The sequence below is a fragment of the Carcharodon carcharias genome, chromosome 39, assembly GCF_017639515.1.
Source record: "Carcharodon carcharias isolate sCarCar2 chromosome 39, sCarCar2.pri, whole genome shotgun sequence".
Taxonomy (NCBI): Eukaryota; Metazoa; Chordata; class Chondrichthyes; order Lamniformes; family Lamnidae; genus Carcharodon; species Carcharodon carcharias.
In genome coordinates, this window is record NC_054505.1 from 1,320,486 (window position 1) to 1,381,433 (window position 60,948).

At 51.1% G+C, this 60,948-nt stretch overlaps 1 protein-coding gene across 1 annotated transcript; it reads left to right on the forward strand.

The window, feature by feature from the left end:
• The first annotated feature begins 31,919 nt into the window (after positions 1 to 31,919).
• LOC121273096 (osteoclast-associated immunoglobulin-like receptor) lies at positions 31,920 to 60,628 on the forward strand. Its single transcript, XM_041180061.1, has 8 exons — positions 31,920 to 31,988; positions 34,727 to 34,919; positions 40,918 to 40,941; positions 44,602 to 44,901; positions 45,708 to 46,007; positions 53,766 to 54,065; positions 56,222 to 56,344; positions 59,080 to 60,628. Exons 1-8 carry the CDS (start codon positions 31,920 to 31,922, stop codon positions 59,136 to 59,138), a joined length of 1,368 nt encoding a protein of 455 aa, XP_041035995.1. The 3' UTR covers positions 59,139 to 60,628.
• The last annotated feature ends 320 nt before the right edge of the window (positions 60,629 to 60,948 follow it).

The following is a 60,948-nucleotide window of genomic DNA, read 5'->3' on the forward strand; positions in this document are numbered from 1 at the left end:
AGTGTCGGCCTGGAGCTCAGATTCTTGAGTATATACATCTCCCCATGACCGTGCAGCACTCCCTCAGTACTGGCAGCGGAGGGAGAGTCGGTCTGGATTATTGAGATCAAATCCTAGGTTATATACATCTTGCTCCGACAGTGCAGCACTCCCTCAGTACTGGCACCGGGGGGCGTGTCAGCCTGGAGCTCAGATCCTAGAGTATATACATCTCCCTCCGACAGTGCAGCACTCCCTCAGCACTGGCACTGGGGGGAGTGTCGGCCTGGAGCTCAGATCCTAGAGTATATACCCCTTGCTCCGACAGTGCAACACTCCCTCAGAACTGGCTCTGGGGGGAGTGTTGGCCTGGATTATGGATCTCAAATCCGAGAGTATATACATCTCATTCCGACAGTGCGGCACTCCCTCAGTACTGGCAGCGGAGGGAGTGTCGGCCTGGATTATTGAGATCAAATCCTAGGTTATATACATCTTGCTCCGACAGTGCAGCACTCCCTCAGTACTGGCAGCGGAGGGACAGTCGGTCTGGATTATTGAGATCAAACCCTAGGTTATATACATCTTGCTCCGACAGTGCAGCACTCCCTCAGTACTGGCACTGGGGGGAGTTCGGCCTGGATTATGGCGCTCAAATCATAGACCATATACATCTAAATCCAACAGTGCGGCACTCACTCAGTACTAGCACTGGGGGGACTGTCGGCCTGGAGCTCAGATCCTAGAGTATATACATCTCTCTACGACAGTGCAGCACTCCCTCAGTACTGGCAGCGGAGGGAGTGTCGGTCTGGATAATTGAGCTCAAATCCTGGAGTATATACATCTCCCTCCGACAGTGCAGCACTCCCTCAGTACTGGCACCGGGGGTAGTGTCGGCCTGGAGCTCGGATCCTAAATCCTAGAGTATATACATCTAACTCCAACAGTACGGCACATATTCAGTACTGGGACTTTGGGGATTGTCCGCCTGGATCATGGAGCTCAAATCCTAGAGTATATACATCTCCCTCCGACAGTGCAGCACTCCCTCAGTACTGGCACCGGGGGGAGTGTCGGCCTGGATTAAGGAGATCAAATACTAGAGTATATACATCTCACTACGACAGTGCAGCACTCCCTCAGTACTGGCAGCGGGGGGAGTGTCGGTCTGGATAATTGAGCTCAAATCCTGGAGTATATACATCTCCCTCCGACAGTGCAGCACTCCCTCAGTACTGGCACTAGGTGGGGGGGTGGGGGGGGGGTGTGGCGGTGAGGGTCGGCCTGGATTATGGAGCTCAATTCATAGAATATATACATCTCCCTCCGACAGTGCAGCACTCCCTCAGTACTGGCACCGAGGAGAGTCTCGACCTGGATTATGGAACTCAAATCCTAGAATATTTGCATCTCCCTCCGACAGTGCAGCACTCCCTCAGTACTGGCACCGGGGGGGGGAGTGTCAGCCTGGATTATCGATCTCAAATCCTAGAGTATATGCCTCTCCCTCCAACGGTGCAGCACTCCGTCAGTACTGGCACTGGGGGCAGTGTCAGCCTGGATTATGGTGCGCAAATCCTAGAGTTTATAAATCTCCCTCCGACAGTGCAGCACTCCCTCAGTACTGGCACCGGAGGGAGTGTCGGCCTGGATTGTGGGCCACAAATCCTAAAGTATATAGATCTACCTCCGACAGTGCAGCACTCCCTCAGTACTGGCACTGGCGGGAGTGTCAGCCTGGATTAAGGAGCTCAAGTCCTTGAGTATGTACATCTCCCTCTGACAGTGCAGCTCTCCCTCAGTACTGACACTGGGGGGAGTGTCGGCCTGTATTATGGAGATCAAATACTAGAGTATATACATCTCCCTCCGACAGTGCAGCACTCCCTCAGTACTGGCACCGGGGTTAGTGTTGGCCTGGATTATGGAGATCAAATAGTAGAGTATGTACATCTCCCTCCGACAGTGCAGCACTCCGTCAGTACTGACACTGGGGTTAGTGTTGGCCTGGATTATGGGGATCCAGTGCTTGAGTATATAAATCTACCTCCGACAGTGCAGCACTCCCTCAGTACTGACACTGGGGGGAGTGTCGGCCTGGATTATGGAGATCAAATACTAGATTATATTCATCTCCCTCCGACGGTGCAGCACTCTGTCAGTACTTGCACTGGGTGGTGTGTCGGACTGGATTATGGCGATAAAATCCTAGAGTATATACATCTCCCTCCGACAGTGCAGCACTCCCTCAGTACTGGCACCGTGTGGGGTGGAGTGTCGGGATGGATTATGGAGCCCAAGTCCTAGAGTATATACATATTCATCCGACAGTGCAGCACTCCCTCACTACTGATAACGGCCGGGGGGGTAGTCTCAGCCTGGAATATGGACCTCAAATCCTACTGTATATATGTCTCCCTCCAACAGTGCAGCATTCCCTCAGTTCTGGCACCGGGGGGAGTGTCGGTCTGGATTATGGAGATCAAATCCCAGCGTATTTACATCTACCTCTGACAGTGCAGCACTCCCTCAGTTCTGGCAGTGGAGGGAGTGTCGGCCTGGATAATGGAGCTGAAATCCTAGAGTATATTCATCTCCCTCCGACAGTGCAGCACTCCCTCAGTACTGGCACCGGGGGGACTGTCGGCCTGGATTATGGAGATTAAACCCAGAGTATATACATATCCTTCCGACAGTGCAGCACTCCCTCAGTACCGGCACCGGGGGGAGTGTCGGCCTGGATTATGTAGATTAAACCCAGAGTATATACATCTCCCTCCGACAGTGCAGCACTCCCTCAGTACTGGCACCGGGGGGCGTGTCGGCCTGGAGCTCAGATCCTAGAGTATATACATCATCCTACGACAGTGCAGCACTCCCTCAGTACTGGCACCGGGGGGAGTGTTGGCCTGGATTATGGTGCTCAAATCCGAGAGTATATACATCTCACTCCGACAGTGCGGCACTCCCTCAGTACTGGCACCGGGGGGGAGGGTCAGCCTGGATTCTGGATCTCAAATGCTAGAGTATATACATCTCCCTGCGACAGTGCAGCACTCCCTCAGTACTGGCACCGGGGGGAGCGCTGGCCTGGATTATGGGGCTCAAATCCTAGAGTATATACATCTACCTCCGACAGTGCAGCACTCCCTCAGTACTGGCACCGGGGGTAGTGTCGGCCTGGAATATGGAGCTTAAATCCTAGAGTATATACATCTCCCTCCGACAGTGCAGCACTCCCTCAGTACTGGCACCGGGGGGAGTGTCGGCCTGGATTATGGAGATTAAACCCAGAGTATATACATATCCTTCCGACAGTGCAGCACTCCCTCAGTACCGGCACCGGGGGGAGTGTCGGCCTGGATTATGGAGATTAAACCCAGAGTATATACATCTCCCTCCGACAGTGCAGCACTCCCTCAGTACTGGCACCGGGGGGCGTGTCGGCCTGGAGCTCAGATTCTAGAGTATATACATCATCCTACGACAGTGCAGCACTCCCTCAGTACTGGCACTGGGGGGAGTGTTGGCCTGGATTATGGTGCTCAAATCCGAGAGTATATACATCTCACTCCGACAGTGCGGCACTCCCTCAGTACTGGCACCGGGGGGGAGGGTCAGCCTGGATTCTGGATCTCAAATGCTAGAGTATATACATCTCCCTGCGACAGTGCAGCACTCCCTCAGTACTGGCACCGGGGGGAGCGCTGGCCTGGATTATGGGGCTCAAATCCTAGAGTATATACATCTACCTCCGACAGTGCAGCACTCCCTCAGTACTGGCACCGGGGGGAGCGCTGGCCTGGATTATGGGGCTCAAATCCTAGAGTATATACATCTCTCTCCGACAGTGCAGCACTCCCTCAGTACTGGCACCGGGGGGAGTGTCAGCCTGGATTATGGAGCTCAAATCCTAGAGTATATACATCTCCCTCCGACAGTGCAGCACTCTCTCAGTACTGGCACTGGGGGGGAGTGTCGGCCTGGTATATGGAGCTCAAATCCTAGAGTATATACATCTCCCTCCGAAAGTGCAGCTCTCCCTCAGTACTGGCGCTCGGGGGAGTGTCGGCCTGGATTACAGAGCTCAAATCCAAGATTATATACATCTCCCTTCAACGGTGCAGCACTCCCTCAGTACTGGCTCCGCGGGGAGTGTCGACCTGGAGCTCAGATCCTAGATTATATACATCTCCCTCCGACAGTGCAGCACTCCCTCAGTTCTGGCACCGGAGGGAGTGTCGGCCTGGATTATGGAGATTAAACCCAGAGTATATACATCTCCCTCCGACAGTGCAGCACTCCCTCAGTACTGGCACCGGAGGGAGTGTCGGCCTGGATTATGGAGATTAAACATAGAGTTTATACATCTCCCTCCGACAGTGCAGCACTCCCTCAGCACTGGCACCGGTGTGGAGTGTTGGCCTGGAATATGCTGATTAAATCCTAGTGTATATACATCTCCCTCCGACAGTGCAGCACTCCATCGGTACTGGCACTGGGAGGACTGTCGGCCTGGATTATGGAGCTGAAATCCTAGAGTATATTCATTTCCCTCTGACAGTGCAGCACTCCCTCAGTATTGGCACCGGGGGAAGTGCTGGCCTGGATTATGGGGCTCAAATCCTACAGTATATACATCTACCTCCGACAGTGCAGCTCTCCCTCAGTACTGGCACCGGGGGGACTCTCGGCCTGGATTATGGAAATCAAATCCTAGAGTATATACATCTCCCTCCGACAGTGCAGCTCTCCCTCAGTACTGGCACCGGGGGGACTCTCGGCCTGGATTATGGAAATCAAATCCTAGAGTATATACATCTCCCTCCGACAGTGCAGCACTCCCTCAGTACTGGCACCGGGGTGGGTGTAGGCCTGGAGCTCAGATCCTAGAGTATATACATCTTCCTCCGACAGTGCAGCACTCCCTCAGTACTGGCAGCGGGGGGATTGTCGGCCTGGATTATGGACCTCAAATCCTACAATATATACATCAACCTCCGACAGTACATCACTCACTCAGTACTGGCACCGGGGGGAGTGTCGCCCTGGATTATGGAGATTAAACCCAGAGTATATACATATCCTTCCGACAGTGCAGCACTCCCTCAGTACTGGCACCGGGGGGAGTGTCGGCCTGGATTATGGAGATTAAACCCAGAGTATATACATATCCTTCTGACAGTGCAGCACTCCCTCAGTACTGGCACTGGCTGGAGTGTCGGCCTGGATTATGGAGCTCAAATCCTTGTGTATATACATCTCCCTCTGACAGTGCAGCACTCCCTCAGTACTGGCACTAGGTTGGAGGGGGGGGGGGGGTCGGCCTGGATTATGGAGCACAATTCCTAGAGTATATACATCTCCCTCCGACAGTGCAGCACTCCCTCAGTACTGGCACCGGAGGGAGTGTCGGCCTGGATTATGGAGATTAAACATAGAGTTTATACATCTCCCTCCGACAGTGCAGCACTCCCTCAGCACTGGCACCGGTGTGGAGTGTTGGCCTGGAATATGCTGATTAATTCCTAGTGTATATACATCTCCGTCCGACAGTGCAGCACTCCATCGGTACTGGCACTGGGAGGACTGTCGGCCTGGATTATGGAGCTGAAATCCTAGAGTATATTCATCTCCCTCGGACAGTGCAGCACTCCCTCAGTATTGGCACCGGGGGGAGTGCTGGCCTGGATTATGGGGCTCAAATCCTACAGTATATACATCTCCCTCCGACAGTGCAGCTCTCCCTCCGTACTGGCACCGGGGGGACTCTCGGCCTGGATTGTGGGCCACAAATCCTAAAGTATATAGATCTACCTCCGACAGTGCAGCACTCCCTCAGTACTGGCACTGGCGGGAGTGTCAGCCTGGATTATGGAGCTCAAGTCCTTGAGTATTTACATCTCCCTCCGACAGTGCAGCACTCCCTCAGTACTGGCACCGGGGGGGAGTGTCGGCCTGGATTATGGTGCTCAAATCCTAGAGTATATACATCTCCCTCCGACAGTGCAGCACTCCCTCAGTACTGGCACCGGGGGGAGTGTCAGCCTGGATTATGGATCTCAAATCCTAGTGTATATACATCTCCCTGCAACAGTGCAGCACTCCCTCAGTACTGGCACCGGGGGGAGTGTCAGCCTGGATTATGGAGATTAAACCCAGAGTATCTACATCTCCCTCCGACAGTGCAGCACTCCCTCAGTACTGGCACCGGGGGGAGTGTCGGCCTGGATTATGGTGCTCAGATCCCAGAGTGTATACATCTACCTCTGACAGTGCAGCACTCCCTCAGTACTGGCACCGGTGGTGAGTGTTGGCCTGGAATATGCAGATCAAATCCTAGTGTAAATACATCTCCCTCCGACAGTGCAGCACTCCATCGGTACTGGCACTGGGAGGATTGTCGGCCTGGATAATGGAGCTCAAATCCCAGAGTGTATACATTTCCCTCTGATAGTTCATCATTCCCTCAGTACTGGCACCGGGGATAGTGTCGGCCTGGATTATGGAGCTCAAATCCTAGAGTATATACATCTCCCTCCGACAGTGCAGCACTCCCTCAGTACTGGCACCGGGGGGAGTGTCGGCCTGGATTATGGAGCTCAAATCCTAGAGTATATACATCTCCCTCCGACAGTGCAGCACTCCCTCAGTACTGGCACCGGGGGGAGTGTCGGCCTGGATTATGGAGCTCAAATCCTAGAGTATATACATCTCCCTCCGACAGTGCAGCACTCCCTCAGTACTGGCACCGGAGGGAGTGTCGGCCTGGATTATGGAGATTAAACCCAGAGTATATACATCTCCCTCCGACAGTGCAGCACTCCCTCAGTACTGGCACCGGAGGGAGTGTCGGCCTGGATTATGGAGATTAAACATAGAGTTTATACATCTCCTTCCGACAGTGCAGCACTCCCTCAGTACTGGCACCGGTGTGGAGTGTTGGCCTGGAATATGCTGATTAATTCCTAGTGTATATACATCTCCCTCCGACAGTGCAGCACTCCATCGGTACTGGCACTGGGAGGACTGTCGGCCTGGATTATGGAGCTGAAATCCTAGAGTATATTCATTTCCCTCTGACAGTGCAGCACTCCCTCAGTATTGGCACCGGGGGGAGTGCTGGCCTGGATTATGGGGCTCAAATCCTACAGTATATACATCTACCTCCGACAGTGCAGCTCTCCCTCCGTACTGGCACCGGGGGGACTCTCGGCCTGGATTGTGGGCCACAAATCCTAAAGTATATAGATCTACCTCCGACAGTGCAGCACTCCCTCAGTACTGGCACCGGAGGGAGTGTCGGCCTGGATTATGGAGATTAAACATAGAGTTTATACATCTCCCTCCGACAGTGCAGCACTCCCTCAGCACTGGCACCGGTGTGGAGTGTTGGCCTGGAATATGCTGATTAAATCCTAGTGTATATACATCTCCCTCCGACAGTGCAGCACTCCATCGGTACTGGCACTGGGAGGACTGTCGGCCTGGATTATGGAGCTGAAATCCTAGAGTATATTCATTTCCCTCTGACAGTGCAGCACTCCCTCAGTATTGGCACCGGGGGAAGTGCTGGCCTGGATTATGGGGCTCAAATCCTACAGTATATACATCTACCTCCGACAGTGCAGCTCTCCCTCAGTACTGGCACCGGGGGGACTCTCGGCCTGGATTATGGAAATCAAATCCTAGAGTATATACATCTCCCTCCGACAGTGCAGCACTCCCTCAGTACTGGCACCGGGGTGGGTGTAGGCCTGGAGCTCAGATCCTAGAGTATATACATCTTCCTCCGACAGTGCAGCACTCCCTCAGTACTGGCACCGGGGTGGGTGTAGGCCTGGAGCTCAGATCCTAGAGTATATACATCTTCCTCCGACAGTGCAGCACTCCCTCAGTACTGGCACCGGGGGGATTGTCGGCCTGGATTATGGACCTCAAATCCTACAATATATACATCAACCTCCGACAGTGCATCACTCACTCAGTACTGGCACCGGGGGGAGTGTCGCCCTGGATTATGGAGATTAAACCCAGAGTATATACATATCCTTCCGACAGTGCAGCACTCCCTCAGTACTGGCACCGGGGGGAGTGTCGCCCTGGATTATGGAGATTAAACCCAGAGTATATACATCTTCCTCCGACAGTGCAGCACTCCCTCAGTACTGGCACCGGGGGGATTGTCGGCCTGGATTATGGACCTCAAATCCTACAATATATACATCAACCTCCGACAGTGCATCACTCACTCAGTACTGGCACCGGGGGGAGTGTCGCCCTGGATTATGGAGATTAAACCCAGAGTATATACATATCCTTCCGACAGTGCAGCACACCCTCAGTACTGGCACTGGCTGGAGTGTCGGCCTGGTTTATGGAGCTCAAATCCTTGTGTATATACATCTCCCTCTGACAGTGCAGCACTCCCTCAGTACTGGCACTAGGTTGGGGGGGGGGGGGGTCGGCCTGGATTATGGAGCTCAATTCCTAGAGTATGTACATCTACCTCCGACAGTGCAGCACTCCCTCAGTACTGGCACCGGAGGGAGTGTCGGCCTGGATTATGGAGATTAAACATAGAGTTTATACATCTCCCTCCGACAGTGCAGCACTCCCTCAGCACTGGCACCGGTGTGGAGTGTTGGCCTGGAATATGCTGATTAATTCCTAGTGTATATACATCTCCCTCCGACAGTGCAGCACTCCATCGGTACTGGCACTGGGAGGACTGTCGGCCTGGATTATGGAGCTGAAATCCTAGAGTATATTCATTTCCCTCTGACAGTGCAGCACTCCCTCAGTATTGGCACCGGGGGGAGTGCTGGCCTGGATTATGGGGCTCAAATCCTACAGTATATACATCTACCTCCGACAGTGCAGCACTCCCTCCGTACTGGCACCGGGGGGACTCTCGGCCTGGATTGTGGGCCACAAATCCTAAAGTATATAGATCTACCTCCGACAGTGCAGCACTCCCTCAGTACTGGCACTGGCGGGAGTGTCAGCCTGGATTATGGAGCTCAAGTCCTTGAGTATTTACATCTCCCTCCGACAGTGCAGCACTCCCTCAGTACTGGCACCGGGGGGAGTGTCGGCCTGGATTATGGTGCTCAAATCCTAGAGTATATACATCTCCCTCCGACAGTGCAGCACTCCCTCAGTACTGGCACCGGGGGGGGTGTAGGCCTGGATTATGGAGATCAAACCTAGAGTATATACATCTCCCTCCGACAGTGCCGCACTCCCTCAGTACCGGCACCGCGGGGATTGTCGGCCTGGATTATGGAGCTGAAATCCTTGTTTAAATACATCTCCCTCCGACAGTGCAGCACTCCCTCAGTACTGGCACCGGGGGGGGTGTCGGCCTGGAGCTCAGATTCTAGAGTATATACATCTCCCTATGACCGTGCAGCACTCCCTCAGTACTAGCAGCGGAGGGTGTGTTGGTCTGGATTATTGAGAACAAATCCTAGAGTATATACATCTTGCTCCGACAGTGCGGCACTCCATTAGTACTGGCACCGGGGGGGAGAGTCGGCCTGGAGCTCAGATCCTAGAGTATATACATCTCCCTCTGACAGTGCAGCACTCCCTCAGTACTGGCACCGGGGGGAGAGTCGGCCTGGAGCTCAGATCCTAGAGTATATACATCTCCCTCCGACAGTGCAGCACTCCCTCAGTACTGGCACCGGGGGGAGTGTCGGCCTGGATTATGGAGCTCAATTCATAGACTATATACATCTAAATCCAACAGTGCAGCACTCACTCAGTACTGGCACTGGGGGGAGTGTCGGCCTGGATTACAGAGCTCAAATCCAAGATTATATACATCTCCCTCAACAGGTGCAGCACTCACTCAGTACTGGCACTGGGGGGAGTGTCGGCCTGGATTACAGAGCTCAAATCCAAGATTATATACATCTCCCTTCAACGGTGCAGCACTCCCTCAGTACTGGCACTGGGGGGAGTGTCGGCCTGGATTACAGAGCTCAAATCCAAGATTATATACATCTCCCTTCAACGGTGCAGCACTCCCTCAGTACTGGCACTGGGGGGAGTGTCGGCCTGGATTACAGAGCTCAAATCCAAGATTATATACATCTCCCTTCAACGGTGCAGCACTCCCTCAGTACTGGCACCAGAGGGGAGTGACAGCCTGGAACGTGGAGCTCAAATCCTAGAGTATATACATCTCCCTCCGACTGTGCAGCACTCCCTCAGTACTGTCACCGGGGGGAGTGTCGGCCTGGATTATGGAACTCAAATCCTAGAATATTTGCATCTCCCTCCATCAGTGCAGCACTCCCTCAGTACTGGCACCGGGGGAGAGTCTCGGCCTGGATTATGGAACTCAAATCCTAGAGTATATACATCTACCTCCGACAGTGCAGCACTCCCTCAGTACTGTCACCGGGGAGAGTCTCGGCCTGGATTATGGAACTCAAATCCTAGAATATTTGCATCTCCCTCCGACAGTGCAGCACTCCCTCAGTACTGGCACCGGGGGGGGGAGTGTCAGCCTGGATTATGGAGATCAAATACTAGAGTATATACATCTCCCTCTGACAGTGCAGCACTCCCTCAGTACTGGCTCCGGAGCGTGTGTCGGCCTGGATTATGGAGATTAAACCTCGAGTATATACATCTCCCTCCGACAGTGCAGCACTCCCTCAGTACTGACACCGGTGGTGAGTGTTGGCCTGGAATATGCAGATCAAATCCTAGTGTAAATACATCTCCCTCCGACAGTGCAGCACTCCATCGGTACTGGCACTGGGAGGATTGTCGGCCTTGATTATGTAGCTGAAATCCTAGAGTATATTCATTTCCCTCCGACAGTGCAGCACTCCCTCAGTATTGGCACCGGGGGGAGTGCTGGCCTGGATTATGGGGCTCAAATCCTAGAGTATATACATCTACCTCCGACAGTGCAGCACTCCCTCAGTACTGGCACCGGGGGGAGTCTCGGCCTGGATTGTGGGCCACAAATCCTAAAGTATATAGATCTACCTCCGACAGTGCAGCACTCCCTCAGTACTGGCACCGGGGGGAGTGTTGGCCTGGATTATGGAGATCAAATCTAGAGTACATATATCTCCCAACGACAGTGCAGCACTCCCTCAGTACTGGCAGTGGAGGGAGTGTCGGCCTGGATAATGGAGCTGAAATCCTAGAGTATATTCATTTCCCTCTGACAGTGCAGCACTCCCTCTGTACTGGCACCGGGGGTAGTGTCGGCCTGGATTATGGGGCTCAAATCCTACAGTATATACATCTCCCTCCGACAGTGCAGCTCTCCCTCAGTACTGGCTCCGGGGTGGGTGTAGGCCTGGAGCTCAGATCCTAGAGTATATACATCTCCCTCCGATAGTGCAGCACTCCCTCAGTACTGACACCGGGTGGGTGGGTGTGTCGGCCTGGATTATGGGGCTCAAATCCTAGAGTATATACATCTACCTCCGACAGTGCAGCACTCCCTCAGTACTGGCACCGGGGGGAGCGCTGGCCTGGATTATGGGGCTCAAATCCTAGAGTATATACATCTCTCTCCGACAGTGCAGCACTCCCTCAGTACTGGCACCGGGGGGAGTGTCAGCCTGGATTATGGAGCTCAAATCCTAGAGTATATACATCTCCCTCCGACAGTGCAGCACTCTCTCAGTACTGGCACTGGGGGGGAGTGTCGGCCTGGTATATGGAGCTCAAATCCTAGAGTATATACATCTCCCTCCGAAAGTGCAGCTCTCCCTCAGTACTGGCGCTCGGGGGAGTGTCGGCCTGGATTACAGAGCTCAAATCCAAGATTATATACATCTCCCTTCAACGGTGCAGCACTCCCTCAGTACTGGCTCCGCGGGGAGTGTCGACCTGGAGCTCAGATCCTAGATTATATACATCTCCCTCCGACAGTGCAGCACTCCCTCAGTTCTGGCACCGGAGGGAGTGTCGGCCTGGATTATGGAGATTAAACCCAGAGTATATACATCTCCCTCCGACAGTGCAGCACTCCCTCAGTACTGGCACCGGAGGGAGTGTCGGCCTGGATTATGGAGATTAAACATAGAGTTTATACATCTCCCTCCGACAGTGCAGCACTCCCTCAGCACTGGCACCGGTGTGGAGTGTTGGCCTGGAATATGCTGATTAAATCCTAGTGTATATACATCTCCCTCCGACAGTGCAGCACTCCATCGGTACTGGCACTGGGAGGACTGTCGGCCTGGATTATGGAGCTGAAATCCTAGAGTATATTCATTTCCCTCTGACAGTGCAGCACTCCCTCAGTATTGGCACCGGGGGAAGTGCTGGCCTGGATTATGGGGCTCAAATCCTACAGTATATACATCTACCTCCGACAGTGCAGCTCTCCCTCAGTACTGGCACCGGGGGGACTCTCGGCCTGGATTATGGAAATCAAATCCTAGAGTATATACATCTCCCTCCGACAGTGCAGCTCTCCCTCAGTACTGGCACCGGGGGGACTCTCGGCCTGGATTATGGAAATCAAATCCTAGAGTATATACATCTCCCTCCGACAGTGCAGCACTCCCTCAGTACTGGCACCGGGGTGGGTGTAGGCCTGGAGCTCAGATCCTAGAGTATATACATCTTCCTCCGACAGTGCAGCACTCCCTCAGTACTGGCAGCGGGGGGATTGTCGGCCTGGATTATGGACCTCAAATCCTACAATATATACATCAACCTCCGACAGTACATCACTCACTCAGTACTGGCACCGGGGGGAGTGTCGCCCTGGATTATGGAGATTAAACCCAGAGTATATACATATCCTTCCGACAGTGCAGCACTCCCTCAGTACTGGCACCGGGGGGAGTGTCGGCCTGGATTATGGAGATTAAACCCAGAGTATATACATATCCTTCTGACAGTGCAGCACTCCCTCAGTACTGGCACTGGCTGGAGTGTCGGCCTGGATTATGGAGCTCAAATCCTTGTGTATATACATCTCCCTCTGACAGTGCAGCACTCCCTCAGTACTGGCACTAGGTTGGAGGGGGGGGGGGGGTCGGCCTGGATTATGGAGCTCAATTCCTAGAGTATATACATCTCCCTCCGACAGTGCAGCACTCCCTCAGTACTGGCACCGGAGGGAGTGTCGGCCTGGATTATGGAGATTAAACATAGAGTTTATACATCTCCCTCCGACAGTGCAGCACTCCCTCAGCACTGGCACCGGTGTGGAGTGTTGGCCTGGAATATGCTGATTAATTCCTAGTGTATATACATCTCCGTCCGACAGTGCAGCACTCCATCGGTACTGGCACTGGGAGGACTGTCGGCCTGGATTATGGAGCTGAAATCCTAGAGTATATTCATCTCCCTCGGACAGTGCAGCACTCCCTCAGTATTGGCACCGGGGGGAGTGCTGGCCTGGATTATGGGGCTCAAATCCTACAGTAAATACATCTCCCTCCGACAGTGCAGCTCTCCCTCCGTACTGGCACCGGGGGGACTCTCGGCCTGGATTGTGGGCCACAAATCCTAAAGTATATAGATCTACCTCCGACAGTGCAGCACTCCCTCAGTACTGGCACTGGCGGGAGTGTCAGCCTGGATTATGGAGCTCAAGTCCTTGAGTATTTACATCTCCCTCCGACAGTGCAGCACTCCCTCAGTACTGGCACCGGGGGGGAGTGTCGGCCTGGATTATGGTGCTCAAATCCTAGAGTATATACATCTCCCTCCGACAGTGCAGCACTCCCTCAGTACTGGCACCGGGGGGAGTGTCAGCCTGGATTATGGATCTCAAATCCTAGTGTATATACATCTCCCTGCAACAGTGCAGCACTCCCTCAGTACTGGCACCGGGGGGAGTGTCAGCCTGGATTATGGAGATTAAACCCAGAGTATCTACATCTCCCTCCGACAGTGCAGCACTCCCTCAGTACTGGCACCGACGTGGTGGAGTGTCGGTCTGGATTATGGTGCTCAGATCCCAGAGTGTATACATCTACCTCTGACAGTGCAGCACTCCCTCAGTACTGGCACCGGGGGGAGTGTTGGCCTGGAATATGCAGATCAAATCCTAGTGTAAATACATCTCCCTCCGACAGTGCAGCACTCCATCGGTACTGGCACTGGGAGGATTGTCGGCCTGGATAATGGAGCTCAAATCCCAGAGTGTATACATTTCCCTCTGATAGTTCATCATTCCCTCAGTACTGGCACCGGGGATAGTGTCGGCCTGGATTATGGAGCTCAAATCCTAGAGTATATACATCTCCCTCCGACAGTGCAGCACTCCCTCAGTACTGGCACCGGGGGGAGTGTCGGCCTGGATTATGGAGCTCAAATCCTAGAGTATATACATCTCCCTCCGACAGTGCAGCACTCCCTCAGTACTGGCACCGGGGGGAGTGTCGGCCTGGATTATGGAGCTCAAATCCTAGAGTATATACATCTCCCTCCGACAGTGCAGCACTCCCTCAGTACTGGCACCGGAGGGAGTGTCGGCCTGGATTATGGAGATTAAACCCAGAGTATATACATCTCCCTCCGACAGTGCAGCACTCCCTCAGTACTGGCACCGGAGGGAGTGTCGGCCTGGATTATGGAGATTAAACATAGAGTTTATACATCTCCTTCCGACAGTGCAGCACTCCCTCAGTACTGGCACCGGTGTGGAGTGTTGGCCTGGAATATGCTGATTAATTCCTAGTGTATATACATCTCCCTCCGACAGTGCAGCACTCCATCGGTACTGGCACTGGGAGGACTGTCGGCCTGGATTATGGAGCTGAAATCCTAGAGTATATTCATTTCCCTCTGACAGTGCAGCACTCCCTCAGTATTGGCACCGGGGGGAGTGCTGGCCTGGATTATGGGGCTCAAATCCTACAGTATATACATCTACCTCCGACAGTGCAGCTCTCCCTCCGTACTGGCACCGGGGGGACTCTCGGCCTGGATTGTGGGCCACAAATCCTAAAGTATATAGATCTACCTCCGACAGTGCAGCACTCCCTCAGTACTGGCACCGGAGGGAGTGTCGGCCTGGATTATGGAGATTAAACATAGAGTTTATACATCTCCCTCCGACAGTGCAGCACTCCCTCAGCACTGGCACCGGTGTGGAGTGTTGGCCTGGAATATGCTGATTAAATCCTAGTGTATATACATCTCCCTCCGACAGTGCAGCACTCCATCGGTACTGGCACTGGGAGGACTGTCGGCCTGGATTATGGAGCTGAAATCCTAGAGTATATTCATTTCCCTCTGACAGTGCAGCACTCCCTCAGTATTGGCACCGGGGGAAGTGCTGGCCTGGATTATGGGGCTCAAATCCTACAGTATATACATCTACCTCCGACAGTGCAGCTCTCCCTCAGTACTGGCACCGGGGGGACTCTCGGCCTGGATTATGGAAATCAAATCCTAGAGTATATACATCTCCCTCCGACAGTGCAGCACTCCCTCAGTACTGGCACCGGGGTGGGTGTAGGCCTGGAGCTCAGATCCTAGAGTATATACATCTTCCTCCGACAGTGCAGCACTCCCTCAGTACTGGCACCGGGGTGGGTGTAGGCCTGGAGCTCAGATCCTAGAGTATATACATCTTCCTCCGACAGTGCAGCACTCCCTCAGTACTGGCACCGGGGGGATTGTCGGCCTGGATTATGGACCTCAAATCCTACAATATATACATCAACCTCCGACAGTGCATCACTCACTCAGTACTGGCACCGGGGGGAGTGTCGCCCTGGATTATGGAGATTAAACCCAGAGTATATACATATCCTTCCGACAGTGCAGCACTCCCTCAGTACTGGCACCGGGGGGAGTGTCGCCCTGGATTATGGAGATTAAACCCAGAGTATATACATCTTCCTCCGACAGTGCAGCACTCCCTCAGTACTGGCACCGGGGGGATTGTCGGCCTGGATTATGGACCTCAAATCCTACAATATATACATCAACCTCCGACAGTGCATCACTCACTCAGTACTGGCACCGGGGGGAGTGTCGCCCTGGATTATGGAGATTAAACCCAGAGTATATACATATCCTTCCGACAGTGCAGCACACCCTCAGTACTGGCACTGGCTGGAGTGTCGGCCTGGTTTATGGAGCTCAAATCCTTGTGTATATACATCTCCCTCTGACAGTGCAGCACTCCCTCAGTACTGGCACTAGGTTGGGGGGGGGGGGGGTCGGCCTGGATTATGGAGCTCAATTCCTAGAGTATGTACATCTACCTCCGACAGTGCAGCACTCCCTCAGTACTGGCACCGGAGGGAGTGTCGGCCTGGATTATGGAGATTAAACATAGAGTTTATACATCTCCCTCCGACAGTGCAGCACTCCCTCAGCACTGGCACCGGTGTGGAGTGTTGGCCTGGAATATGCTGATTAATTCCTAGTGTATATACATCTCCCTCCGACAGTGCAGCACTCCATCGGTACTGGCACTGGGAGGACTGTCGGCCTGGATTATGGAGCTGAAATCCTAGAGTATATTCATTTCCCTCTGACAGTGCAGCACTCCCTCAGTATTGGCACCGGGGGGAGTGCTGGCCTGGATTATGGGGCTCAAATCCTACAGTATATACATCTACCTCCGACAGTGCAGCACTCCCTCCGTACTGGCACCGGGGGGACTCTCGGCCTGGATTGTGGGCCACAAATCCTAAAGTATATAGATCTACCTCCGACAGTGCAGCACTCCCTCAGTACTGGCACTGGCGGGAGTGTCAGCCTGGATTATGGAGCTCAAGTCCTTGAGTATTTACATCTCCCTCCGACAGTGCAGCACTCCCTCAGTACTGGCACCGGGGGGGAGTGTCGGCCTGGATTATGGAGATCAAATCCTAGAGTATATCCATCTCCCTCCGACAGTGCAGCACTCCCTCAGTACTGGCACCGGGGGGAGTGTCGGCCTGGATTATGGTGCTCAAATCCTAGAGTATATACATCTCCCTCCGACAGTGCAGCACTCCCTCAGTACTGGCACCGGGGGGGGTGTAGGCCTGGATTATGGAGATCAAACCTAGAGTATATACATCTCCCTCCGACAGTGCCGCACTCCCTCAGTACCGGCACCGCGGGGATTGTCGGCCTGGATTATGGAGCTGAAATCCTTGTTTAAATACATCTCCCTCCGACAGTGCAGCACTCCCTCAGTACTGGCACCGGGGGGGGTGTCGGCCTGGAGCTCAGATTCTAGAGTATATACATCTCCCTATGACCGTGCAGCACTCCCTCAGTACTAGCAGCGGAGGGTGTGTTGGTCTGGATTATTGAGAACAAATCCTAGAGTATATACATCTTGCTCCGACAGTGCGGCACTCCATTAGTACTGGCACCGGGGGGGAGAGTCGGCCTGGAGCTCAGATCCTAGAGTATATACATCTCCCTCTGACAGTGCAGCACTCCCTCAGTACTGGCACCGGGGGGAGAGTCGGCCTGGAGCTCAGATCCTAGAGTATATACATCTCCCTCCGACAGTGCAGCACTCCCTCAGTACTGGCACCGGGGGGAGTGTCGGCCTGGATTATGGAGCTCAATTCATAGACTATATACATCTAAATCCAACAGTGCAGCACTCACTCAGTACTGGCACTGGGGGGAGTGTCGGCCTGGATTACAGAGCTCAAATCCAAGATTATATACATCTCCCTCCGACAGTGCAGCACTCACTCAGTACTGGCACTGGGGGGAGTGTCGGCCTGGATTACAGAGCTCAAATCCAAGATTATATACATCTCCCTTCAACGGTGCAGCACTCCCTCAGTACTGGCACTGGGGGGAGTGTCGGCCTGGATTACAGAGCTCAAATCCAAGATTATATACATCTCCCTTCAACGGTGCAGCACTCCCTCAGTACTGGCACTGGGGGGAGTGTCGGCCTGGATTACAGAGCTCAAATCCAAGATTATATACATCTCCCTTCAACGGTGCAGCACTCCCTCAGTACTGGCACTGGCTGGAGTGTCGGCCTGGATTATGGAGCTCAAATCCTTGTGTATATACATCTCCCTCTGACAGTGCAGCACTCCCTCAGTACTGGCACTAGGTTGGAGGGGGGGGGGGGGTCGGCCTGGATTATGGAGCTCAATTCCTAGAGTATATACATCTCCCTCCGACAGTGCAGCACTCCCTCAGCACTGGCACCGGTGTGGAGTGTTGGCCTGGAATATGCTGATTAATTCCTAGTGTATATACATCTCCGTCCGACAGTGCAGCACTCCATCGGTACTGGCACTGGGAGGACTGTCGGCCTGGATTATGGAGCTGAAATCCTAGAGTATATTCATCTCCCTCGGACAGTGCAGCACTCCCTCAGTATTGGCACCGGGGGGAGTGCTGGCCTGGATTATGGGGCTCAAATCCTACAGTATATACATCTCCCTCCGACAGTGCAGCTCTCCCTCCGTACTGGCACCGGGGGGACTCTCGGCCTGGATTGTGGGCCACAAATCCTAAAGTATATAGATCTACCTCCGACAGTGCAGCACTCCCTCAGTACTGGCACTGGCGGGAGTGTCAGCCTGGATTATGGAGCTCAAGTCCTTGAGTATTTACATCTCCCTCCGACAGTGCAGCACTCCCTCAGTACTGGCACTGGGGGGGGAGTGTCGGCCTGGATTATGGTGCTCAAATCCTAGAGTATATACATCTCCCTCCGACAGTGCAGCACTCCCTCAGTACTGGCACCGGGGGGAGTGTCAGCCTGGATTATGGATCTCAAATCCTAGTGTATATACATCTCCCTGCAACAGTGCAGCACTCCCTCAGTACTGGCACCGGGGGGAGTGTCAGCCTGGATTATGGAGATTAAACCCAGAGTATCTACATCTCCCTCCGACAGTGCAGCACTCCCTCAGTACTGGCACCGACGTGGTGGAGTGTCGGTCTGGATTATGGTGCTCAGATCCCAGAGTGTATACATCTACCTCTGACAGTGCAGCACTCCCTCAGTACTGGCACCGGTGGTGAGTGTTGGCCTGGAATATGCAGATCAAATCCTAGTGTAAATACATCTCCCTCCGACAGTGCAGCACTCCATCGGTACTGGCACTGGGAGGATTGTCGGCCTGGATAATGGAGCTCAAATCCCAGAGTGTATACATTTCCCTCTGATAGTTCATCATTCCCTCAGTACTGGCACCGGGGATAGTGTCGGCCTGGATTATGGAGCTCAAATCCTAGAGTATATACATCTCCCTCCGACAGTGCAGCACTCCCTCAGTACTGGCACCGGAGGGAGTGTCGGCCTGGATTATGGAGATTAAACCCAGAGTATATACATCTCCCTCCGACAGTGCAGCACTCCCTCAGTACTGGCACCGGAGGGAGTGTCGGCCTGGATTATGGAGATTAAACATAGAGTTTATACATCTCCTTCCGACAGTGCAGCACTCCCTCAGTACTGGCACCGGTGTGGAGTGTTGGCCTGGAATATGCTGATTAATTCCTAGTGTATATACATCTCCCTCCGACAGTGCAGCACTCCATCGGTACTGGCACTGGGAGGACTGTCGGCCTGGATTATGGAGCTGAAATCCTAGAGTATATTCATTTCCCTCTGACAGTGCAGCACTCCCTCAGTATTGGCACCGGGGGGAGTGCTGGCCTGGATTATGGGGCTCAAATCCTACAGTATATACATCTACCTCCGACAGTGCAGCTCTCCCTCCGTACTGGCACCGGGGGGACTCTCGGCCTGGATTGTGGGCCACAAATCCTAAAGTATATAGATCTACCTCCGACAGTGCAGCACTCCCTCAGTACTGGCACCGGAGGGAGTGTCGGCCTGGATTATGGAGATTAAACATAGAGTTTATACATCTCCCTCCGACAGTGCAGCACTCCCTCAGCACTGGCACCGGTGTGGAGTGTTGGCCTGGAATATGCTGATTAAATCCTAGTGTATATACATCTCCCTCCGACAGTGCAGCACTCCATCGGTACTGGCACTGGGAGGACTGTCGGCCTGGATTATGGAGCTGAAATCCTAGAGTATATTCATTTCCCTCTGACAGTGCAGCACTCCCTCAGTATTGGCACCGGGGGAAGTGCTGGCCTGGATTATGGGGCTCAAATCCTACAGTATATACATCTACCTCCGACAGTGCAGCTCTCCCTCAGTACTGGCACCGGGGGGACTCTCGGCCTGGATTATGGAAATCAAATCCTAGAGTATATACATCTCCCTCCGACAGTGCAGCACTCCCTCAGTACTGGCACCGGGGTGGGTGTAGGCCTGGAGCTCAGATCCAAGAGTATATACATCTTCCTCCGACAGTGCAGCACTCCCTCAGTACTGGCACCGGGGGGATTGTCGGCCTGGATTATGGACCTCAAATCCTACAATATATACATCAACCTCCGACAGTGCATCACTCACTCAGTACTGGCACCGGGGGGAGTGTCGCCTGGATTATGGAGATTAAACCCAGAGTATATACATATCCTTCCGACAGTGCAGCACTCCCTCAGTACTGGCACCGGGGGGAGTGTCGCCCTGGATTATGGAGATTAAACCCAGAGTATATACATCTTCCTCCGACAGTGCAGCACTCCCTCAGTACTGGCACCGGGGGGATTGTCGGCCTGGATTATGGACCTCAAATCCTACAATATATACATCAACCTCCGACAGTGCATCACTCACTCAGTACTGGCACCGGGGGGAGTGTCGCCCTGGATTATGGAGATTAAACCCAGAGTATATACATATCCTTCCGACAGTGCAGCACTCCCTCAGTACTGGCACCGGGGGGAGTGTCGCCCTGGATTATGGAGATTAAACCCAGAGTATATACATATCCTTCCGACAGTGCAGCACTCCCTCAGTACTGGCACTGGCTGGAATGTCGGCCTGGTTTATGGAGCTCAAATCCTTGTGTATATACATCTCCCTCTGACAGTGCAGCACTCCCTCAGTACTGGCACTAGGTTGGGGGGGGGGGGGGGTCGGCCTGGATTATGGAGCTCAATTCCTAGAGTATGTACATCTACCTCCGACAGTGCAGCACTCCCTCAGTACTGGCACCGGAGGGAGTGTCGGCCTGGATTATGGAGATTAAACATAGAGTTTATACATCTCCCTCCGACAGTGCAGCACTCCCTCAGCACTGGCACCGGTGTGGAGTGTTGGCCTGGAATATGCTGATTAATTCCTAGTGTATATACATCTCCCTCCGACAGTGCAGCACTCCATCGGTACTGGCACTGGGAGGACTGTCGGCCTGGATTATGGAGCTGAAATCCTAGAGTATATTCATTTCCCTCTGACAGTGCAGCACTCCCTCAGTATTGGCACCGGGGGGAGTGCTGGCCTGGATTATGGGGCTCAAATCCTACAGTATATACATCTACCTCCGACAGTGCAGCACTCCCTCCGTACTGGCACCGGGGGGACTCTCGGCCTGGATTGTGGGCCACAAATCCTAAAGTATATAGATCTACCTCCGACAGTGCAGCACTCCCTCAGTACTGGCACTGGCGGGAGTGTCAGCCTGGATTATGGAGCTCAAGTCCTTGAGTATTTACATCTCCCTCCGACAGTGCAGCACTCCCTCAGTACTGGCACCGGGGGGAGTGTCGGCCTGGATTATGGTGCTCAAATCCTAGAGTATATACATCTCCCTCCGACAGTGCAGCACTCCCTCAGTACTGGCACCGGGGGGGGTGTAGGCCTGGATTATGGAGATCAAACCTAGAGTATATACATCTCCCTCCGACAGTGCCGCACTCCCTCAGTACCGGCACCGCGGGGATTGTCGGCCTGGATTATGGAGCTGAAATCCTTGTTTAAATACATCTCCCTCCGACAGTGCAGCACTCCCTCAGTACTGGCACCGGGGGGGGTGTCGGCCTGGAGCTCAGATTCTAGAGTATATACATCTCCCTATGACCGTGCAGCACTCCCTCAGTACTAGCAGCGGAGGGTGTGTTGGTCTGGATTATTGAGAACAAATCCTAGAGTATATACATCTTGCTCCGACAGTGCGGCACTCCATTAGTACTGGCACCGGGGGGGAGAGTCGGCCTGGAGCTCAGATCCTAGAGTATATACATCTCCCTCTGACAGTGCAGCACTCCCTCAGTACTGGCACCGGGGGGAGAGTCGGCCTGGAGCTCAGATCCTAGAGTATATACATCTCCCTCCGACAGTGCAGCACTCCCTCAGTACTGGCACCGGGGGGAGTGTCGGCCTGGATTATGGAGCTCAATTCATAGACTATATACATCTAAATCCAACAGTGCAGCACTCACTCAGTACTGGCACTGGGGGGAGTGTCGGCCTGGATTACAGAGCTCAAATCCAAGATTATATACATCTCCCTTCAACGGTGCAGCACTCCCTCAGTACTGGCACTGGGGGGAGTGTCGGCCTGGATTACAGAGCTCAAATCCAAGATTATATACATCTCCCTTCAACGGTGCAGCACTCCCTCAGTACTGGCACTGGGGGGAGTGTCGGCCTGGATTACAGAGCTCAAATCCAAGATTATATACATCTCCCTTCAACGGTGCAGCACTCCCTCAGTACTGGCACTGGGGGGAGTGTCGGCCTGGATTACAGAGCTCAAATCCAAGATTATATACATCTCCCTTCAACGGTGCAGCACTCCCTCAGTACTGGCACCAGAGGGGAGTGACAGCCTGGAACGTGGAGCTCAAATCCTAGAGTATATACATCTCCCTCCGACTGTGCAGCACTCCCTCAGTACTGTCACCGGGGGGAGTGTCGGCCTGGATTATGGAACTCAAATCCTAGAATATTTGCATCTCCCTCCATCAGTGCAGCACTCCCTCAGTACTGGCACCGGGGGAGAGTCTCGGCCTGGATTATGGAACTCAAATCCTAGAGTATATACATCTACCTCCGACAGTGCAGCACTCCCTCAGTACTGTCACCGGGGAGAGTCTCGGCCTGGATTATGGAACTCAAATCCTAGAATATTTGCATCTCCCTCCGACAGTGCAGCACTCCCTCAGTACTGGCACCGGGGGGGGGAGTGTCAGCCTGGATTATGGAGATCAAATACTAGAGTATATACATCTCCCTCTGACAGTGCAGCACTCCCTCAGTACTGGCTCCGGAGCGTGTGTCGGCCTGGATTATGGAGATTAAACCTCGAGTATATACATCTCCCTCCGACAGTGCAGCACTCCCTCAGTACTGGCACCGGTGGTGAGTGTTGGCCTGGAATATGCAGATCAAATCCTAGTGTAAATACATCTCCCTCCGACAGTGCAGCACTCCATCGGTACTGGCACTGGGAGGATTGTCGGCCTTGATTATGTAGCTGAAATCCTAGAGTATATTCATTTCCCTCCGACAGTGCAGCACTCCCTCAGTATTGGCACCGGGGGGAGTGCTGGCCTGGATTATGGGGCTCAAATCCTAGAGTATATACATCTACCTCCGACAGTGCAGCACTCCCTCAGTACTGGCACCGGGGGGAGTCTCGGCCTGGATTGTGGGCCACAAATCCTAAAGTATATAGATCTACCTCCGACAGTGCAGCACTCCCTCAGTACTGGCACCGGGGGGAGTGTTGGCCTGGATTATGGAGATCAAATCTAGAGTACATATATCTCCCAACGACAGTGCAGCACTCCCTCAGTACTGGCAGTGGAGGGAGTGTCGGCCTGGATAATGGAGCTGAAATCCTAGAGTATATTCATTTCCCTCTGACAGTGCAGCACTCCCTCTGTACTGGCACCGGGGGGTAGTGTCGGCCTGGATTATGGGGCTCAAATCCTACAGTATATACATCTCCCTCCGACAGTGCAGCTCTCCCTCAGTACTGGCTCCGGGGTGGGTGTAGGCCTGGAGCTCAGATCCTAGAGTATATACATCTCCCTCCGACTGTGCAGCACTCCCTCAGTACTGGCACTGGGGGGAGTGTCGGCCTGGATAATGGAGCTGAAATCCTAGAGTATATTCATTTCCCTCCGACAGTGCAGCACTCCCTCAGTACTGACACTGGGGGGAGTGTTGGCCTGGATTATGGAGCTCAAATCCTAGAGTATATACATCTCCCTCTGACAGTGCAGCACTCCCTCAGTACTGGCTCCGGGGGGCGTGTCAGCCTGGAGCTCAGATCCTAGATTATATACATCACCCTCCGACAGTGCAGCACTCCCTCAGTACTGGCTCCGGGGTGGGTGTAGGCCTGGAGCTCAGATCCTAGAGTATATACATCTACCTCTGACAGTGCAGCACTCCCTCAGTACTGGCACCGGGGGGAGTGTTGGCCTGGAATATGCAGATCAAATCCTAGTGTAAATACATCTCCCTCCGACAGTGCAGCACTCCATCGGTACTGGCACTGGGAGGATTGTCGGCCTGGATTATGTAGCTGAAATCCTAGAGTATATTCATTTCCCTCTGACAGTGCAGCACTCCCTCAGTATTGGCACCGGGGTGAGTGCTGGCCTGGATTATGGGGCTCAAATCCTACAGTATATACATCTCCCTCCCACAGTGCAGCACTCCCTCAGTACTGGCTCCGGGGTGGGTGTAGGCCTGGAGCTCAGATCCTAGAGTATATACATCTTCCTCCGACAGTGCAGCGCTCCCTCAGTACTGACACCGGGTGGGTGGGTGTGTCGGCCTGGAATATGGAGCTCAAATCCTAGAGTATATAAATCTCCCTCCGACAGTGCAGCACTCCCTCAGTACTGACACTGGCTGGAGTGTCAGCCTGGATTATAGAGCTCAAATCCTAGAGTATATACATCTCCCTACGACAGTGCAGCACTCCCTCAGTACTGGCACCGGGGGGAGTGTCGGCCTGGCTTATGGAGATTAAACCCAGAGTATATATATCTCCTTCCGACAGTGCAGCACTCCCTCAGTACTGGCACCGGAGGGAGTGTCGGCCTGGATTATGGAGATTAAACCCAGTCTATATATATCTCCCTCCGACAGTGCAGCACTCCCTCAGTACTGGCACCGGTGGGGAGTGTTGGCCTGGAATATGCAGATCAAATCCTAGTGTATATACATCTCCCTCCGACAGTGCAGCACTCCATCGGTACTGGCACTGGGAGGAATGTCGGCCTGGATTATGGAGATCAGACCTAGAGTATATACATCTCCATCCAACATTCCAGCACTCCCTCAGTACTGGCACTGGAGGGAGTGGCAGCCTGGATTATGGAGCTGAAATCCTAGAGTATATTCATTTCCCTCGGACAGTGCAGCACTCCCTCAGTATTGGCACCGGGGGGAGCGCTGGCCTGGATTATGGGGCTCAAATCCTAGAGTATATACATCTCCCTCCGACAGTGCAGCACTCCCTCAGTACTGGCACCGGGGGGAGTGTCGGCCTGGATTATGCAGCTCAAATCCTAGAGTATATACATCTACCAGCGACAGTGCAGCACTCCCTCAGTACTGGCTCCGGGCGAGTGTCGGCCTGGAGCTCAGATTGTAGAGTATATACGTCTCCCTCCGACAGTGCAGCACTCCCTCAGTATTGGCACCGGAGGGAGTGTCGGCCTGGATTATGGAGATTAAACCCAGAGTATAGACATCTTCCTCCGACAGTGCAGCACTCCCTCAGTACTGGCTCCGGGGGTAGTGTCGGCCTGGATTATGGAGATAATATCCTGGAGTATATATATCTAAATCCAACAGTGCAGCACTCCCTCAGTACTGGCACCGGGGGGGACTCTCGGCCTGGATTATGGAGCTGAAATGCTAGAGTATATACATCTACCTCCGACAGTGCAGCACTCCCTCAGTACTGGCACCGGGGGGAGTGTCGGCTTGGATTATTGAGCTCAAATCCTCGAGTATGTACATCTCCCTCCGACAGTGCAGCACTCCCTCAGTACTGGCACCGGGAGGAGTGTCGGACTGGATTATGGAAATTGAACCCAGAGTATATACATCTCCCTCCGACAGTGCAGCACTCCCTCCTTACTGGCACCGGGGGGAGTGTCGGCCTTGATTATGGAGCTGAAATCCTAGAGTATATACATCTCCCTGCGACAGTGCAGCACTCCCTCAGTACTGGCAACGGGTGGAGCTTCGGCCTGGATTATCGAGCTCAAATCCTAGAGAATATACATCTCCCTCCAGCAGTGCAGCACTCCCTCAGTACTGGCACCGGAGGTGTGTTGTCCTGGATTATCGACCTCAAATCCTAGAGTATGTACATCTACCGCCGACAGTGCAGCACTCCCTCAGTACAGGCATCGCGGGGAGTGTCGGCCTGGATTATGGAGCTCAAATCCTAGTGTATATATATTTACCTCTGACAGTAGGGAGGAGGCTCAAATGTGGCCTGTGAATGGATCTCATCAATGTCAATGTGTCTGGCATGGAATGATAGATGCTGAGAGATCATTTGGCCCTGTGAACACGCTCTCAGGATATTGGATCCTGACTCGATTTCCCGCACCCTTTCTGCAGTCAGATCCTCGCCACTCTATCCTCTTAATGAACCAGGATTTACCTTAGCCCCATGTCCCTTCAATTCCTCATCCAACTGTTTTAAGGTGTTCTGTGAAACATCTCTCTCTCTCTGACCCAATTTCTGTTTCTCTTTCTTTGTATGGTGTGTGTGTGTGTTTCTGTGTTTTTCTATTACTCTGTGTCTTTCACTCTGTCTCTCTACATCTGCCTCTGTCTCTTTCTCTCTCTCCCCCTCTCGCTTTCTTTCTGTCTAAATATTTCACTCTCTTTCTCCTTTTTCCTCTCTGTCAGTTTCTCTATCGATGTGTGTGTGTGTGTTTATGTTTGTGCTTTTGTCTGTCTTTCTGCCTCTGCCTCTCTCTCTCTCTGTCTGCCTGTCTCACCCCATATTGCTCTATCCCTCTTTCTTAACACTCTCTTTCTTTCTCTGTCTCATCTCTCTCTCTTTACCCCCCTCTCTCTTTCTCATCTCTCTCTCTATCTCACCTTTCTCTCTCTTTCTCCTCTCTCTCTTCTCTCTCTCGCCCCCAGTCTGTCTGTCTTGCTCTCTCTCTCTGTCTCTCTCTGCCTCCCTCACTTTCTCTCTCTTTCTCATTGTGCTCTGTCTTGCTCGCTCTCTTTCTGTCTCACTCCCTCTCTCCCTCTGTTGTGTCAGGAATATTTCAACAGTGTGTTGGCTAAAAGTGTTCAAAGGTCCTCACCCATGCCATTGTTAAGGTTGGTTTCATCTGTTCCATTATATATCAACATTTCTACTCTGTACATCCCACCCTATAAGTCAACTGTTACTTTTTGTTTGGACTGATCCATTTTGAGGTGTTAACATTAAATTGCTGTCATCCTGAAGCCCCAGATTCTCCTGTTCTCCAACATCAGTCAGATTTCACTCCATCCCAGCCACTGAGGGGCATTCCAATGTGGAACTATCAGGAGAGATTTAACAGATTGGTGCTCTTTTCTCGAGAAGGGGAAGGCCAGGGACTCACCTGATATAGGCCTTAGATTAATAAAGCATTTGATAAGGCCTTAGGGAAGAAAGTGTTTCCACTTGTAGGTAAAAACTGGGTCACGATTATGTGTCAGTCACTAAAAATCCAGCTGGCAAATTCATGAGGAACCAGACAGTGTTGAGAATATGGAACTCACTGCCACAGGTAGTGATTGAGTTAACTGGATTCAATGTATTGAAAGGGAAGCCAGATAAAGACATTTTCATTTGATGTGGGCATCGCTGGCTAGGCCAGTGTTCATTGCCCATCCCTAATTGCTCCCTGAGAAGGTGAGTGTGAGCTTCCTTCTTGAGCTGCTGCAGTCCATTTGGTGTATGTACACCCACCGCGCTGTTAGGGAGGGAGTTCCAGGATTTTGTCCGTGTGGTGCGAGTACACCCACAATGCTGTTAGGGAGGGAGTTCCAGGATTTTGTCCCTGTGGTGTAGGTACACCCATGGCGCTGTTAGGGAGGGCGTTCCAGGATTTTGTCCGTGTGGTGTTGGTACACCCATGGCGCTGTTAGGGAGGGAGTTCCAGGATTTTGTCTGTGTGATGTAGGTACACCCATTGTGCTGTTAGGGAGGGATTTCCAGGATTTTGACCCAGCGACAGTGAAGGAACGGCCGATGCTTTTCTAAGTTAGGATGGTGTGTGGCTTGGAGGGAAATGTCCAGGTGGTGGTTTTGCCATGTGTCTGCTGCCCTTGTCCTTCTAGATGGTAGCAGTCGTGGGTTTGGAAGGTGCTGTCGAAGGAGCCTTGGTGAATTCCTGCAGTGCATCTTGTAGATGGTACACACACTGCTGCTACTGTGCATTGGTGGTGGAGGGAGTGAATGTTTGTGGATGGGGTGCCGATCAAGCGGGGCTACTTTGTCCTGGATGGTGTCGAGCTTCTTGTGTTTTGTGGGAGCTGCACTCATCCAGGCAAGTGGAGAGTATTCCATCACACTCCTGACTTGTGCCTTGTAGATGGTGGACAGGCTTTGGGGAGTCAGATGGTGAGTTACTCTCTACAGGATTCCCAGCCTCTGACCTGCTCTTGTAGCTACAGTTTTTATATGGTGGTCCAGTTCAGTTTCTGGTCAATGTTAACCCCCAGGATGTTGACACTGGGGGATTCAGCGATGGTGATGCCTTTGAATGACAAGGGAGGAATGAATAGCGTGATATGCCGATGGAGCTAGATGAAGGAGATAGGGAGGAGGCTCAGTTGTGGCCTGTGAATGAAACTCATCACTGTTGATGTGTCTGGAGTGGAACGATAGATGCTGAGAGCTCATTTGGCCCTGTGAACACACTCTCAGGATATTGGATAAAAGCAAAAAACTGCGGATGCTGGAAATCCAAAACAAAAACAAAAATATCTGGAAAAACTCAGCTGGTCTGGCATCATCTGTGGAGAGGAACACAGTTAACATTTCGAGTCTGAATGACCCTTCAAAAGAACTAAGTAAAAATAGAAGAGAGGTGAAATATAAGCTGGTTTAGTGGGGAGGGCGGGGTGGGGGGGGTACAAGAAGAGCTGGATAGAGGGCCAGTGATAGGTGGAGATAACCAAAAGATGTTATAGACAAAAGGACAAAGAGATGTTGAAGGTGTTGATTTTATCTAATTAAGGGTAGAAAGCAGGATGAGCAAGGTACAGATAGCCCTGGTGGGGGTGGGGTGGGGGGAAGGGATTGAAATAGGCTAAAAGGTAGAGATGTGGATGGAATACACTTAAAAATAATGGAAGTAGGTGGGAAAAGAAAAATCTATATAAATTATCAGAAAAAAAAAGGAGGGGGAAAATCAGAAAGGGGTGGGGATGGATGAGTGAGTTCATGATTCAAAGTTGTTGGACTCAATATTTAGTCCGGAAGGCTGTAAAGTGCCTAGTCGGAAGATGAGGTGCTGTTCCTCCAGTTTGTGTTGAGCTTCACTGGAACAATGCAGCAATCCAAGGACGGACATGTGGGCATGAGAGCAGGGTGGAATGTTGAAATGGCAAGCGACAGGGAGGTCTGGGTAATGCTTGTGGACAGACCGAAGGTGTTCTGCAAAGCAGTCACCCAGTCTGCGTTTGGTCTCTCCAATGTAGAGGAAACCGCATTGGGAGCAGTGAATGCAGTAGACTAAGTTGAGGGAAGTGCAAGTGAAATGTTGCTTCACTTGAAAGGAATGTTTGGGCCCTTGGACGGTGAGAAGAGGGGAAGTAAAGGGGCAGGTGTTGCACCTTCTGCGGTTGCATGGGAAGGTGACGTGGGAGGGCGTTGAGGTGTAGGGGGTGATGGAGGAATGGACCAGGGTGTCCGTTAGGGAACGATCCCTGTGGAATGCCGCCGGAGGGTGAAGGGAAGATGTGTTTGGTGGTGGCATCATGCTGGAGTTGGCGGAAATGGTGGAGGATGATCCTTTGAATGCGGAGGCTGGTGGGGTAATAAGTGAGGACAAGGGAGGATATTGGAGCCTGAGTCGATTTCCTGCACCCTTCCTGCAGTCAGATCCTCGCTTAAGTGTCCTCTTGATGAACGAGATCTTACCTTAGCCCCATGAACTTTGATTCCTCATCCAACTAGTCAATTGTGTTCTTTGAAACATCTCTCTCTCTCTCCCTCACTCTTTGTCCTATTTCCTCTTTCTTCTCCTTTCCTCTCATCTGTGTGTGTGTGTGTATGTTTCTGTGTTCATCTATTACTCTATGTCTGTCACTCGTCTCTGCTTCTGTCTCTGTCTCTGCCTGTCTCCCCCTCTCTCTTTCTCTCTGTCTCAATATTTCACCCTCTTTCTCCTTTTTACTCTCTGTCAGTTTGTGTGTGTGTGTTTGTGTGTGTGTGTGTTCATTTGAGTGTGTGTGCATGTGTGAATGTGTGTTTGTGAGTGTGTTTGTGTTAGTGTGCATGTATTCATGTGAGAGTGTATGCGTGTGAGTGCTTTTGCCTATTGTTCTGTTTCTGTCTTTCTCTCCCTCTCTGTTTGCCTCTCTCTCTCCCCTCTTTCACAACCCCTCTCCATCTCTTTCTCTCTCTTTGTTTGTCTCTCTATCTGTCTCTCTACCCCTCTCTGACAACCCCTCCCCACCTCTCTCTCTCTCTGCCTATCTCTCTCTGTCTCTCTCCCTCTGTCTCACAACCCCCTTTCTCTCTCCCTCTCTCTGTCTGTCTCCTACTTCCTCATTTCTAAATGACCTGTTGCATTTTCCCCTTTCAGACGTTCATGCCACTTTCTGTTTATTTAAAACAAAATCTCACATTTTCTCCCTCTGCCATTATGTCTGGCTTCACATCCCATACCCAAACAACTAGTTGACATTCTGAAGCCTACTGTTCTGTTTTTTCATTGCCTCTTGACAGACAGGCCACCCAGTGATTTGGAAATACCAGCAGCTTGCTAGGCTTTTGGATCTGACTTGTCCTGGTTAGTCTTTATCTTCCACACTGGCAGGGACACATGCTGATCCCATGATTTTGCTGTGTTCCACATCACCTCATCCCCTCTTCCACCGAGAACTCCCCCCCTGAATTCTCATGAAGTAGTTCCTAACCCAGGCTGTCACATCTCAGTGTGAAATAACCTTTCAAGTAGATGGATTCCTTTTGAATATGAACCGGGGAATGCCAGCAGTCACTGAAACAGTCTACTCGGTGACACAAGCAAATTACTGTGGACGTTCGGAAACTGAAACAAAAAAAAACAGAAAATGCTGGAAAAAGAACCTCAGCAGGTCTAGCAGCCTCCACGGAAAGAGAAACAGAGTTAACGGTTCGAGTCTGTACAGATCTTCTTCAGGGCTGTAGAGAAGTGATGAATTTATACTGTTATAGGGGGAGGTGTAGCATGTGAAACTGGATGGAAGGTTAGCGATAGGTACGGACATAGAAGAACATAAGAAATACAATCAGGAGTAGGCCATTCAGCCCCTCAGACCTGCCTCGCCATTTACTGAGTTCACGGCTGATCTGTGCCAAACTCCCCTTCCATACCAGCTCCTCATAGCCCTCAACTCCTCAATATTTCAAAACCCTATCTAGCCCCTCTTTAAATATTTTCAGTAATCTAGCCTCCACTACTCTCTGTGGTAGGGAATTCCAGACATTCACTACCTCCTGAGAGAAGAAATTCCTTTGCACCTCAATTTTAAATGATTGTTCCCTTGTTGTGTAAATATGTCCCCTAGTTCGAGATTGCCCCCCACTAGTGAAAACTCTTCTCACCATCTGCCCCATGAATCTTGGACGTTTCAGTAAGACCACCCCTCATTCTTCGAAACTCTAATGAATAAAGGCCTAACCTGTGGAGACGTTCTTGATAAGTCAATCCCTTCATCCCAGGAATCAGCCTAGGGAATCTCCTTTGAACTGCCTCCAATGCCAGTTTACCCTTTATTAAATACTGGGAGAGAAACTGGACACAGTATTCCAGATGTGGCCTCACAAACACACCTGTCCTGTTGTAACAAGACTTCTCTATTTTTAAACTTCAACTCCCTAGCAATACAGGCCAAAATTCCATTTGCCTTCTTAGTTACTTGCTTGACAAAGGAGATTGACAAAGGGGTCATGAACAACAGGGCAAAGGGACCGTTAATGGTCATGATAAGGGCTAAAATAAAAGGTGTTCGTAGTGACGTAAAGGATAAGAAACAGAATGTGAAGAAAGCAGAACAAGGGTAGCAGTGTGTAAACAAACAACATGGAGCAACATGGTAATGATGTGACCTGCTGTTTTGGGAGGGGTTTCGGGGCCCATGTGTGGACTCGAACAGGAGGGTGAGAATTGTTGGAACTGGTCAGGGGGAGATGTATTTGAGGTCAAACTGCCCACTGAGTAGATCATTGATTGCATCTCGTTTCTGATAATGTTGCGAATTAATTGAAGTCACTCTTTCCCCTCACTGGTGGCACAGCCTCGAGAAGCAACTTTATATGTACTCTTTACCGTATCAATCACATCATAATCCCCAAAACCTCAAATACATCTCCCCTTAGCTAGTTCCAGTGATTCTCAACCTGCTGTTCGATTCCAGGCCTGGCCCCAAACTCCCTCCTCCACCTCGTACAAATCCCATCCTCCTCTTCATATCCCTTCGTGGCCCCTACAATTCTCATCCTGCTCTTCAAATCCCTCCCTCACATCCTCCCTCCCTCTCTCAACTCCTCCAATACCTACGATTCTCTTCCTCCTGTGCAAATCCCTACATGGCCCCTCGACCTCCCTCCCTCTCTCTGTAACCTCCTCCAGCCTCTACAATCCTCATTCTCCTGTTCAAATACCTCAATGCCCCTCACCCCCTCCCTCCCTCTCTCTGTAACCTCCTCCAGCCCCTACAATTCCCATCCTCCTGTTCAAATCCCTCCCTCACCCTCTCCCTCCCTATCTCTGTAACCTCCTCCAGCCTCTACAATTCCCATCTTCCTGTTCAAATCCCTCCCTCACCCCCTCCCTCCCTATCTCTGTAACCTCCTCCAGCCCCTACAATTCCCATCCTCCTGTTCAAATCCCTCCCTCCCTATCTCTGTAACCTCCTCCAGTCCCTAAATTCTCATCCTCCTGTTCAAATCCCTCCCTCACCCCCTCCCTCCTTCTCTCTGTAACCTCCTCCAGTCCCTACAATTCTCATCCTCCTGTTCAAATCCCTCCCTCACCCCCTCCCTCCCTATCTCTGTAACCTCCTCCAGCCCCTACAATTCCCATCCTCCTGTTCAAATCCCTCCCTCCCTATCTCTGTAACCTCCTCCAGTCCCTAAATTCTCATCCTCCTGTTCAAATCCCTCCCTCACCCCCTCCCTCCCTATCTCTGTAACCTCCTCCAGTCCCTACAATTGTCATCCTCCTCTTCAAATCCCTCCCTCACCCCTCCCTCCCTATCTCTGTAACCTCCTCCAGCCCCTACAATTCTCATCCTCCTGTTCAAATCCCTCCCTCATCCCCTCCCTCCCTATCTCTAACCTCCTCCAGCCCCTACAATTCTCATCCTCCTGTTCAAATCCCTTCCTCACCCCCTCCCTCCCTATCTCTGTAACCTCCTCCAGCCCCTACAATTCTCATCCTCCTGTTCAAATCCCTCCATCGCTCCCACCCTCCCTATCTCTGGAACCTCCTCCAGACCCTACAATTCTCATCGTCCCGTTCAAATCACTCCTTCACACCCTCCCTCCCTATCTCAACTCCTCCAATACCTACAAATCTCTTCCTCCGCTTCAAATCCCTACATGGCCCCTCGACCTCCCTCCCTATCTCTGTAACCTCCTCCAGCCCCTACAATTCCCATCCTCCTGTTCAAATCCCTCCCTCACCCCCCTCCCTCCGTATCTCTGTAACCTCCTCCAGCCCCTACAATTCCCATCCTCCTGTTCAAATCACTCCCTCACCCCTTCCCTCCTTATCTCTGTAACCTCCGCCAGCCCCTACAACTGTCATCCTCTTGTTTAAATCCCTCTCTCGCCCTCTCCCTCCCTATCTCTGTAACCTCCTCCAAACCCTACAATTCTCATCCTCCTGATCAAATCCCTCCCTCACCCCCTCCCTCCCTCTCTCTGTAACCTCCTCCAGCCCCTACAATTCTCATCCTCCTGTTCAAATCCCTCCCTCACCCCCTCCCTCCCTATCTCTGTAACCTCCTCCAGCCTCTACAATTCTCATCCTCCTGTTCAAATCCCTCCCTCACCCCCTCCCTCCCTATCTCTGTAACCTCTTCCAGCCCCTACAATTCTCATCCTCCTGTGCAAATCCCTCCCTCACCCCCTCCCTCCCTATCTCTGTAACTTCCTCCAGTCCCTACAATTCTCATCGTCCTTTTCAAATCCCTCCCTCACCCCCTATCACCGTAACCTCCTCCAGTCCCTACAATTCCCATCCTCCTGCTCAAACCCACCCCCCACCACTCCCCCCCAGCCCCCCACATGCTTATATCGGTAACATGGTGACCCTCCTCCAATTATCTGTAAACTGTTCATCAGCTCAGTGTCTGTTCAGTTACAGGGACATTCCCCAGGGAGCCAAGGCGCCTGCTAATCCACTCTTGGGTGTGGGTCCAGAGGGATGCCAATTCGACATGCCAATACAGGTGCCATTCAGCCCTCTGCTGCTCACCTCTTCCTCCCCAGAGATGCTGAACAGACGGGGATACCTGGTGTTGCAGCCCTTGTCCACTCGGTGCCTTTCACCAAGAGGAGGGCGGTGGTTGGTGATGGGGGCAAGTGGTTTACAAGCATAGAGAGGGAGTCAAGATGAAGGGCTGGTGAGAGAAGCTTGGTACCTCTGAGCATGTGACAGCACTTCCCCATCACAGAGACACATCCGCAGGTACTTCCCAATTCTGCGGTGATTAGGAACACCATCCGTCTGTTTATTTTTCCCCTTTTAGATTAACTTTTCACTTGCTCCATCACGTCATATCCTGGTCACTTTATTTTTGATTTCACAACATCTGAGCCGTCTCATCATTAGTCCCGGGGCTCAGCCAGAGAAAGAGGCAGCAGGAGATTGCTTCCCAATGCCTGTGTATGGTCTGAACGCCATTCTCCAGATGGCAGTTACTTCCAGCCTGCTGCTGATCAGTAAGTCTCTCTTCGCTTGAGCATTTAGTTCACACAACAGCAGGGGCAGGGAAGTTATGTGTTTACTTCACTTTAAGATCTTGATGAAGAAAAGTTGAAATGGGGAAGTTCAAACAGAATGATAACGGTATATAGTTTTAAATGCTGCAAATCCAATTATGATTTATCATTTTTTAAAAGTTTTTGAAGTGACCTGGGATGGTAAAGCTGTTGAATTGTAATTCAAGTCTCCCCTGCTTTATTGTTTGCTTATAATTACAGCTTTCCAGCTCACTCCAATTTCTGATGCTCTTGCCCTAAACCTCGATTTTAAACTTCATCTTTGGGCTCAACTCACCCTCTTTAACTTGCAGCTCCTTCAATTCCCTGCCACCCGCCCCTTTCCTAACTTGTTCCTGGCCACCTCGCCCTCACCACCTCCCGGTGGTCACTGACCCACACTGGTTCTCAGGGAACATCTCGATTCTCAAATTCTCATCCTCCTGTTCAAATCACCCCCTCCCTCCCTATCTCTGTAACCTCCTCCAGCCTCTACAATTCCCATCTTCCTGTTCAAATCCCTCCTTCACCCCCTCCCTCCCTATCTCTGTAACCTCCTCCAGTGCCTACAATTCTCATCCTCCTGTTCAAATCCCTCCCTCACACCCTCCCTCCCTCTCTCTGTAACCTCCTCCAGCCCCTACAATTCTCATCCTCCTGTTCAAATCCCTCCCTTACCCCTTCCCTCCCTATCTCTGTAACCTCCTCCAGCCCCTACAATTCTCATCCTCCTGATCAAATCCCTCCCTCCCTCACCCCCTCCCTCCTTCTCTCTGTAACCTCCTCCAGTCCCTACAATTGTCATCCTCCTGTTCAAATCCCTCCCTCACCCCTCCCTCCCTATCTCTGTAACCTCCTCCAGCCCCTACAATTCTCATCCTCCTGTTCAAATCCCTCCCTCACCCCTCCCTCCCTATCTCTGTAACCTCCTCCAGCCCCCACAACTGTCTTCCTCCTGTTCACATCCCTCCCTCATCCCCTCCCTCCCTATCTCTGTAACCTCCTCCAGTCCCTACAATTCTCGTCCTCCTGTTCAAATCCATCCCTCACCCCCTCCCTCCCTATCTGTGTAACCTCCTCCAGCCCCTACAATTCTCATCCTCCTGTTCAAATCCCTCCCTCACCCCCTTCCTCCCTATCTCTGTAACCTCCTCCAGCCCCTACAATTCTCATCCTCCTGTTCAAATCACTACCTCGCCCCCTCCCTCCCTATCTGTAACCTCCTCCAGCCCCCACAATTCTCATCCTCCTGTTCAAATCCCTCCCTCACCCCTCCCTTCCTATCTCTGTAACCTCCTCCAGCTCCTACAATTCTCATCTTCCTCTTCAACTCACTACCTCGCCCCCTCCCTCCCTATCTCTCTAACCTCCTCCAGCCCCCACAATTCTCATCCTCCTGTTCAAATCCCTCCCTCACCCCCTCCCTCCCTATCTCTGTAATCTCCTCCAGCCCCTACAATTCTCATCCTCCTGTTCAAATCCATGCACAGCCCCTCACTCACCCTCCCTCCCTATCTCTGTAGCCTCCTCTAGACCCTACAATCCTGATGCTGCTTTTTACATGCCTGTTCACCCCCATCCTCCACCCCCTGTGCTAATCTCTCTATTATCCTGCAAACTGTAGAATTAACACTTTTAATTAAATAATCCCATCGCTCTCAACACTGTCGCTTGTGCTCTCGCCCTGTGACACCCATTCCCCACTAATTTTCCCAGTCGGCCAATCCCTCCTGTGCCTGTACCAGAATGAGTTCTTCTTTGTCATCTTTCTACCTTCCTTTATCTTCATGAGTGTGATCTGTATCAAGTATTTCCCCAATTTCCTTTTGTTTAAATATAAATACTGGCTGTTTAAGGCTGCTTCACCCTTTCTGGTACTGCATTCAATATGCAAAGAAGAATGTATCTATGAAAATAAAATCCTAACAATTCCCTTGATCATTGTGTTAAATTGTTCATCTGTAACTGGTAACACAGGGGATCAGGACAACTGGCCAGGCGCTGGTTAGGCAATGATGACGTCTGATCATTGGGAAAGGCTGGTTACGCTGTTGAATTTCACTGTCGCAATTTTTCAGTCAGTCTGTAGATGTTGAATCAGCAGCTACCATAAGATTACAACATGACCCATGTGGTTATGTGTAATGAACAAGAGCTGACACTTATCCTCCAAATAAGAACATACGAGTTAAGAAATAGCAACAGGAAAATGACATCTAAAATTGTTATACATGCCCTGATGGTGGCATCAGCCTCAATGTCCTAAATCTATGACCTCATTCCCACTGACACCATCGTCAATCCTGTTCAACTCAGTGTGAAACAGATTCAGTAACACAGCCTCTACTGTTCTCTGGGGGAAAAAAAGAAGTCCAAACAATCAAGCCCTTCCACAGGAAGAAATTCCACCTCATATCTGTCATCAAGGGAAGATATTCTTCCCCCTTGTCCTGGGCTTCCACAGAGATTCCCCTATCAACCCTCTTCATTATGGATTATAATTCAATAGCTCATTGTTTTCCCTTTTCATACAACCATAATATCTACCATTATCCTAATATATTATATATATACACCATAAACCCCTTTAGATATATATATATATATATACACCATAATCTCCAATATATTACATACACACACCATAATCCCCAATATATTATATACATACCATAATCCCCAATATATATATATATTTATACACCATAATCTCTAATATATTACATACATACACCATAATCCCCAATATATTATATATATACAATAATCCTATATATATATATATATATACCACCATTCAATGAGAATGAGTAAAGCGTACTAATTAGGACCATGAGGAGAATTTGGGGCCAGATGGGCAGTCGACTATTCATAAACAATTAGAATAAAGTTTATTAAGTTTCTTAAGAAGCAACAGTTTAGATATGTTACAGGAAATACTTAGACAGAAAAGGTATATGGCCAATGACAGTTGAGAGCAATGTACTTATCCCAATGGATGGACAGACGGAGAGTTATTGATCGCAGTAGCTTGTGGTACCAGTGTTCAGCTCTGTAGTCCAAGTGAGAGAGAGCTCTTCCCTCCATCTTCCTTCTCCTTCTCATCCACATGAGGAAGGCCATTGCCTGGTGAGAACTGCAATGTCACCAGGAACCCCTCACCAGGGCATTTCACCAGGACACCTCACCAGGTCACCTCAACAGGTCCCCTCACCAGTTCCCCTCACCAGGGCTCCTCACCAGGTCCCCTCACCAGGGGCCCTCACCAGGAACCCTGACCAGGAGCCCTAGGCCAGAACCACGCACCAAGTCTCCTCAACAGGTTCCTCACCAGCATCCCCTCACCAGGCTCCTTCATGAGGACCCCGTCACTCGGGTCCCCTCACCAAGTCCCCTCACCAGGCCTGCTCACCAGGTTCCATAACTAGTTTCCCTCACCAGAATTCCCTCAGTCACCAGATTCCCTCTTCAGGATCCCTCAATATGTCCCCTCAACATGTCCCCTCACCAGGTCCCCTCACCAGGTCCCCTCACCAGGATCCCCTCGCCAGAATCCCCTCACCAGGATCTCCTCACCAGGACCTCACACCAAGACCCACATCAAGACCCTCACAAGGATCCCCACACCAGTTTCCCTCACCAGGTCCCATCCCCAGTTCCCTTCACCAAGTACCCTTGTCAGGACCCCTCACGAGATCCCCTCACCAGGACCCCTCACCAGGATCCCCTCACCAGGTCCATTCACCAGGAGCCCCTCACCAGTTTCCCTCACCAGGTCCATTCACCAGTTTCTGTCACCAGATCCCCTCACCAGCTCCCCTCACCAGGGCCCCTCACCATGACCCCTCACCAGGACCCCTCACCAGGATCCCCTCACCAGGATCCCCTCACCAGGTTCCCTCACCAGGTCAATTCACCAGGGTCCTCTCATCAGGTTCCCTCACCAGGTCCATTCACCAGTTTCTGTCACCAGATTCCCTCACCAGGATCCCCTCACCAGGTTCCCTCACCAGGTCCATTCACCAGGGTCCTCTCATCAGGTTCCCTCACCAGGTCCATTCACCAGTTTTTGTCACCAGATTCCCTCACCAGATCTCCACTCTAGGACCCCTCACGAGGTCCCCTCTCCAGGCTCCCTCACCAGGACCCCTCTCCAGTTTCTGTCACCAGGACCCTCACCAGGACCCCTCACCATGACCCCACGCCAGGAGCCATCACCAGGTTCCCTCACCCTGTTCCCTCACCAGGTTCCCTGACCCTGTCACCATACTAGGTCCCCTCACCAGGTCCCCTCACCAGGTTCCCTCACCAGGTCCCCTCACCAGGTCCCCACACCAGGTTCCCTCACCAGGTCCCCACACCAGGTCCCCTCACCAGGTCCCCAAACCAGGTTCCCTCACCAGGTTCCCTCACCAGGACTCCTCCACACAGGCAGCGATGGTGATCTCATGAACCTTCCTGTTGTCGGATCCCTTCATCCCACGTCTCACAAGCATCTGGAAAGTTGACATTATCTCTGTTGAAGTCACTGACCCATGTAGTCCATTCCAGAGCACGCACCATAATCTGTGCAATCAAAGCTCCATAGAAATGGGCACGAAAGAGGAGGTGAGACCTGGGGCAGATCAGCCATGATCTTATTGAATGGCCAGGCAGGCTTGAGGGGCCGAATGGCCTACTCTTGCTCCTACTCCTTATATCCTTGTTTTCTTCACTCAGAGGCTGGTAAAACTGTGAAATTCTCTGCCACAGAGGCCAAATCACTGAATATATTTAAGAAAGGAATAGATAGATTTCTGGACTCTGAGGGTGTCAAGGGGGGCGGCGAGAGAGCGGGAGTATGGCATTGAGATAGAGGATCAGCCGTGATCACGTTGAATGGCCGAGCAGGCGCGAAGGGCCGAGTGGCCTACTCCTGCTCCCACTTTCTATGTTTCAATGTTAAGATGTATGGAACAGAAAGCCTTTTCTTTGGGAGATCGTGTTGTGAACACTTTGTCTGAGGTGTTTCCAGTGTCAATTAATTTCCATAAAAGGGTCACTGATGTAGAAAGTCCCTGCTCTTCAAATAAGCACCAGAGGCCTTTCTGTTTTACCCCCACACGATTGGCCCACGGCTTAATGTTTATTCTGAAAGACAGCGCAGCCAGCAGGGCAGCCCTGGTACTGCACTAGAGGTGCCAGCCTGGATTGTGTCACTGTGGGTCATGAGCCCACGGCCTTCTGTACCCTCTGTTCCTATTCAGCGAACAATCGAGTTCATTCCACGGTCAATCCGCACAATTTCACAGCAAGGGAACCTAGCAGAGGCACTCAAAGATCAGAAGATCAGAGGCTAATACAGCGCATTGGGATTCCATTTTGCCCCTTGTGCATATGCTGTCTCTTTTCTTTAACATTCATTCAAGGGGTGTGGACCTCGCTGGCTGGGCTAGCATTTATGGCCCATATGTCATTGTCTCTTGAGAAGGTGGTGGTGAGCTGCCTTCTTGAACCGCTGCAGTCCGTGTGGCGCAAGACTAATGTAATTAATCTCAATTCCATGTCCCCTTCATATTTAACATTTATTAATTATCCACATCCCTTTAGAAAGTCACTGTTGAACTCGCTTCCAACGCTCATTCAGGCAGCCAGTTGCAGCCCACAACAAGTTATTGTGCAAGAAAGGCTTCCCCTTTCCCCATCCCACCAATACCCCCACCCCCTCACCGCCGCTTAGCATACAGGGGTATGGACTAAGTGCTGGAAAATTGGATTAGACTAGAAAGGTGGTTGATGGACAGCCCCGACAGGATGGGCCGAAGGGCCTGTTTCTGTGCTGTATCACTCTATGACTCTGTGCTCCTTTAGCAAATTATTTCAATCTGGGTGCGCTCTGATTCAATCGAAATCCATGTGTAGCGAGTTTTGAATAGAGTGCTCGAGCTGATGGTGCCTTCACTGATTTGTTGTCTTGCAGTGGCGTCGCTTGGAGTTGGGAGTGGTGAGTGACACAGATACTCTGCAGTCCCAGTGCTTACCTGCGCCGCAGAATGAGAGGAATTGCTGTCATTTGTGAAGTACAGACTCAGGCTTGGAGAGAACATAGATTCTAGTCAAATCGTTATACATTATTAATGCTTACTGATAATCCCTAATAGATCCAACTGCTGGTTTCCCCGGGGTTTGACAATGAAATGGATCGATGTATGAAAGAAAACTAGAATGGGTAACGTGAAATAGCTCTTCCAAATCACAAGCACAGGCGTGATGTGCAGAACAGACCCTTGCCCATCCAGAATTGCCCTTGAGGAGGTAGTGGCCAACTGCATTCTCGGACAGCTGCAGCCAATGGAGTGGCTTGCGAGGCCACTTTAAATGCAATGTCAGTTTGGATCGCATTGATTGTGGATCTGGAGGCCGGGTCAAGTAAGGATTGCAGATTTCCTGCTCTCAAGATCCACAGTGAGCCAGGAGTTTGGTGTTATGTTGTGCTGTTTAAGACAGCAGCAAGTCCTGGGCAATATTCAGGCTTGGACTGACAACTGGCAAGTAGCAGTGATGCCACACAAGTGCCAGGCAATGACCAACTCCAACAAGAGAGAATCCAATGAGCACCCCTTGATGTTCAATGGGCATTACCATCACTGAATCCCTCACTATCGACACCTTGGGGGTTACCATTGACCAGAACCTGAAATGGACTAGCCATATAAATGTTTTTAATATGTCGAAATCTATCGATCTCAGTCTTGAACATACCCAACGACTGAGCCCCCATTGCCGTCTGGGGCGGAGAATTCCAAAGATTCACCACCCACTGAGTGAACAAACTCCTCCTTACCTCAGCCCTACTTGGCGTGCCCTTTATTCGGAGGCTGTCTCCTGTTAGAGGAGACCCACCTCCCCACAACTGAAGCTCCCCCAAACAGGGGAAGCATCCTTCCTACATCTAACCTCTCGAGTCCTCTAATCATTTTGTCTGTTTGCATGAGATCACCGCTCGATTTCCTTAGCTCCAGAGAGGAAGTGCCCAGCCTATTTTACCTATCTGAATAGGACAATCCATCCATCCCAATAATTAGGGTTAGTTTATTTTTTATTTTGGAATATAATTTTGTATATTGCGGGTGTAACTGTGCATTTGGTGCCTGATGTTATCCCACTCCAGGCTCCTCAGCTGCATCGTTCTTCTGGGAGTCTGCCGGGAAGGAGTGTGATGCATACGCTGGGTCTGGGCTGCACTGCTACTGTGTTATGTAACAGCCCAGCAGAGGTGGATGGGGATACTTTTAACCTCAGACGCCCATTGTATATGATAATGAAATGTGATGGTGTAAGACCCGCCTCTAATGTACACACCACTGACCACCATGAGGAGTAATATCGGACCAGGCGCTGAACTAGCCATTGGCCTTGCCTTCGGAGGAGTCAGGTTAAAAGCATACCCACCAGCGAAATCATGGGCAGAAATTTACCACGCCACCCACCCCCATCCCCCCACATCCCCTCGGCGGGATTTTCAATTCTCGCCGATGTCAAAGGGCTGTTGAATGATTTGTCGCATTTTCCGGCCCCCTCCCCCACCGCGACAGGGCCGCAAAATTCTGCCCCAGTTTCGGCACTCCATGTGATATTGGTCTTTATTGAAGTCAGAATGTAGTAAATTGGGGCGGAGTTTAAATATGACGCACAACCCCCATCTTGCCCACTTCCCACTTGGCACTGCGATTCACATCATCAGCCAGAAATTAATAAGGGAATGAAGGCAGCAAGGGTGACTCACTAGGAACATTGCACAAGTGTGGTTCTGTCAAACCTGCTGTTGCATGTCAGATTAAGGTAAAAGTAAAATACTGCGGATGCTGGATATCTGAAATCTTTTAAAAAACAGAAAATGCTGGAAAAACTCAACGGGTCTCTCACTATCTGTGGAGAGAGCAACTGAGTGAGGGTTTCGAATCCACATGTCTCTGCTGAAAAAGAAAAAAATATTTACTTATGTTAAAAAATAAGTATAAAAATATTTAAAAATAAGTAAAACTAGATCATATATATTTATTTCATGAGTGCTGACCCTTGTTCTGCTATTGACACATTCTGCTATCTTACCTTCATCCCACCATTAACACCTTCTTTAGCCCTTAACACGACCAATAACACTCCCTCTGTACTGCACCCATGGCATCTTTATCAACCACTCCTGAGCACCCACCTGCCGCTGACCTTCGATCTTGCTCCATCTGCTCCACCCACTCTTAAACAATACAAAATCCAACACATTTCTATGTCTGTTTCGTTCTGGAGAAGAATCACACAAAGTTGAAATGTTAACTATATTTCTCTCTCCAGAGATGTTGGCCAGACTTGCTGAGCTTTTCCAGCATTTTCTGGTTTTGCCAGAAAAAAAAAGCCAGAAAATGCTGGAAAAAACTCAGCAGTTCTGACAGCATCCGTGGAGAGAGAAACAGCGTTATAGTTTCGAGTACATATAACTCTTCTTCAGTGCTGAAAAGAAGGGGAAATGAGTTGTGATTTCTATTATTAAAGAGAGGATGGGGCAGGTGAATTTGAACAGAAGCCCAGCGATAGGTGGGGGATAAGGGGAGATTGACAAAGGGGTCATGGGCAAAAGGACAAAGGGAGTGTTAATGGTAGTGGTAAGGATTAAAGGAGGTGCTGATAATGGCATTAAGGTAAGAAAGCAGAATGTGATCATAGCAGAACAAGGGTAAGCACTCTGAAACGAATAACATGGAAAAGTATCATGTGGCCCTTGTGGGGAGTAGGATGGGTGAGGGGATGGAGGTGGGGAGAAAAAGAGAGAACATTGGATGCAAAGGTGAGTGGTGGATAAAAAGGGGATAAAACAATGAATAAGAATATAAATTAATAAAAATACAAATTAGTGGATAAAAATGAATTAATAAAAACGACAGTTCTGTCGAAGGGTCATGAGGACTCGAAACGTCAACTCTTTTCTTCTCCGCCGATGCTGCCAGACCTGCTGAGTTTTTCCAGGTAATTCTGTTTTTGTTTTGGATTCCAGCATCCGCAGTTTTTTTGCTTTTTTTCTAAAACTGTTGGATTAAAAGTTGGATTAACTATGAAATAGATTTAGGGGACTTTGGGAAATCGCTTGTATATTCAATCTCCTATGTTTTAATTGGGCCTGTATTCACTAGAGTTTAGAAGAATGAGAGGGGATCTGATTGAAACGTGTAAAATTCTAACAGGGCTGGACAGACTAGATGCAAGGAGGATGATCCCCCTGGTTGGGGAGTCCCGAACCAGGGGCCATAGTCTCAGGATACAGTTCAGACCATTTGGGACTGAGATGATGAACAACTTCTTCATTCAAGAGGGTGTTCAACCTATGGGATCGTGTACCACAGAAGGCTGTGGAGGCCGGGTCACTGAGTATATTCAAGAAATAAATTGATAAGATTTTAAATTTTCGGGCCGTCAGGGGGTATGGAGAGAAAGCGGGAATGTGGCGTTGAGTTGGAGGATCAGCCATGATCATAATGAATGGCGGAACAGGCTCGAATTTCCGAATGGCCTACTCCTGTTCCTAGTATCTCTGGTTCAATGTATTTAAAAGGGATGATAAAGGGCTGTTGGTGGTTCTGATTATATGTCTGACGTATTGTTTGCTCTTCAGTTGACTTGCCCAAGCCCACCCTGTCTATGGATCCACCGTCAAGCATTATTCTTCCAGGAGAGGAATTTTCCCTCACCTGTCACTTCCCTTTCACCGACTGCCATGGCGATTTTTACCGAAATGAGGAACTGTCGAAAGGGACCTTCTTTGGGAAGAACCACACGGCCGTCATTCATATCCGTCAAGAAACAACCTGGAAAGGCCTTGAGAGCTACAACTGCAAGTATAGAAAGTACTTCAGTGATACCAGGACCTGGTTACGTTCAGAGTTCAGCGAGCCGGTACAGTTCACAGTAACAGGTAAGGGGGGCCCTTATTGACCAAGCTACACGGAGAATCATGCACATTTGTTACACAGGTATTGCTCACTCAGCTCAAACTGGCTGCTTGAAAGTGGTTTCCAATTATTCCCAATCCCGAACCCCCATCCCCCACCCTATATTTAGCCAAGTGCCCGTTTTTTTTTTCAGTTTTCAAAGATATGCCCAGTTCCCTATTTTGAAAGTTGCTTTGAATCGCTCCCTCACTCATGAGCGCCAGTTAAGCCAATGCCTTGCAGATCACAGCAAACAACTGTATGGAAAAAAAAAAACGTCACCCTCATCTCTGGCTCTTTCAGAACTCAGACCCGCTTGCCACTTGCCATTTCAAGACGCCATCCTTCCCTCACGCCCACATGTCCATCATTGGCCTGCTGCAATGTTCCAGTGAAGCACCAACGCAAAATGGATGAACAGCACCTCATCTTCCGATTAGGCACTTTACAGCCTTCCGGGCTTAACATTGACTCCAACGACTTCAGACCATAAACCATCTCCTCCAGCCTCACCACTTTTTCTAATTCTCTTTTTCGCTACGTTATTTTAAAAAAAATTTTATCCACTTATCTTTATTTTTATTCATTTATCTGTGGTTTTATCCCCTTTTTATCTCCCTCTTCTATCCCATGTTCTCTGATCTCATTAACGCGTCGGTATCCCCGAGCACAGGGACGATAGCATTGGAGCTAATCTGCCCCACCCCCAGGGTACCTTGTTCTCCCACTTGCTCGGTTGTGGATGTCTACAGCGGTACTCAATCGCCCGCGTGTGGTCTCTTTATGACAGGTGAGCTTCCGAAGCCCACAGTCTCGATGGAGCCAGCCTCTGGTGTGGTCACAGTGGGGGAGCGAGTCCGCATTAAGTGCTCCGCCACCTACCCAAGCCACATCTCCCGCTTGTACCGAACACATCACCAGACGCCCATTGATACACAGAATGTTTCAGGCTCAGATTGGTCAGTCAACTTCACCATCACAGACGCCGACACAAATGACAGTGGACAATACAACTGTACCTCCGAGAGAACGGTCTCTGGGACAGCATATGTGTCGCCGCCTAGTGACTCCCTGGATTTAACTGTGAAAGGTGAGCCATGCTTTATTTATGGACCTATGTCCCATTATACTGTCCACATAGGAGTGGTTGATTCGGTAATAGCTTCAGATTGAATCAAGCTGAATTAATCTGTTATCATCTTACCCGTCAGTACCTCTACCCTTACTTTTTAGTGACAGACCATTCAAAGACCAATTCTCCAAACAAAATGTGACAGTGTGTTAGCATTTTACACTTGGGTCTGGAGGCTCCTTACAGCTGTTACCCTGGATCCCTACAGCTGTTGTCCCCGACTCCCTACAGCTGTTGTCCCCGGCTCCCTACAGCTGTTGTCCCTGGCTCCCTACAGCTGTTGTCCCCGACTCCATACACCTTTTGTCCACGACTCCCTACACCTGTTGTCCCCGACTCCCTGCAGCTGTTGTCCCTGACTCCCTGCAGCTGTTGTCCCCGGCTCCCTGCAGCTGTTGTCCCCGGCTCCCTGCAGCTGTTGTCCCCGGCTCCCCACAGCTGTTACGACGACTCCCCACAGCTGTTACCCCGACTCCCCACAGCTGTTACACCGACTCCCCACAGCTGTTACCCCCACTCCCTACACCTGTTTCGCCGACTCCCTACAGCTGTTTCCCCGACTCCCTACAGCTGTTACCCCCACTCCCTACAGCTGTTTCCCCGACTCCCTACAGCTGTTGGCCCGTCTCCCTACAGCTGTTACCCCCACTCCCTACAGCTGTTTCCCCGACTCCCTACAGCTGTTGTCCCGTCTCCCTACAGCTGTGTCCCCGACTCCCTACAGTTGTTACCCCCACTCCCTACAGCTGTTTCCCCGACTCCCTACACCTGTTACCCCCACGCCCTACAGCTGTTACCCTGACTCCCCACAGCTGTGTCCCCGACTCCCTACAGCTGTTGTCCCGTCTCCCTACAGCTGTTACCCTGACTCCCTACAGTTGTTACCCCCACTCCCTACAGCTGTTTCCCCGACTCCCTACAGTTGTTACCCCGACTCCCTACAGCTGTTACCCTGACTCCCCACAGCTGTGTCCCCGACTCCCTACAGCTGTTACCCCGACTCCCTACAGCTGTTACCCCGACTCCCTACAGCTGTTATCCCGACTCCCTACAGCTGTTACTGTGACTCCCTACAGCTGTTGTCCCCTACTCCCTACACCTGTTGTCCCCGACTCCCTACACCTGTTGTCCCTGACTCCCTGCAGCTGTTGTCCCCGGCTCCCTGCAGCTGTTGTCCCCGGCTCCCTGCAGCTGTTGTCCCCGGGTCCCCGCAGCTGTTACCCCGACACCCCACAGCTGTTACGACGACTCCCCACAGCTGTTACCCCGACTCCCCACAGCTGTTACACTGACTCCCCACAGCTGTTACCCCCACTCCCTACACCTGTTTCGCCGACTCCCTACAGCTATTTCCCCGACTCCCTACAGCTGTTACCCCCACTCCCTACAGCTGTTTCCCCGACTCCCTACAGCTGTTGGCCCGTCTCCCTACAGCTGTTACCCCCACTCCCTACAGCTGTTTCCCCGACTCCCTACAGCTGTTGTCCCGTCTCCCTACAGCTGTGTCCCCGACTCCCTACAGTTGTTACCCCCACTCCCTACAGCTGTTTCCCCGACTCCCTACGGTTGTTACCCCCACTCCCTACAGCTGTTTCCCCGACTCCCTACACCTGTTACCCCCACGCCCTACAGCTGTTACCCTGACTCCCCACAGCTGTGTCCCCGACTCCCTACAGCTGTTGTCCCGTCTCCCTACAGCTGTTATCCCGACTCCCTACAGCTGTTGTCCCGTCTCCCTACAGCTGTTACCCTGACTCCCTACAGTTGTTACCCCCACTCCCTACAGCTGTTTCCCCGACTCCCAACAGTTGGTACCCCGACTCCCTACAGCTGTTACCCTGACTCCCCACAGCTGTTGTCCCCGACTCCCTACAGCTGTTGTCCCGTCTCCCTACAGCTGTTATCCCGACTCCCTACAGCTGTTACCCTGACTCCCCACAGCTGTGTCCCCGACTCCCTACAGCTGTTGTCCCGTCTCCCTACGGCTGTTATCCCGACTCACTACAGCTGTTGTCCCGTCTCCCTACAGCTGTTATCCCGACTCACTACAGCTGTTGTCCCGTCTCCCTACAGCTGTTACCCTGACTCCCTACAGCTGTTACCCCCACTCCCTACAGCTCTTTCCCCAACTCCCTACACCTGTTACACCCACGCTCTACAGCTGTCACCCTGACTCCCCACAGCTGTGTCCCCGACTCCCTACAGCTATTGTCCCGTTTCCCTACAGCTGTTACCCCGACTCCTTACAGCTGTTACCCTGACTCCCTACAGCTGTTACCCCGACTCCCTACAGCTGTTATCCCGACTCCCTACAGCTGTTGTCCCCCACTCCCTACAGCTGTTGTCCCCGACTCCCTACAGCTGTTACCCCGACTCCCTACAGCTGTTATCCCGACTCCCTACAGCTGTTATCCCGACTCCCTACAGCTGTTGTCCCCCACTCCCTACACCTGTTGTCCCCGACTCCCTACACCTGTTGTCCCCGACTCCCTACACCTGTTGTCCCCGACTCCCTACACCTGTTACCCCGACTCCCTACACCTGTTGTCCCCGACTCCCTACAGCTGTTGCCCCTGACTCACTACAGCTGTTGTCCCTGACTCCCTACAGCTGTACCTCGACTCCCTAAAGCTGTTACCCCAACTCCCTACAGCTGTTATCCCGACTCCCTACAGCTGTTATCCCGACTCCCTACAGCTGTTGTCCCCGACTCCCTACAGCTGTTAGCCCGACTCCCTACAGCTGTTGTCCCCGACTCCCTACACCTGTTGTCCCCGACTCCCTACAGCTGTTGTCCCCGACTCCCTACACCTGTTGTCCCCGACTCCCTACAGCTGTTACCCCGACTCCCTACAGCTGTTGTCCCTGACTCCATACAGCTGTTACCTCAACTCCCTACACCTGTTATCCCGACTCCCTACACCTGTTGTCCCCGATTCCCTACAGCTGTTGTCCCCGACTCCCTACAGCTGTTACCCCGACTCCCTACAGCTGTTGTCCCTGACTCCATACAGCTGTTACCTCGACTCCCTAAAGCTGTTACCCCGACTCCCTACAGCTGTTACCGCGACTCCCTACAGCTGTTGTCCCCCACTCCCTATACCTGTTGTCCCCGACTCCCTACACCTGTTGTCCCCGACTCCCTACAGCTGTTGTCCCCAACTCCCTACACCAGTTACCCCGACTCCCTAGACCTGTTGTCCCCGACTCCCTACACCTGTTGTCCCCGACTCCCTACACCTGTTATCCCGACTCCCTACACCTGTTGTACCCGACTCCCTACACCTGTTGTCCCCGACTCCCTACACCTGTTATCCCGACACCCTACAGCTGTTGTCCCGTCTCCCTACAGCTGTTACCCCGACCCCCTACAGCTGTTATCCCAACTCCCTACAGCTGTTACCCTGACTCCCTACAGCTGTTACCGCGACTCCCTACAGCTGTTGTCCCCCACTCCCTATACTTGTTGTCCCCGACTCCCTACACCTGTTGTCCCCGACTCCCTACAGCTGTTGTCCCCGACTCCCTACACCAGTTACCCCGACTCCCTACACCTGCTGTCCCCGACTCCCTACACCTGTTGTCCCCGACTCCCTACACCTGTTATCCCGACTTCCTACACCTGTTGTATCCGACTCCCTACACCTGTTATCCCGACACCCTACAGCTGTTGTCCCGTCTCTCTACAGCTGTTACCCCGACTCCCTACAGTTGTTACCCCCACTCCCTACAGCTGTTTCCCCAACTCCCTACAGTTGTTACCCCCATGCCCTACAGCTGTTACCCTGACTCCCCACAGCTGTGTCCCCGACTCCCTACAGCTATTGTTCCGTTTCCCTACAGCTGTTACCCTGACTCCTTACAGCTGTTGTCCCCGACTCCCTACAGCTGTTGTCCCCGACTCCCTACAGCTGTTAGCCCGACTCCCTACAGCTGTTGCCCCTGACTCCCTACAACTGTTGTCCCTGACTCCCTACAGCTGTTACCTCGACTCCCTAAAGCTGTTACCGCGACTCCCTACAGCTGTTGTCCCCCACTCCCTATACCTGTTGTCCCCAACTCCCTACACCTGTTGTCCCCCACTCCCTACAGCTGTTGTCCCCGACTCCCTACACCAGTTACCCCGACTCCCTAGACCTGTTGTCCCCGACTCCCTACACCTGTTGTCCCCGACTCCCTACACCTGTTATCCCGACTCCCTACACCTGTTGTACCTGACTCCCTACACCTGTTGTCTCCGACTCCCTACACCTGTTATCCCGACACCCTACAGCTGTTGTCCTGTCTCCCTACAGCTGTTACCGCGACTCCCTACAGCTGTTGTCCCCCACTCCCTATACCTGTTGTCCCCGACTCCCTACAGCTGTTATCCCGACTCCCTACACCTGTTGTACCCGACTCCCTACACCTGTTGTCCCCGACTCCCTACACCTGTTATCCCGACACCCTACAGCTGTTGTCCCGTCTCCCTACAGCTGTTACCCCGACTCCCTACAGTTGTTACCCCCACTCCCTACAGCTGTTTCCCCAACTCCCTACAGTTGTTACCCCCACACCCTACAGCTGTTACCCTGACTCCCCACAGCTGTGTCCCCGACTCCCTACAGCTATTGTCCCGTTTCCCTACAGCTGTTGCCCCTGACTCCCTACAGCTGTTGTCCCTGACTCCCTACAGCTGTTACCTCGACTCCCTAAAGCTGTTACCCCGACTCCCTACAGCTGTTATCCCGACTCCCTACAGCTGTTGTCCCCGACTCCCTAGAGCTGTTGTCCCCCACTCCCTACAGCTGTTAGCCCGACTCCCTACAGCTGTTGTCCCCGACTCCCTACACCTGTTACCCCGACTCCCTACACCCTGTTGTCCCCGACTCCCTACACCTGTTGTCCCCGACTCCCTACACCTGTTATTCCGACTCCCTACACCTGTTACCCCGACTCCCTACAGCTGTTGCCCCTGACTCCCTACAGCTGTTGTCCCTGACTCCCTACAGCTGTTACCTCGACTCCCTAAAGCTGTTACCCCGACTCCCTACAGCTGTTGTCCCCGACTCCCTAGAGCTGTTGTCCCCCACTCCCTACAGCTGTTAGCCCGACTCCCTACAGCTGTTGTCCCCGACTCCCTACACCTGTTACCCCGACTCCCTACACCCTGTTGTCCCCGACTCCCTACACCTGTTGTCCCCGACTCCCTACACCTGTTATTCCGACTCCCTACACCTGTTGTCCCCGACTCCCTACACCTGTTGTCCCCGACTCCCTACAGCTGTTACCCCGACTCCCTACAGCTGTTGCCCCTGACTCCCTACACCTGTTACCCCGACTCCCTACAGCTGTTGCCCCTGACTCCCTACAGCTGTTGTCCCTGACTCCCTACAGCTGTTACCTCGACTCCCTAAAGCTGTTACCCCGACTCCCTACAGCTGTTATCCCGACTCCCTACAGCTGTTATCCCAACTCCCTACAGCTGTTACCCCGACTCCCTACAGCTGTTGTCCCCCACTCCCTACACCTGTTGTCCCCGACTCCCTACACCTGTTTTCCCCGACTCCCTACACCTGTTGTCCCCGACTCCCTACAGCTGTTACCCTGACTCCCTACAGCTGTTACCCCGACTCCCTACAGCTGTTACCCCGACTCTCTACAGCTGTTACCCCGACTCCCTACACCTGTTACCCCGACTCCCTACAGCTGTTGCACCTGACTCCCTACAGCTGTTGTCCCTGACTCCCTACAGCTGTTACCTCGACTCCCTAAAGCTGTTACCCCGACTCCCTACAGCTGTTATCCCGACTCCCTACAGCTGTTATCCCGACTCCCTACAGCTGTTATCCCAACTCCCTACAGCTGTTACCCCGACTCCCTACAGCTGTTACCCTGACTCCCTACAGCTGTTATCCCGACTCCCTACAGCTGTTATCCCGACTCCCTACAGCTGTTGTCCCCCACTCCCTACACCTGTTGTCCCCGACTCCCTACACCTGTTTTCCCCGACTCCCTACACCTGTTGTCCCCGACTCCCTACAGCTGTTACCCTGACTCCCTACAGCTGTTACCCCGACTCCCTACAGCTGTTACCCCGACTCTCTACAGCTGTTACCCCGACTCCCTACACCTGTTACCCCGACTCCCTACAGCTGTTGCACCTGACTCCCTACAGCTGTTGTCCCTGACTCCCTACAGCTGTTACCTCGACTCCCTAAAGCTGTTACCCCGACTCCCTACAGCTGTTATCCCGACTCCCTACAGCTGTTATCCCAACTCCCTACAGCTGTTACCCCGACTCCCTACAGCTGTTACCCTGACTCCCTACAGCTGTTACCCCGACTCCCTACGGCTGTTATCTCCATTACATGAACAGCTTGTCTCAGGATTGGGTCCCCAGCTCCCCGCACCCCCCCTTATCTCAACACCTGGTCACTTCAGGCCCCACAAAGTGCCCTCTCGAATGGGTTTTCAAAACTCTGGGCCTGATCGTTGGTGGGCCTCTCAATAACTTCCTGCCTCCTCTGGGGAGAGGCATCACCTGACCATTCTCAGTCTTTGAGTATCCGAGCCGCCTCTGTTCACCCAAACAGGTAAAGAGACTCCCCCATCATTCACCCCTTTACCTACCACAGCCTGGGGCAACAGCAGAAGCGTTATCTGACTAGTCTAGTAAGTTCCAAACCATATTATTAAACCATTGAACAATCTGCTTAACATCGTGTAATTATATGTATGAAGCTTGCAACCCAATCGATCTCAGAGAATGCAGTGTTAAGGATGGATGCATTTTGTAGGGAAGGGGTATATAAATGTTCACTACACTGCTTCCTGGGATAGGAGGCTGTGCTAAGAGGAGAGATGTAGTAGAATGGGCCTTTGCTTCTTACAGTCAGAAGGATGAGAGGGTATCTGATTGAAATGTAGGCACTGCTGTGAGGGGTTTTGACAGTGTTGGTTCTGAGAGACTGTTCTCCACCTCCGCCACACCCACCTCCATCCCGGCTGCAGAGTCCAGAACGAGAGTGATAGGGGTGCAGGGCAGCAATCTCAGGATAAAGCTTCGGTCCATTTCAGGCTCACCTCACCAGAAATTTATTCTCCCCGACGGCTGTGAATCCTTGGAATGCACGGCCCCAGAGAGATGTGGATGGCCACTTTTTGAGTACATTCAACATGCAGAGCCATGGATTATAGGCTCCTAAGGGAGCGCTCGTGTTTCTCGCCTCATCCCAACAGACAGCACATCCGACAGTGTAGCACTCCCTCAGTACTGACACCGGGGTAAGTGTCGGCCTGGATTATGGAGCTCAAATCCAAGAGTATATACATCTCCCTCCGACAGTGCAGCACTCCCTCAGTACTGGCACCGGGGGGAGTGTCGGCCTGGATTATTGATCTCAAATCCTAGAGTATATACATCTCCCTCCGACAGTGCAGCACTCCCTCAGTACTGGCACCGGGGGGAGTGTCGGCCTGGATTATTGATCTCAAATCCTAGAGTATATACATCTCCCTCCGACAGTGCAGCACTCCCTCAGTACTGGCACCGGGGGGGAGTGTCGATCCGGTTAATGCCGATCAGGCTCTGCTCACGATACTGGGCTACCAGGCACTAAGCACGAAAATCCACTAAATACAATAATCTGCCTTTCTCACATTCCATCAGGGCATAACTCACGGAGCTCCCTCAGTGTGTTGTAAGTGATTAAGTTTCAGTCTGTTCAATTTCAGATACACTCCCTGTGCCCCACATCACGGTGGAGCCACCCTCTGGGGTGGTCGGCAGAGGGGTCCCCTTCCGACTGAAATGCACGGGATCAATTCTCCGCTCTGGTGGCCGTTTCAACTTCTACAGGGATGGTGAGGGGGAGTGGGCAGTGGACGTGCATGGATTTGTCCAGTCTGCCTCCTGCACCATCAATGGGATGAATACAACTGGGACAGTGAATTACACCTGTGGCTACGCGAGAATAGTAAAGGAGACAGTCTATCCCTCACCCCGCAGTGACCCGGTACAGGTCACCGTGACAGGTAACGTACAATCAATTAACATTGAATGTCAATATTACTGTTTAACTGGGAAGCATGGAGGACTGTCTGAAGGACATTCTTGGGAGTTCAAAATGACACAGAGGTGTTACTGGAATGGGGCTGAGGGAGGGGGTGCAAGTGGGAAGTGAAATTCAAGGCAGTGCAGTGTGTGAAGTGACATATTTTGGTAGGAAGAACATGGAATTGGATACATGCTTCAAGAGGGCAGAAGGTTGCTTGCAGCTGGGGTAAAGAGCATTGGTGGAGTGTTGGGGGGGTGGGGGTGGGTGTGGGTTGGATGAATTGAATCGCTCTTGCAGAGGGACAGCAGACTTGACGGGCCGAATGAGCTGCCCCAGTTAGGGAAAGCATTGACATTCACACACCTCTGCCGTTAGCAGTCGAATAGCGGTATTGTCAGTCGGCCAGCATTCCGGAGACTGGTCAGGCGCTAGCTAGATGGGGTAGGAAAACCCCATCTGGTTCCCTCATGCCCTTTAGGGAAGGAAATCTGCCCTCCTTGCCTGGTCTGGACTACACGTGACTCCTGGCGTACAGCCATGTGGTTGGCGTTTCTAAAAAATCAAGGAGGGCAATTAGGGGCGGGCAATAACTAGTGACCCAGTCGGCAAGGCCCACAATCCATAAGCGAATATTAAACTAAAATGAGAGTAATGAGGCTCTTCACATTCAATCAATACAAGGGAAGTTAATGGTTCTGAAGCTGTGACAGCTAAGATAGCGGAGGCCAAGATATCAACTGTGGAACTTCTGCTGAGAGGCAGTGCACTGAATTCCATTCAGCAAAGGGTTTGTCACCACCCCCACCCCACCCAACGCCACACCTCCCAAACAACCCTCAGTATTGGCGATTCCATCTATTGCTGTGTCACTCACCGAACAGGAGGGTGAGAATTGTAGGGGCTGGAGGAGGTTACAGAGATTGGGAGGGAGGGGGGTGAGGTAGGGATTTGAATAGAAGGATGAGAATTGTAGGGGTTGGAGGAGGTTACAGAGATAGGGAGCGAGGGATTTGAACAGGAGGATGGGAATTGTAGGGGCTGGAGGAGGTTACAGAGATAGGGAGGGAGGGGGTGAGGGAGGGATTTGAACAGGAGGATGAGAATTGTAGGTGCTGGAGGAGGTTACAGAGATTGGGAGGGAGGGGGTGAGGGAGGGAGTTGAACAGGAGGATGAGAATTGTAATGGCTGGAGGAGGTTACAGAGATAGGGAGCGAGGGGTTCGAGGGAGGGATTTGATCAGGAGGATGAGAATTGTAGGGGCTGGAGGAGGTTACAGAGATAGAGAGGGAGGGGGCGAGGGATGGATTTGAACAGGAGGATGAGAATTGTTGGGGCTGGAGGAAGTTACAGAGATAGGGAGGGAGGGGGGTGAGGGAGGGATTTGAACAGGAGGATGAGAATTGTAGGATCTGGAGGAGGTTACAGAGATAGGGAGGGAGGGGGTCGAGGGAGGGATTTGAACAGGAGGATGAGAATGGTAGGAGCTGGAGGAGGTTATAGAGATAGGGAGGGAGGGGGTCGAGGGAGGGATTTGAACATGAGGATGAGAATTGTAAGTGGGGCAGAAGGTTACAGAGTTAGGGAGGGAGGGGTCGAGGGAGGGATTTGAACAGCAGGATGAGAATTGTAGGGGCTGGAGGAGGTTACAGAGATAGGGAGGTGGGGTGTGAGAGACGGATTTGAACAGGAGGACGAGAACTGTAGTGGATGGAGGAGGTTACAGAGATAGGGAGAGGGAGGCGAGGGAGGGATTTGAACAGGAGGATGAGAATTGTAGGGGCTGGAGGAGGTTACAGAGATACGGAGGGAGGGGGGTGAGGGAGGGTTTGAACAGGAGGATGGGAATTGTAGGGGCTGAAGGATGATACAGAGATAGGGAGGGAGGGGAATGAGGTGTTGTGGAGGTATTTGGAATGGAGGATGCTATCTTACAGTCCCTGGATCAGGTTACAGAGATAGGGAGTGAGGGGGAAGTGAGGACCACATCAGGAGGATGAACATTGTAGGGGCTGGAGGAGGTTCTAGAGAGAGGGTGGGGCGGGGAGGGGGACAAGGAGGAGAGGTCGCACTAGTCTTGCTCGAGTGGAGTGTGAATAACAGGTTAATGATCTTCTCTTTTCATACCCTTCTAGGTGACAATGTAATAGACCATGTATCTGAAATCCGTTTATGCCTTCTCGTCTTTGTCCTCGTTGGGATTGGGATTATCCTGGGAATAGAGTTTAACCAGTGCAAGTCAAAGAAGGATGTTGATGGTATGTTTGGAGATATGTTCAATCGCTACAATATTTCATGTTAGACTAAAGAGAGTTAGGAAGCTATGTTACTTCGGCCACCATGTTATCAATAGATATATTTACACCAAAATATGCCAACAATGTGACTGATGGCCGTCAGGATGTTCGAAGCACAAGGTCCAGTTAGACATTCATCTCCCAGACAAAATGAATAGGACCCGCACATCATTTTGTCACTCAACCCCAGAGCGCAGGCAATGAAGGCTGCAAAGGGACAATGATTGGGTGAGAGGTGAACTTCAAGTGAGCTGTTCCCAATTAAATTCCACATGAAAAGGATTCAGGACTCTCCAGTTGCCCTATTCCCCCCTCAACCGCATCCAAAAGAAAATATCGCTCACTTTAATCGGCATTTCGTCATGGCCTCATTTCACAAGCCAGCCAAGATTCTTCCACAGGTAAGAACCCTCCACATTACCTCTCCCCAAAATATGGGCCAGCAGGCAAACAAATCCTGTTTGAGACTCATCCTGTTTCAACGCTGTCATCACAGAGCCACTTATTGCATCGCTTTGCCTATTCGTCTACTCCCAATCGGGGGGGAGGGGAGTTCAATCCCATTCAAACAGCAATTCCTGCTGACGGAATTGGCCCATTGATAATCTTTCACATGAAACCAATTAAACCAAATCAACAAAATTGGGATAAATCAGGCACAGCCCCTAATTCAGGTCAGCTGTAAAACCAGGAACATTGGCCCATTAATATGAAATAAGCTCTTAGAGGGAGATAATCTAACCAAGCGTGGCTACGAGTTTTAACACTTTTCGAGGCAAAACCAATTAACCTCAATCTGACGAAATCAGGGATGAATTAAAAGGCAGCCCCCTTAAAGAGAAACTGCAAGGAGGAAAGACTAAATTCAAAAGGAAATTTACAAACATCAAACCAAAATGTGATCAAAGGGGGATGATACAGCAGCTCAGCCCCAGCATTGCTCACTGAACACTGAAGGGCTATGAGTTGTAAATGCATAAAAGACTGTAATATAATTAATATGATGATTGCTAAGATGAAGACATTGCCTGTGATTCATCAAAGATCAAGTTTAGCATACTTTTTTTTTGCAATCCTACATCACAACATGTCTGACACAGAAATCTTGCTTGCCTGATCCAATGGTAACAGCATTGCTTTGGTATAGGCTACTTCAACAGTGCCAATCGGTTGTGGTTGTTGGAGGTTAGTCATCTCAGCTCCAGGACATCACTGCAGGAGTTCCTCAGGGTTAGTGTCCTCGGCCCAACCATCTTCAGCTGCTTCATCAATGACCTTCCTTCCATCAAAGGGTCAAAAGTTCGCTGATATTTGCACAATGATCAGCACCATTCCCGACTCCTCAGATACTGAAGCAGTCCATGTCCAAATGCCGCAAGACCTGGACAATATCCAGGCTCAGGGCTGACAAGTGGCAAGTAACATTCACCCCACACAAGTGCCAGGCAATGACCATCTCCAACAAGAGAGAGTCCAACCATCACTCCTTGATGTTCAATGGCATTACCCACTGAATCCCCCAGTTTCAACATTCTGGGGTTAGCCTTTGACCAGAAACTGAACTGGACCAGCCATATAAACAATGTGGCCACAAGAGCAGGTCAGAGGCTAGGAATCGAGTGATGAATAACTCACTTCCTTACTCCCCAAACCCTGTCCACCATCTATAAGGCACAAGTCAGGAGTGGGATGGAATACTCCCCTCTTGCCTGGATGAGGTCAGCTCCCACAACACTCAAGAAGCTCAACACCATCCAAAGCAAAGCAGCCCCGCTTGATCGGCACCCCACATCCACAAACATTCACTCCCTCCACCACCGATGCACGGTAACAGCAGTCTGTACCATCTACAAGATGCATTGCAGGAATTCACCAAGGCTCCTGAGACAGCACCTTCCAAACCCATGACCAGTGACCATCTAGAAGGACAAGGGCTGCAGGTAGATGGGGACACCACCACTTGGAATTTCCTCTCTAAGTCACTCACCATCCTGACTTGGAAATATGTCAGCTGTTCCTTCACTGTCGCTGGGCCAAAATCCTGGAACTCCCTTCCTAACAGCGCCATGGGTGTACCTACACACAGGGACTGCAGCGGATCAAGAAATCAGTTCACCACCAATTTCTCAACCGAACTAGGGATGGGATATAAATGCTGGCCCAACCATAGAAGCCTACATCCCTTGAATGAATAAAAAAAGAGCAACATTTATATCCGAAGTTTGTTTCTGTATGTAATTTCACCAGAAGGGAATGGCCTGTCATTTTGCGAAGCAGGAGCTGTAAAGGAAAATCTCGCACATACAAATGTGTTAATAATCCTAGAACGTGATTAGCGACATTGCCTGTAGTCAGTCGATGAACACAAACTGTTGTGCATCTGACACAAATGGATTGGGCCAGGGAAGGAGCTTAGAATTTCATGTCACCTCGCGACCAATGTTTGCATCTACCTCAGGTCACCGACAATTTAAAACGGAATGGGAAACCACTATCTTACTCTCAGGCACTGCGATTCTTCAAACAAATATCTGAGTCAAAAGCAAATGAAATGTAAATTAGTTTCTTTTTCGAACCAGACAACTTTCAATATAATGTAGCTATATAGCCCATCCATGTCACTGTGATTTTCAATGGCAGTGCATCACTTGCCACACCAGGTTTGTTGCTAACCCTTCATTCTCTTTCCTTGCCAGGCTGTGTTGTGAATGAAAGATGTGCTGAGGTAACAGGCAATGAAGAGACTGCAGTGTGAGCATTTGACATTTAAGATATCCTATCACTATTTTAACAAAGGAGTGATTATGATAACAACAACCACAACAACTTCACCTCATCTCTCCCTATGCCAAGGAACTGAATGTGTTATTTCGGTTTATTTTCGAACTGCTTGTTTCAAACTGTTATTTGTCTTCACTCACATGTATTTATATATCAGATTTTAGCCAGCAAAGCACATTCAACTATTTATGTAACATGTGTTCTGGTGCGTATTGAGATATACTAGGCCACGAGATACAGGCGAGATCCCAGAGGACTGGATGTCTGCCAACACGGTAACATTACATATAAAGGGAGCAAGGTGCTTGACTTTGGTGGTGGGAGAATTATTGGAGACAATTCTGAAAGACAGGAGAAATTGTGAGTTAGCAAGACACGGATTGGTCAGGAATAGTCAGCATGGTTTTATTAGGGGAAGATCGTATCTTGTTAAATTAATTTAATTTTTCTGAGGAAGTAGCTAGGAGGATTGATGAGGGTAGTTTAGTGGATGTCGTCTACATGGGTTTCAGTACAGTATTTGATAAGGGCCTACATGTCAGACTGGTCAGGAAAGTGGGATACAGGGGAAGGGGACAGGTTGGATCTAAAATTGGCTCAGTGACAGGAAACAAAGGGTAATGGCCGATGGATGTTTTTGCAAATGGAAAACAGTTTCCAGTGGCGTTCCACAGGGCTCAGTGTTGGGTCCCTTGCTGTTTGTCGTACATACTAATGATTTAGGCATAAGTGTGGGAGGCATGAATAGCAAGTTTGCAGATGACACAAACATTGGCTGTCTAGTTGATAGTGAAGAGGATAGCTGTCGATTCCAGATTGATGTCAATGGTTTGGTTCAGTGGGTGGAGAAGTGGCAAATGGAGCTCAATTCGGAAAAGTGTGAGGTAATGCATTTTGGGAGGGCAAACAAAGCTAAGGGATACTCACTACATGGGACCTTATTGAGATTGATGCCCTGGTTTATGCCGTCTAAGTGGGAGCGACGTTTTGAAGAGAATTCCATGGTGAGTTCTTCAAATGTGGATATTGGAAACCATCGTGAGAAAGACAAAGTTTCCTTGAAACGGATTGGCTCAGAATGTAACACATGTTTGGGTGCGTTAATGAAATGCCAACCCAATCTGGTTTGGTCTGGTCACATCTATCACTTGTTTTCATGCGCCTGACAACAGTTCACCTGTTTAGTCACACCTGCCTTATACTTGCCCTTTGTTTATCTGTCTGAATGAGCATGTGTCTGTAAAGATGTTGCTGGGGTAAAGGAGTAATGTGATATTAATCATTTTCTTGTATTGGTATTAACATCCTTCCAATCTTTTCGTCTGCTGTAATATAATTCATTTTTACTGTTTATTATTATTTTTTTTAATTTGTGTTAATAATTCATCAACAGATTATTGAGTTTGTTCGGCAACTTTCTACCACAGTTTTCCAGGGAAAAAAAATAAAGTTAGAATCTATCGAGCCATGTTTCAATCCATGGTCTGACTTATTCAGTATTAACTTCAGTTGGGATCCAAATGCAATGTCAAATCAATGGGGCCAAGGGATGTTTGTTGCTCTAAACAGCAGAACAAGCATTAGTGCAGCAAAGGGCTCGCTGTTCTATTATGTTTCTGTTCAACCACTTTGCTGATGTATATTGTCGTACTCCACGTTAGCTTTGAGTGTTCAATTCCGACCCCGGGGTGCGGACAGGTCCTATCTCAGCACTGGGACACCTGAGTGTGATGACAACAAAAGTTTTTAACCACACACACAACACACACAGACAGACACGCACT

Bases quoted from the DNA above. Each gene is read 5' to 3' on its own strand.
- LOC121273096 (XM_041180061.1), top strand. From the start codon at position 31,920: ATGAACAACAGGGCAAAGGGACCGTTAATGGTCATGATAAGGGCTAAA. The intron at 31,989-34,726 runs GTAAAGGATAAG...TTCCCCTTTTAG, and splicing joins TAAAAGGTGTTCGTAGTGAC to ATTAACTTTTCACTTGCTCC. The intron at 44,902-45,707 runs GTAAGGGGGGCC...TCTTTATGACAG, and splicing joins GGTACAGTTCACAGTAACAG to GTGAGCTTCCGAAGCCCACA.